The sequence below is a fragment of the Pinus tabuliformis genome, chromosome 8 (assembly GCF_031772625.1).
Source record: "Pinus tabuliformis cultivar Carrire ecotype Pingquan chromosome 8, CPIR1, whole genome shotgun sequence".
In the NCBI taxonomy this organism is placed as follows: Eukaryota; Viridiplantae; Streptophyta; class Pinopsida; order Pinales; family Pinaceae; genus Pinus; species Pinus tabuliformis.
In genome coordinates, this window is record NC_142294.1 from 1,516,956,906 (window position 1) to 1,517,028,994 (window position 72,089).

Here is a 72,089-nt window from a genome sequence, read left to right on the forward strand (position 1 = left end):
CTTTGAGGATATGGAGAGACTATTGGGAGAAAACTGCATGCACGCCTGCACAAGGCGGTGGAACACACTTCCTCACAGCTTGAAGATAAAGGAATACCACTCTCCCACCAGGATGAGGGAAGCCTTGGCAAGGGTACCTCTCTACAAATAGTTGATGCAGAATCTGCAGGCTAATTGGATTGGCTTGAAATTCAGTCCTCCTTTGCTTTTGGGATTGCTAAAAGGAGTGAAGGAAGAGGAGAAAGGTAGACAATGGGAGGAAGTGGAAAGGAAGGCAGGATTCCACGACTAGGAAGAGGATATCACCGCAGAGGCCTGGGATGTGAGGGAGGCAATCAAAGCCATAAAGGATGATGAGCTGGACTAGTTGCTCAGAGGATGAGCAACCCATTTAGCAGGGGGTGATGATGAGCCTCGAATTGGGTAACTTATTGGGCTCATTTTTCCTAATTGTCCTTGTTCAATCCTCCATTTTTCATAGATTATGCATGTTGTTTTAGTATGTTTATGTTATTTGAACCAATAAGGGTGGTCACTCTACCAAGGAGGCTAATACATGGTTATTTCAGGTTTTTTGGACAAATTTTGGAGCAAAACCAAGCAATTATGGGACAGGTGACAGCCAAGCTTGAGGTGAGGATTCGTAGGGGGGTTTTCTCTTGTATTTAATGACCCTTCCTTGAAATCTCCACCCTTAACTCCGAGCTCAACAGGCCACCAAAACGAATTCTAAAGGCAGCCGAGCAACTTTGGGAAGAGTGACTGTTTACTAGTAGTTGGAACAGCCGAGTCCATTGAATTTAGGAGGGCTGCTAGGCCCCTCGTAGTGTACAAATAGGAAGGTCTTAGCCTTCGTAGTTTACTTTTGGAACTGTTGGTATTTGCACTATAGTGCTGTCCTTTTCTCAGCTTGTTTTCTTGTAGCTACTGCTGTATAACTTTCTTGTGATGATTATTTTTGAGTAATGAGAAGCAGTTTTACTTGGCATCAGACCTGAGTCCTTTATAGGAGCCTGCAGCTCTTGGGGTTAGGCCCAACCCGAGTGCTAAGGCATCCTTTATGTATTTTTATTTGTTCTTTATGTATTTGCAAAAACATTTCTGTTAAGTAGATTAAATCTTGCTGATTAACTAGGTCACTGTTGATGATTAGAAAGACTTTTGATGTTCAGATTGAGTTGATAGGTTGTTAATAGGGAAAAGCTTCAGAAAAGGGCCATCAACACCTCTGATTTCACCTCTCCCTCAGTGGGATCAGGAGCTGGGATCAAGGTGACCTTGCTACCCACAAAAACACTCACTTTGCTTTGCCATGCAATCACTAGTGTTTGATTTTCATTTGCAGAAGTTGGTTACATGTTCAGATTCTTGATTGCTTAGTTGCATAGTTAGTATACATGGTTTCATTACAGTTAAAACTTCTGTTCATTCTCTTTACTGTCAGCTAGATCAGATTAGGTCAACATAACTAGGTTTCTAATTTTACAAGTCTTCGTTGGTTCAGTTGGAAAATCAACTTGCAGAGCACCTGTACCACTTCTCTACCTGTCCATACTCCATCAAACCCATCTTCTCCATCCCTCAACTTAGATTCTTGCCTCACGTTTGCCATTTGCTCACATAACCCTAATTTTTGTGCAATATTGCTTCAGTCCTCCTTGAACAAATCCAGCCATCTACATCTTTCCTCAACTCCATCCACCAAGTCCTGGACCACCTACAACCCTTATCCTACCTCCATACTCCCTCCTTCACCTTTCTCTCTCCATCCATCCTCCAAAATCTCATTTCTGAACATCCTGTAGAAAATTACAGACATCTTGTAGAGAACCACAGACATCCTGTAGAACCCCTGCAGACTTCCTGTAGAGGCTCAAGAATGAGGTTTCTTAACAGCAAAACTCTATGAGACTCTCTGGAAGGGTGTTAGGGACCCCTTAGGCCCTCTCTGAACCTTCCCGACCTCCTCCAAGCATTTGCTCTCGCCAATCCACCTCTGCACAATAAAAAACAGTCAAATCGCATGCATGATAACTCTGGCAACTTATTCAAAAATACAAAAAGATGTTTGTTTCAGATGTTACTGTAGAAGTAGCTTAGATGCATGTATTTACCTTCCTAGAAGTCACTGGCATCTCTTTCAGTAGCTTGCATCCTCTTCCTTGCATCAGTAGGGATAGCGGGTAAAATTAGGGTTTTCTAGGGTTTATGTTTCCTTTCAGCTTTCCAGTTTCTTTCTGCAAGTAGATCAACCTTCTTTGAGATAGCTTTCATCCATTAGTTAAAAAGCTTCTTCTCAGATCTCATAGAAGTTGGCTTAAGCTCCTCGCGGACTTGTGCCATCTGACCAAGTGACAGCTGCGGTAAGAGCTAGTACTTGTGCATACAGCACCATCGGTTCCAAGTTTGTTACGAACTATCGGGTTGATAAAAGTAAAGAAGGGAGTCCCAGGAGTTGCAGCATTATTGCTGCAATACTGGAGCTCACCAATGGGAGATCTAAATGTCTTACCTTTAGGTTCATCTGATGTCCTAATTGGAATGGAATGGTTGGAAAAACATTGGTCCCTCATTAATTGTAAAAACAAAACTATTAATTACATGGACGAAGAGGGTATGAGATAGGAAATTTAGGGTATTCGAAGACCACTGAAAATAAGACCAGTAAAAACTTCTCAATTAGAAAAGTGTATTAGGAAAGGATGCCAGATTTATGCAATACAGATTGGGTATATCAATTCAACGAAAAAATCTGGTACTTTCGAAAATATACTTATGGTACTAAATTTTCCAGATGTATTTCCTGAGGAAATTCTAGGACTGCTTCTAAAGAGGAATATAGAGTTTACTATTGAACTGATCCTTGGAGCTGCCCCAGTATCCCGAGCCCCTTATCGCATGATCATACCATATTTGATTGAATTGAAAATGAAATTACAGGAACTTCTTGATAAAAAGTATATTCAACCAAGTGTCTCACCTTGGGGAGCTCCTGTACTCTTCGTCAAGAAGAAAGACGGAACCTTATAGATGTGCATGGATTACTGACAACTAAACAAGTTGACAGTTAAGAATAAATACCCTTTGCCTTGTATTGATGAATTGTTTGACCAAGTAAAGGGAGCGACCGTATTTTCGAAGATTGATCTTCGCTCAGGGTACCATCAAATTAGAATAAAGGAAGAATATATAGCCAAAAAAAACTTTATAACTTGCTATGGTCATTACAAGTTCATTATGTTACCATTCAGGCTAACTAATGCTCCCATGACCTTTATGTGTTTAATGAACAACATTTTTCATCAATATTTGGATAAGTTTGTACTAATCTTTATTGATGATATATTGATCTATTCCTGGAATATAGAAGAACATAAGGAACACCTATGAATTTTCCTACAAACCTTGAGGGAGCATCAGTTGTATGCTAAGTACAAAAAATGTGATTTCTTTAAAGAAAAAATTCAGTATTTAGGACATATCATTACCAAGGATGGGATTGTTGTGGACCTAGAGAAAATAAAAACCATAATGGAGTGGCCAGTACCAAAGAATGTAGTTGATATACGATCATTCATGGGTTTGGTTGAATACTATAGGAGATTTTTCGAAGGATTCTCCAGGGTGGCATACCCCATTACCTCTCTGCAAAAGAAAGGGAGAACTTTCACTTGCACCACGGACTATCAAAAAAGTTTTGACCAGTTGAAGCACTTTCTTACTACTACACATATTTTAAGTATTGCATATCAAAATAAAGAATACATCGTTTGTAGGTATACTAGCAAGGAAGGTGTTAGTAGCGTGCTAATGCAAGAGGGCAGAGTTATTGCTTATGAGTCTCAGAAACTTAAGGAGCATGAACAAAAATATTTGGCTTACAATTTGGAGCTGACGGTAGTAATCCATGCATTAAAAATGTGGTGACATTACTTATTGGGTAAGATTTTTTTTATTAATGGCAGATCATCATAGTTTCACTAATTATTTCAAGCAACCTACCATGAATGCTAGGGAAACCCGCTAGGTTGATTTCCTAAGTGAATTTGACTTTGATATGAAGCACTTAAAGGGAAATGGAAATCGAGTCGCAAATGCCTTAAGTCGGAAAGTAAATTGTATTTATGAAGTCTCTTTTAGTGAAGTACATACCACTTTTAAGGAGCAGATTAAAGAAGCAGCAATACAGGATCTTGAATATAAAATTTTATGGTAGCAAGCTAAAAATATGAACAACAACAAACAACAACTGGGATATGAGGTAAATCAAGAAGATATGTTGATTTACAGAGGGAGAATGTATGTACCAAATCAGAAAAATATTAAACAATTAATTTTAGACAAATATCATAAAACTCCTTGTGCAGGCCATCCCAGATATCAGAAATTAATCACTGCACTCAGAAAGGAATATTTTTGGCCCGGTATGAAGAAAGAGGTGGTTGAATACTTGGCTCATTTTTTGGAGTGTCAAAAAGTGAAAGTAGAACACCAGCACCCAGCTGGACTACTCCACCCATTGCCTATTCCGGAATGGAAGTGGGAAACTATTTCCATTTATTTTATTATAGGACTACCTAAGTCTAAAAAGCAGAATGACTCAATAATGGTGGTAATAGATAAGTTGAGCAAGTCTTCTCACTTCATACTAGTACAATCTACTTATAAGGTTGTTTAAATTGATAACATATTCATGAAAAATATTTTTGAACTACACGGAATACTAAAGGTTATAATTTTTGACCATGATGTCAAATTTACATCAACTTTTTGGAAAGCCTTATTTGGAGGTTTAGGCACACAACTGGATTTTAGAACTTCCTATCACCCTCAGATGGATGGGAAGACCAAGCGACTGAATCAGCGACAGAATTATGTAATGCATTAACCTTCTAAATGGGAGGATTATATACATTTGGTGGAGTTTGTTTACAACAAAAGTTAGCATACATCCTTGCAAATGAGACCATTTGAAGTATTCTACGAACGCAGGTGTAGGACACCTCGAGTTGGGGTGGCCCAGAGGATAAATTAATTTTGTGTCCTGACATGTTAAAAGAAATGGAAGATATTGTTAAAGAAGTGCTCTCAAATTTAAAGACTGCTCAGGATCGACATAAAAATTTTACTGACCGGAAGAGAAGTTTTCAGGAGTTTCAAGTCAGAGATCATGTTTACATTTGTGTATGAGCTAAGAAGAGTACTCTTCATTGGGGTGGGTGTGATAAATTAGCACCCTGATTTTGTAGTCCTTTCCAAATCCTGGCATGAATTGGACCTGTGGCTTATCAGCTTTCTTTTCCTAGCCACATGTGTGTGCATAATGTTTTTCATGTTTATGTGCTAATATATATATATATATATGATCCCAACCATATAATCAATTGGTATGATATACAGGTAAATCAGATTATTCATAAGGGACATAATGTATTATAAATAATTGCCAAGGCAGTCTGCCATGAAAAAGAGCTGACTAATTTTTTTTTATGTCTGTAGGTAGAATCAGAAGGCGAGTTATTGGTCAAATTCATGGGTATACTAGATCGGAGAGAAGTAATGTTGCAGAGATGTGTTATCACCCAAGTTAAAGTGCAATGGAAACACTTTGGGACAGAGGATGCCACCTGGGAGGACGAACAAGTTATGAATGAGACTTTTCCAAATCTATTTGTAGTAGAGAAACATTCGGACGATGTTTAATATTGGGGGGGAAGATGTGATGTCCCCGGTAATTGTAAATATTTAATTACTGCAGTAAAACAAACATGATATTAATATTATTAGCTTTTATATATTTATTATTTTGAAAATATATGCATGAAGTGAATGACTTGATAATGACAATCATGTAATTCTCACATGTGAGGTAGTTAGGATAGGCGATTTCCTATCCATAACTACTTCCTTGAGGATTTATTCTCTAGGAAGAGATCAAAAGGGTATTGGTACCTAATATCAAGAAAGGGAGATGAAACGAAAGCTATTGTGTTGATAAGTCAGACGGGTTCATGAAGCTATGTCTAGTTAAGACGAGATAGCTGTGACATGTTATGACTGTTAGTCTTAAAGGAAAACATCTTGCATGTGAGTAACAACTCGGGGGGAGACATAGGCTTGGAAGATGGTCTCAAGGTTGGGAGGAAATTCAGTGAATTATAGTCAACTGGGACTAAGCAGTCCACAGTAATTGCTACAGAAAATAGATAAGTATTTACTTCTTCTGAAAGTTAAATGTATTGTAGAAATTAAGACATGTATTCTGTTGGAAAGGGTTAGATGTGTTAAATATGTAAAGGCATAAATACTATCAGTAGAAGTATACATTAAGACTATTAATTATTTAACAGAAATTAGACTAGCCAAGGAAATACCAAGAAACACAGTAAGATCTATATTTAGAAGAGTAGTTTTCCTATAAAAAGAATCTACTTCCTAAGGCTACATAATACATAAATATTTAAGAAAGCAGTAAGACAGAAAGTAAAGAACTCTAAGAATTTATCAGAACTGTTTTAGAAACTTTCAAAAGAAGAGGGTCACTATTCTGGAAATGAAAAAATATTGCTTACAGACAACCCAGATATAGAAAAGTAAATGTAGATTACGACTTTTTTTAATACCTCACTAGCCAAGAGAAAATGCAAGTGATAAACATTAAATTAAACTTTGAGGCTAAATAAAGCCTATTGAATAATTCTAAAATGAAAACCGAAAAGAACATGGCCTAAGATTAAGAGAAAACCAGAATCGATGATGAGGTAAAATGAACAATTTTCATTTTAAAGTAAATGCCATTCGAAAAGCAACTAAAGCTCGAATCCAAGAATGTAACCCCAAATGAGCATGGGTCTTCTGGGTAGAACATAGCAAGGAATTTATAGTTGTAACACTCAACACTAACACTAACATGCACATAATAAAACAAAAGTACATTTATAATAATCTATTCTTACCGTAGCACAATGCCACAAGACTATACCAAACTAGGCACATTTGATTATTATATCGTTCAGAATTAAGTAGAGGGGTTAATACGATTTGAAAGGAATATGAAGGATCTGTCTGGCGGATCTATGGAGTTGATGATTCCATCCCGTCACATGATGACTTGGAAACACCGCCTGTATGCATGTTGAACCGATATTGTGCCATCTGGTTTGTACATTAATGTTAACAATCTGGTTCTCTAATAGAGGAATAAGGCATTAATGTTGGAGGTAGCTCCACCATGGGATCTATAGAGGGTTAATCCGATGGTCCAACTAAGGGTTGAATAACCCTAACCCCTCCTTTTCCTATCAGCTTTGTTCCTTTCTCATTTGCGTTAGGTTTTCTGTGAGTAGGTTGCACTCTGCAACCATGTTAAGCTCAGTACATGAGCTACGGTGATTCTGTCAATAGTTCTGGTTCATGGCATATATTTGTGGTGGCATCAAATCCTCATCTTCTCTTTGTTGGGCAAGCACACAGGTAATACCTTAACTCTTCTTTGCTCATGCCCTGTAAATTTTACAATCTTTCAGCCCTTTTTGGTGTTAATGGTTTCTGATGCTATCGATTACAAGTCTGTTATGGTTGTTTCCGATCCCTCTAGCTAGAACGCAAGTGTGCCAGGAGAATCTCCCTACTGAGGTAAGGGCTCAGTCTTGGAACTTGAACATTCGACTATTTGCGAGCTTGTTTTTAAGAAATCTTAACTACCACTTGGCATTTCAGGCCCTTAGCTCTTCCTCGACTGGGAAGGTTCTTCTTCAGGTAAGAGATGATGGCATAATACTTTTTCCCATCATATTTTCTTACTTTCGAGGTTATTTTGGGTAGACGAGTCTCTAAACTCTTGATTTGGCTTTACAGGTATACTCTGTGACAAGCGGTCTTTTTGGAACGAACTATAAGGGCTTTCCTAATAGAGTTCCCATCCTCTGTGTTCCCAGGTTGGTGTCTTGAGTCCTTATCATGATTGAAGAGAATGAAAGAATTTATCATTTTGTTCTTCGAAGTAGAAAGTTAAGGTTTTCTCTTAAATTATTAAGGGTTTTGCTGGTCTTGAGCGAAGCTCGGCCAACCCTCACCAAATGTATCAATTAACCTTTATAAATCCTGCTACTGTAACTTACAGTTTAGTTTTTTTATGATTAAATGAGTTTGGTTATTGCTAATTTACCATGCCTACGCTATGTAATTATATAACAACTGTACATTTAGAGTTTATGAATACTTAGTTTTCTTTTTGGTTTAGAGGTAGTAATGGCCTGAGATGTCGTTTCGGAATTTCATTACATTAAGTTGCCCCGGTCTCGGTCTTCTCCTCAAGAATCCGATGGAGATTCGGTTCCGGGTTCTATCTGTTGATAACTTCATATACCTATATATATGCTTTTAGAGTTCTTCTCCTTTAATTGTTTTGTTGATTTTGAATTCACGTTTCAGAACTTCGTTGATATTTCACTGAGATCAAGGTTGTCTTTTAATTAGGAATTGAATTCTTTATAAACTGAATATATGTACTGATTTTATTGATAACGTTAGAAAATTTGTTTGTTGTGTTCATGGAATACCACCGAAATTTGATTGCTGGGTTTCGATGGTAAAGAATAAAATATCTCACTAGCTTATGGAATTGAATATATTTACCACTTAGCTGTCATTCTCTAGAGATTTCTACATTTGCTTCTTTTGAAGAATCTCATAACAAAAGTGGCCTATAGGAAATTGTCAATATGTTCTTTGTATAAATATTTAAACAGTAAGGTACTAAATATTATAGATTCTAGAATACATAGTTCATGCATAAAGTAAAGTTACAGAATCATTTATCTTAGGAAACAAATAATATCAACTATTCCCTCAATCAAAATACCATAATTTTTGTTAAATGATAACAGATATTTCTTCGTTTTCGTTCTCAGAGCATGCTTAAACATTTAAATTATAGCAATTCTTTTTGGTAAATAAGTACTAAATCTAAAATAATCACTTATCTGTATCTGATTGATTTTAGAATTGCATAAAATATTCTTTGTTTTCTTGGAAGGTCTCACCACCCAGCCATGGACCTGGAAATTACGTCCAGTGTCCCCTTCTGAGCACTTCTTTCTCCTGGCAGTCTCTAAACATCCACAACTTGGTATCTTGGGCTTCAGGACTATCGTCCAGCCTCAAGTCACACACCAATTTTCCTGTTTTCCATTATAATGTTCCCACTAGTTCTTCTTTCCCAACTCAAGGAAAATTCCAGCAGCCCCTCTACTTCTCTTCCCCCCCTCCTTTGGGGAAGGGGGATGGCAACTATTTCTTAACTGTTCAAGGAGTTATTGTAATTTTTTCTATTCAGTTTTCTTAATCACACATTAATCAATTTATTTTAAACAAAATATCATGATGTTCTAGTTTTCTTTCTAGTATTAGTTTCTTAACAACTGTGTTAAGAAAAATTAAAAGTTTCTAAAGTTCTGTGTAAAACTCGGTAAAAAAAATAAATAAATATTTAGCAACAAGGGGTGTTACATCTCTCCCCCTTATGAGGAACACTGTCCCGGTGTTCTTTTGAGAAAATAATGTCGGATAGGTTTGCAACATGGTCTCCTCTTCCTCCCAAGTGGCCTCTTCTGGGCCAAAGTGCTTCCATTGCACTTTAACTTGGGGGATGGTTTGCTTCCATAAGGTGGTTTCTCTTTGATCTACAATATGAAGAGGTTCTTCCAGGAACTCTCCCTTAGGCTCGACCTGCACAATTTACAGCTGGCTATTAGAATTGCACCAAACAACAATTTAATATCACATATTCATTTTTTTTATTACCTATATACTTTCCTAGTTAATTATATGCTAAGGGTTGTATATATTTATTTTTAGCAAAGAGACATGAAAAACATTGTGAACCCAGATGTGGCCAGGAAGTGCTAATTTGTATGCCACTGGTCCAATGTGTTCCAATATTTGGAATGATCCAAAGTACCGGGGTGCCAGCTTGGCACAACCCTTCCACTGTAAGGTGCTTTTCGAGGTTTAATTTTTAAGTATACATGGTCCCCTAAATGAAATTCTTTATGAGTCCTTTTTTTATTAGCGTAAACCTTTTTCCTATCTTGAGCGGCTTTTAAGTTCTGGCGAACCTTTTTCACTGTGGCCTCCATTTCAGATAACATATCAAGACCCAATGCTAACCTATTAACTGGGTTATTCCAGTCTGTGGGAACCTGACACTTCATTCCATACAACACCTCGAAAGGGATCATGCCTAAATATTCATGATGGCCATTGTTATAGCCGAATTCCAATAAATGGAGGTAGTCTCCCCACTTGTGTGGTTGTTGCATAACTAACATCCTTAACATGTGTTCCAGAACTTGATTCACTCATTGTATCTGGCAATCTATTTGCGAATTGTAGGCAGTACTGAATTGAATCTGGGTACCCAACCCAGCAAAGAGGGTTTTCCAAAATGCGGACGTAAACTTTACATCCTTGTCGGAAATCACTACCTGGGGTATTCCATGTAATTGGAAGATTTCCCATATGAATATATCTGTGATTTCTACAGTATTCTAGGTGGATTTCACAGGTATAAAATGGGTTGTTTTACTTAGCTTGTCCACTACCACCATGATTGAGTCATGCTGCTTCTTAGTGCGAGGTAGTCCAATAATAAAATCTAGAGTGATTGTCTCCCATTTCCACTCGGGGATAGGTAATGGTTGTAGTAAACCAACGGGAGGCTGATCCTCTGCCTTCAACAACTGACACTCTAAACAGTTTGATAAGTATTCAACAACATCCTTCGTTTAATCGGGCCATAAATAACTTTTTTGGATAGTTGTCAAAAGTTTTTGGTATCTTTGGTGAGTGGCATAAGGCTTCCTGTGGAATTCATCCAATAACAATTTTTTGATAGAATTTTGTTTGGGAATATAAATCCTGTTTCTGAATGTTAACATTTTATCTAAAGTTATATCATAGTCAGACTATTTTCCCTTCTTCCGATCCTCTGCTGCTTGTTGCCAAATAAATGCATATTCTGGGTCCTTGAGGGATGCCTCCCTAATAATTTCTTGAAGGTTAGATTGTATTTGACTGAATTGTATTTCATATACGCAATGCATTTTCTTGTTTAATGCATCAACCACTCGATTTTCTTTTCCTTTAAGGTGCTTCATTTCGAATTCGAATTCGCTTAAAAAAGAGATCCACCTGGCCTGTCAAGCAATTAAACTAGATTGATTAAATAAATTTGTTAAACTGTTATGATTGGTTAACAGCAGAAACTTCTTTCCTATGAGGTAGTGTCGCCACATTTTAAGTGTGTGCACTACTACGGTTAGCTCCAGATTGTAAGGAGAGTATCGTTGCTCATAGTCCTTCAATTTACACGATTCATATGCTATGACCTTCCCTTCTTGAGTCAACACACTGCTGACCCCATCTTTACTTGCATCTTTGCATAATACAAATGAATTTTCCGGATCTGCTACCTTTAGCATTGGTGTAGTGGTGAGTAACTACTTTAGCTACTCAAAACTTTGCTGGCAATTCACTGTCCAATTAAAAGTACGCCCCTTTTTCTGTAGCAATGTCATAGGAAAATCTATCTTTGAAATTTTTTTAATGAATCGGCGATAATAACCTGCCAAGCCCAAGAAGGACCTAATGTCTGCAACATTTTTTAGGGTTGTCCATTACATTATAATTTTGATCTTTTTTGGATCCACCACTATACCCTTAGTTGATATAACATGGCCCAAATACTGAATCTTGACTTTGTAAAAATCGCATTTGCTATACTTAACATACAACTAATTGTATCGAAAAATCTACAAAACCATTCTCAAGTGCTTTTCATGCTCTTCCTGATTTTTCCAATAAATTAATATATCATCAATAAAAATCAGTAAAAATTTATCTAGGAAGGGCTGAAATATGTTGTGCATCAGGCTCATGAATGTGGCTGGGGCGTTTGTAAGGCCAAAGGGCAGTACTACAAACTCGTAATGACCGTAATGAGTTCAGAAGGCAGTTTTACAAATGTCTTCATCCTTTATTCAGATTTGGTGGTAACCTAACCTTAGATCAATTTTAGAGAATATGCTAGCCCCCTGCACTTGGTCAAATAAGTCATCAATACGAGGTAAAGGGTACCTATTTTTTATGGTAAGTTTATTTAGCTTTCGGTAGTCGATGCATAGTCTTAAGGTCCCATCCTTTTTTCGAACAAACAACACAGGGGCTCCCCAAGGTGATACACTAGGGTGAATGTACCCTTTATCTAGAAGTTCTTGAAGCTGCATTTTGAGTTCTGTTAACTCTGGGACACTCATGCGGTAGGGAGTCTTGGAAACAGGGGTTGCTCCAGGTATTAGTTCAATGGTAAAATCAATATCGCGTCTAGGTGGCAATCTAGGAATGGATTCCGGAAATACATCCACAAAATCCTAAATTATAGGGATACTTTCTAATGAAGTCATTTTGTTTTTGTCATTAGAGTACCCAACATGGACAGTGTAAATCTGGTAGCCCTTCCTTATGCATTTCCCTAGCTAATTTACAGTAATAGGGCGTACCTTTAGATTTTTCTTGATTCCTTGAATTTCCTTTCTTTGCCCTGATTCTTTAAGGTAGCTTACCAGGGACCATCACTCTTCTAACCAATCCATTCCAATTAGTACATCATACGATCCTAAGGGTAGTATATTTATATTAACATGGATGGACTATCCTGAAACTATTATCGGACAGTTTTCTGTTTTCACAGATACCTTTCTCTTAGCTCCTGTGGCTAGTTGGACCAACCAGGATTTCTTAAATCTGCTGCTTGGCAACTGACATTTCTCTATTACTTTGGGGCTAATATAACTTAGGCTAGCACCCAGGTTAAAAAAAACATAGATAGGTTGATCAACAATCATACTTTCGCATTCGATCATGGGGGTTTGGTATTCTGCTTAGTGATCGTCCAGAGCGCATTAATTATGGGCATACTTCTTCCTATATCTTTGACTGTGGAGGCTTCCTGCATATTGTAAAGTTGTTCTGTTTGAGCTCTGCGTGGGTAGTTCTTATAGTAACAAGACTCCCCACATCCCCAGCATTGCAAAGGTTGTTTGGTCGGTTGATCAGTTGCAGGCTTATTGATTCCCTCTGTCTATTTACTTTCAGGAAATGCTGGAAACTTGGACGGATTCCTGGTAAACTTCCCAAAGGTTCTTTGTTGATTATTCTGACCACTTACTACTTTCTGCTGTCTGTTTGGGGGTAAATTCCTCATTCTTCTACCTGAAGCTCCCTTGGGTGCTTCACTTTTCTATTTCATCTGCTGGTAACAAATACGGGCTTTTTACACAACGTCATCCATCGTTCTAGGATAGTCAAATGCTAATTTCTCTTTCATGAAATTTGGAAGATTGATAATAAACCATTGAATTTTGACTTTTTCCTCCTCCATGTATGGAACATATCATAACAAGGAGGTTAACAGCTTCACATATTCGTCCATGATCAAGGTTCCCAACCTTAGCTCATGGAATTTGGATTTTTTGTCATAATAACGCTCAGTCAAGTATTTTTCCTTAAAATGTTTATGGAATTCTTGCCATGTCACTTGTTCCTCATCAATCACCGTTTTAATTTCCTCCCACCAGAGAGTGGCCTTTCCTCGTAACTGGTAAAATGCCAATCATGCTTCGAGTTTGTCTGTATATTCATAAATCTAGAAATATTTACCCATGTCAATCAGCCATTCTTCGCTTGCCTCTTCAGATTATCCCTCGAATAATGATGATTTTATTTTTTTAAACTCACCCTGTAATTCCATCTTCTGTCTTTTGGTATTTCTTTGATCTGAAACGTTATTTGAACGCCCCTCCTCATCCTCCTTATGTCCTTCTGTTGATTCTTCATTTTCTTCGCCATGATGGTTGTTGGGGTTTATTCCCTATCCTCCGTACTTGGATTAGGTCCTCGCTGATTCTATCAGTCGGATAAGAATTTGAGAATCTTTTCCTACTCCTACCTCAGAAATTAGTTCTCTGTCCTAAATTCATCATTTCTGCACATAGTTGTTGCACAGTTCCTAGCAAGGTAATGTTGGCTTACCGGGATTCCTCTCCTAAATATATCCAGATATCCAGATTGGCCTCCACATAAGGCACCTCCGGCTGATTTTATAATCTGGGGTCCCTCTGCATTTTGTACTTTGATGTGGACTTTAACCTTTAATTCTTTCTCTCTCTGTGTTCACAGTTTCCAAACTCAGTTGTTTATTGCATAATAATAATAAAAATTATTAGCTTTATTAAACACACAATAGTTATCCCAGATGTCTCAATGTTCAAGCCTGGACTCTGATACCATTTGTAACACTCAACACTAACACTAATGCACATAATAAATAAAAAATACATTTATAATAATCTATTCCTACTGTGGCACAATACCACAAGACTATACCAAACTTGGCACATTTGATTATTATATGGTTCAACATTAAGTAGAGGGGTTAATATGATTTGAAAGGAATATGAAGGCTCTCTCCAGCGGATCTATGGAGTTGATGATTCACCCCCATCACACGCTGACTTGGAAACACCATCTGTACGCATGTTGAACCGATATCGTTCCATCTGGTCTGTACATTAATGTTGACAGTCTGGTTCTCTACCAAAGGACTAGGGTGTTAATGTCGGAGATTGCTCCACTATGGGATCTGTAGAGGGTTAATCTGATGCTCCAACTGAGGGTTGAATAACCCTAACCCTTCCTTTGCATTAGGTTTTCTCATTTGCGTTAGGTTTTTTGTGAGTGTGTTGCGCTCTGCAACCATGTTGAACTTAGTACGCGAGCTATGGTGATTTTGTCAACAGTTCTGCTTCATGACGTATTTTCACGATGGCATCGAATACTCATCTTGTCTTTGCTGGGCAAGCGCACAGGTAATACCTTAACTCTTCTCTGCTCATGCCCTGTAAATTTTACAGTCTTTCATCCCTTTTTGGTGTTAATGGTTGCTGACGCTATCGATTGCAGGTCTTCTATGGTTGTTGTCGCTCCCTCCAGCCGGACTGCAAGCGCGCTAGGAGCATCTCCCTCCTGAGGTAAGGGTTCGGTCTTGGAACTTGAACATTCGACTATTTGCGAGCTTGTTTGTAAGAAATTTTAACTACCACTTGGCATTTCAGGCCCTCGGCTCTTCCTCAACTGGGAAGGTTCTTCTTTAGGTAAGAGATGATGGCATAATACTTTTTCCCATTAGATTTTCTTACTTTCGAGGTTATTTTTGGTAGCTGAGTCTTTAAACTCTTGATTTGGCTTTACAGGTATTACTCTACGACTAGCGGTCTTTCTGGAATGAACTATAACGGATTTCCTAACAGAGTTCCCATCCTCCGTGTTCCCAGGTAGGTGTCTTGGGTTCTTATCACAATTGATGAGAATGGAAGAATTTATCATTTTGTTCATCGAAGCAAACAGTTAGGGTTTTCTCTTAAATTATTAAGGGTTTTGCTCGCCTTGAGCGAAGCTCGACCAACCCTCACTGAATGTATCAATTAACCTTTACAAATCCTGCTACTGTAATTTACAGTTTAGTTTATTTATGATTAAATGAGTCTGGTTATTGTCGATTTACCATGCATGCACTGTGTAATTATATAACAATTGTATGTTGAGAGTTTATGAATACTTAGTTTTCTTTCTGGTTTAGAGGCAGTAATTACCTGAGATGTCGTTTTGGAATTTCATTAATTAAGTCGGTTTGGTCTTGGTCCACTCCTCATGAATCCAATGGAGATTCAGTTCCGGGTTCTATCTGTTGATAACTTCATATACATATATATGTTTTCAGAGTTTTTCTCCTTTAACTGTTCTGTCGATTTTGAATTCATGTTTCAGAACTTCGCTGATATTTAACTGAGATCAAGGTTGTCTTTTAATTAGGAATTGAATTCTTTATGAACAAAATATTTGTACTGAGTTTATTGATAACATTAGAAAAATCATTTGATGTGTTCATGGAATACCGTCGAAATTCAATTATTGGGTTTCGATGGTAAAGAATGAAATATCTCACTAGCTTATGGAATTGAATATATTTACCACTTAGCTGTCGTTCTCTAGAGGTTTCTATATTTGCTTCTTTTGAAGAATCTCAGAAGAAAAGTGGCCTACAGGCAATTGTCAATATGTTCTCTGTATAAATATTTAAACAGTAAGGTACTAAATATTCTATGATTCTAGGAATACATAGTTCATGCATAAAGTAAAGTTACAGAATCATGTATCTTAGGAAACAGATAATATCAACTATTCCCTGAATCAAAATACCATAATTTTTGTTAAATGATAACAGATATTTTTTGGTTTTCGTTCTGAGAGCATGCTTAAACATTTAACTTATAAGAATGCTTTTTCGTAAATAAGTACTAAATCTAAAATAGTCACTTATCTGTATCTAATTGATTTTAGAATTGCATAAAATATTCTTTGTTTTCTTGGAAGGTATCACCACTCAGCCATGGACCTGGAAATTACGTCTAGTGTCCCCCTCTGAGCACTTCCTACTCCTGACAGTCTCTAGACATCCACAGCTTGGTATCTTAGGCTTCAGGACTATCGTCTAGTCTCAAGTCACACACCTGTTTTCTTGTTTGCCATTGTAATGTTCCCATTGGTTCTTCTTGCCCACCTCTAGGAAAATTCTAGCAGCCCCTTTGCTTCTCTTCCCCACCACACCCCCCCCCCTTGGGAAGGGGGATGGCAATTGTTTCTTAACTATTCAAGGAGTTATTATAACTGTTTGCATTCAGTTTTCTTAATCACACATCAATCAATTTCTTTTAAACAAAATATAATGATGTTCTAGTTTTCTTTCCAGTCTTAGTTTCTTAACAACTGTGTTAAGAAAAATTAAAAGTTTCTAAAGTTTTATGTAAAACTCAGTAAAAACAAAAGTAAATATTGAGCAACAAGGGGTGTTACAACTGTGAAATTTTTAGAGAATCACAGTAAATTAATGAGGTCTGTTTATATTTGGGATGCGGGTAGAAATCCCGAAGCCACATGCAAATAATGACACAATTGATATAAAACCTATAAACAAATTCAAGAACACGATAATGGAATATGGGTAACAAATAATATTTTATTACGCTGAGAAGGAATGCTAGTCGGAGTTCGGATGAACATCATAACCTCTGCATAAGAAAAAATTGTGCACGTAGAAACATGTTCCATTCCAATGCGCAAACCATACATATATATACAAGGTACCGAATTTATAAAGAATCGAATATGAAATCACTGATGATATAAGCTTAAACATGAATAAATATAAAACGAAAGTTTGTAGAACCCAATTCAAGCTGCATGCCAGAATTCCTAAAAGAAAACTGGAAAAAATGGCGCCACGGGGTTCTTAAGAAAAGGAACATACAGTCATAGGGAATTTATACATAGAGCCCATAAAATATATGCCTCAGCAAAACACAAGTCTCATAATAATTTAACTGAAGAATAACTTAAAGAGCGGCATGATAAAACCCTCTATGACTCTGAAACCCTTAACCAAAGATTTCACAGGACGCATCCCCTTGACATTACCCGGTGGGAGGATAGAGCTGTAAGCCCGCAACCTTAGGACTTGGGCAAGGAGGTAGGAACCCGTTCCATGTTGGCATGCTCGTGTAGTATAAAACCCTTCGGTGAAATCTAGCACTCCAAATGAAAAAAAGTTTGCTAAGTAAATGAATAACGAATACACCGAAGTACAATATGCCAGGATATGGGAAAAAAATACCTAGGTCGGACTGCTACGACAGAGAGACTTCCTTTGAGTGGTAAGTGCCGGAGTGAGCTCTGTGACCCTAACAGTCGGATACACAGTCATGGCGGAGCTGGGGAAGAACAGAAAGAACTTCATCAACAACACAATGAAGTAGGAGTAAAACCTTTGTAAAACCATGGACTGGATCTGAAAGGCTCATCCGGATTGAGAGGGAAATTCCAAAACCATACAGCGAAACAAACGCCAAAGGAGATAACGTATTGATCATCGCTGTCTGATGGAACTAATTCACGGAGGACGGTAGATGAGGAGTCAATCAGGAGATGCTGCCCAACAGGTTAGAGCAGACAAAAGAACCCATAATCTCTGATCCCGCCAACTCTAAGAAGACCAGGTTAAGTGTATTAGTGGGTAGGTATATTAACGTGTAAATTAACTTTAGAAATGTAATCAAATGAAATTCCGGAATGTATAAAAAACATGCGAATCATCAAACTTTGTATAGTGAGCATTTATACTCTACATAAAACTTGTACTAAGTCATTTATTACATAGGTGACATGTGTCCTCTTTAGTTAATTATTACCATATGTATATGAAATCAATTTTTATTTATTTCTACCATGATTTATATAATGATATTAACTAGATATCTGAAAAAAAAAAAAAAAAAACCATTAATGTTAATCTTATTTTATTTGTATATTTATTATTATTAAATTTATTTATTTTTCATATTTATTAATATAATTATAAAATAAATATAATTGTTAAATTATATGAAGGGAGGCTTCTCTCCAAGCTTTTTGAGCATAGGAATAAAATCTTAAATCAAAATAAATAATTTGTCTTTTTAGGTCCGATAGATCATTATTTGGTCTCAGCGGACGGTAACCATCATCATCATCATCATCAATTATTTATTTTTCTTTCTTTTGATGTTTAATTTAAAAATAAATGTATATAATTTTAATGAAATTAAAAGATTTATATTTTTTAGGTGACAAGTGCCCTCTTTAGTTAATTATTACCATATGTCTATGAAATCAATTTTTATTTATTTTTACCATGATTTATATAATGATATTAACTAGATATCTGAAAAAAAAATCTTTAATATTAATCTTATTTATTATTATTAAATTCATTTATTTTTCATATTTATTAATATAATTATAAAATAAATATAATTGTTAAATTATATGAAGGGAGAATTATAATTATTTATTTTTCTTTCATGTGATTTTAATTCAAAAATAAATGTATATAATTTTAAGGAAACTAAAATATTTATATTTTAAAATATGTTTGTGAAATAAATTAGTAATTTTTCAAATATAATATCATGCGTATTGATTATTGTTTATTATTTTCATATTTTAATTAGTATTATTAGTTGTTGTTAATTTGTTATATTATATAATGAATTTTGTAAAAAACTATTACTTAAAATTAAATAATTATAAGGAGAAATTTAATTAAATTTAAAAATTGAAATTATTTACATTTATTTTCTTTTTACAATACTTTATCTTTATTAATTATAAATTATTTTTTAATTTTTGATAAATCAATTATTATTTATTTTTTGTCAAAATTAAAATACATTTATATTAAACTTATTCTAAAAATAATAATACTATTGTAAATTATTCTTTACAGTTTCAAATAAAAATATATTATAATAACTTATTAAATAATAAATAATTATTTAATAATATAATGGATTATAATATAAATAGTGAAAGTTGTTTTTCGTTTCCTTTTATAAAATTTTAAACAACCTCATACCTATCCTGACAAAAAAATCATAAAATTAAAGAGCCTATCTGCCCATCCACACTAGTAAGTTTATTCTAATTACAATAATTTCAGTAATTGGTTCAGTGACGTAGGAGGTGAGTCATTCTAATTTGGCAGGCTGAAGTTCTCATTTCATCTGCTCCGTCTGAATTACAATCTACTATTATGATTTACAACTAAGTTCCTTCAACGTAATAAATATACTGTAATTTCCGTCTTCTATTAAATTTAGATCAGTGATATTGATTCATGGCGTATTGATACTTATTTTAAAATATTTCCATTGGTAAACTGAGAGTAGAGCTGTAAATGTAAAAGTTTTCCATCGGTTAATACAGACTTCTCATTACACGCCTGTTTATATCGATAGGCGTTGCCTAAGGACCTTACAAATTTGTTGTTTAAGGATTTCACAAATTGGTTAGGATGGTGGTTATTTCTTTAAAAAAAAAAATTAAATTAAAATGTTTGGTTGATTTCCTTTGAATTTGATATCAATCACTTAAATGGAAAAGAAAATCAAGTCGTGGATGCCTTAGTCGGAAAGTAAGTTGTATTTATGAAGTCTCTTTTAGTGAAGTACATACCACATACCACTTTTAAAGAGAAGATTAAAGGAGCAGTAATACACGATCCTGAATATAAAATTTTATGGCAGAAAGCTAAAGATCCGAACAGAAACAAACAATAGCTGGGATATGAAATAAGTCAAGAAGGTATGTTGATTTACAGCGGGAGAATGTATGTACCAAATCAGAAAAATATCAAACACTTAATTTTAGGAGTCATAAAACTCCTTGTGCAGGCCATCCTGAATATCAAAAATTAATCAGTGCACTCAGAAAGGAATATTTTTGGTCATGTATGAAGAAAGAGGTGGTTGAATACTTGGCTCATCGTTTGGAGTGTCAACAAGTGAAAGTAGAACACTAGCACCCAGCTGGACTACTCCACCCATTGCCTATTTTGGAATGGAAATGGGAAACTATTTCCATTGATTTTATTACAAGACTACCTAAGTCTAAAAAGCAGAATGACTCAATAATGGTGGTAGTAGACAAGTTGAGCAAGTTTTCTCACTTCATACCAGTACAGTCTACTTATAAGGTTGTTTAAATTTCTAACATATCCATGAAAAATATTTTTAAACTACACGAAATACCAAAGGTTATAATTTCTGACTGTGATGTAAAATTTACATCAACTTTTTGGAAAGCCTTGTTTGGAGGTTTAGGCACACAACTGCATTTTAGCTTTGCCTATCACCCTTAGACGAAAGGGAAAACCGAGTGGGTGAATCAGCTGCAGACTTATGTAATGCATCAACCTTCAAAATGGGAGAAATATATACATTTGGCAGAGTTTGCTTACAACAAAAGTTACCATACATCCTTGCGAATGAGTCTGTTTGATGTATTCTACCAATGCAGGTGCAGGACCCTCGAGTTGGGGTGGCCTAGAGGATAAATTAATGTTGGGTCCTGACATGTTAAAAGAAATGGAAGATATGGTTAAAAAAGTGCGCTAAAATTTAAATACTACTCAAGATCGACAGAAAATTTTTGCTGACAAGAAGAGAAGTTTTCAGGAGTTTCAATTCAGAGATCATGTTTATGTTCATGTATGAGCCAAGAAGAGTACTTTGCATTGGGGTGGGTGTGCTAAATTAGCACCCCGATTTTGCAGTCCTTTCCAAATCTTGACTTGAATTGGACTTGTGGCTTATCAGCTTGCTTTTCCCAGCCACATGCGTGTGCATAATGTTTTTCATGTTTCTGTGTTTATATATATATATATATGATCCCAACCATATAATCAATTGGCAGGATATACAGGTAAATCAGATTATTCATAAAGGACATAATGTATTATAAATAATTGCCAAGGAAAACTGCCACGGAAAAGAGTTGACTAATTTTTTTTATGTGTGTAGGTAGACCTAGAAGGTGAGCTCTTGGTCGAACCCTTGGGTATACTCGATCGGAGGGAAGTAGCGTTGCATAAACGAGTTATCACCCAAGTTAAAGTGCAATGGAAACACTTTGGGCCAGAGGAGGCCACCTAGGAGGACGAACAAGTTATGAAGGAGACTTTTCCAAATCTATTTGCAGTAGAGAAACATCCGGATGATGTTTAATATTAGGGGAAGAAGAAGTGATGTCCCCAGTAATTGTAAATATTTAATTACTACAGTAAAACAAGCATGATATTAATATTATTAGTTTTTATATATTTATTATTTTGAAAAGCTATGCATGAAGTGAATATCTTGATACTGACAATCATGTAATTCTCACATGTTAGGTAGTTAGGATAGGTGGTTACCTATCCATAACTACTTCCTTGGGGATTTATTCTCCATGAAGAGATAAAAGGGGTATTGGTACCTAAGATCAAGAAAGGGAGATGAAATAGAAGCTACTCTACTGATAAGTTAGACGGGTTCATGAAGCTAAGTCTAGTTAAGACGAGATAGTTGTGACATGTTACGACTGTTAGTCTTAAAGGAAAATATTCGGCATGTGAGTAACAGCTCAGGAGGAGACTCAGGGTTGGAAGTTGGTCTCAAGGTTGGGAGGAAATTTAGCAAATTATCGTCAACTGGGACTAAGTAGTTGACAGTAATTGCTACAGAAAACATATAAGTATTTACTTCTTCTGAAAGTTAAATATACTGTCGAAATTAAGGCATGTATTCTGTTCGAAAGAGTTAAATGTGTTAAATATGTAAAGGCATAAATATTATCAGTAGAAGTATACATTAAGAATGTTAGTTATTTAACAGAAATTAGACTAACCGAGGAAATACCAAGAAACAAAGTAAGATTTGTATTCAGAATAGTAGTTTTCCTGTAAACAAAATCTACTTCCTAAGGTTACATAATACATAAATATTTAAGAAAGCAGTAAGCCAAAAAGTAAATAACTCTAAGAGTTTATCAAAACTATTTTAGAAACTTTCAAAAGAAGAGGGTAACTATTGTGGAAATGAACAAATACTGCTTACAGACAATACAGATACAAAAAAGCAAATGTAGATTATGGCATTTTTTAATACTTCGTCAGCTAGGAGAAAATGCAAGTGATAAACATTAAATTAAACTCTTAGGCTAAATCAAGCCTATCGAATGATTCTGAAATGAAATATGAAAAGAATATGCCCTAACATTAAGAGAAAACTAGAATCGATGATGAGGTAAAGTGAACAATTTTCATTTTAAAGTAAATGCCATTCGAAAAGCAACTAAATCTTGAACCCAATAATGAAACTCCAAATGAGCATGGGTCTTTTGGGTAGAACATAGCAAGGACTCTATAGTGAAATCTTTAGAGAATCATAGTAAATTAATGAGGACTGTTTATATTTGGGACGCGAGTGGAAACCCTGAAGTCACATGCAAATAATGGAACAATTGATATAAAACCTATAAACAAATTCAAGAACACGTTAATGGAATATGGGTAACAAATAATACTTTATTAAACTAAGAAGGAATTCTAGTCTGAGTTCGGATGAACATCATAACCTCTGCATAAGAACAAAACTGTGCAATTATAAACATGTTCCATTCCAATGCACAAACCATACATATATATATATACAAGGCACCGAATTTATAAAGAGTCGAACGAAATCACTGATGATATAAGCTTAAACATGAATAAATATAAAACGAAAGTTTGTAGAATCCAATTCAAGTTGCATGCCAGAATTCCTAAAAGAAAACTAGAAAAAATGACACCATGAGGTTCTTAACAAAAGGAACATATAGTCATAGGGAATTTATACATAGAGCCCGGAAAATATATGTCTCAGCAAAACACAAGTCTCATAATAATTTCACTGAAGAATAACTTAAAGAGCGGCATGATAAAACCCTCAATGACTCTGAAACCCTTAACCATAGATTTCACAGGACGCGTCCCCTTGTCATTATCTGGTGGGAGGATAGAGATGTAAGCCCACAACCTTAGGACTTGGGTGAGGAGGTAGGAACCCGTTCCATGTTGGCATGCTCATGCAGTATTAAAACCCTTTGGTGAAATCTAGCACTCCAAATGAAAAGAAAATTGTTAAGTAAATGAATAATGAATACACTGAAGTACAATATGCAAGGATATGGGAAAAACGAATACCTAGGTCGGACTGCTATGACAGAGAGACTCCCTTTGAGTGGTAAGTCCCAAAGTTAGCTCTGCAAACCTAACAGTCGGATACACAGTCATGGCGAAGCTAGGGGAGAACAGAAATAACTTCATCAACAACACAATGAGGCAGGAGTAAAACCCTGAAAAACCATGGACTGGATCTGAAAGGCTCATCCGAATGGAGAGGGAAATGCCAAAACCACACAGCGAAACAAATGCCAAAGGAGATAAGGTATCGATCATCACTGTCCGATGGAACCAATTCATGGAGGACCGTAGATGAGGAGTCAATCCCGAGATGTTGCCTAACAACTTAGGGAAGACAAAAGAACCCATAATCTCTGATCCTGCCAACTCTAAGGGAAGACTAGATTAAGTGTACTAGTGGGTAGGCATATTAATGTGTGAATTAACTTTAGAAATGTAATCAAATGAAATTCTGGAATGTATAAAGAGCGTGCGAATCATAAAACATCAAACTTTGTATAGTGAGCATTTATACTCTATGTAAAACTTGTACTAAGTCATTAGGTGACAAGCGCGCTCTTTAGTTAATTATTACCATATGTATATGAAATCAATTTTTATTTTTATTTTTATCATGATTTATATAATGATATTAACTAGATATCTCACAAAAATATTTAATATTAATTTTATTTTATTTGTATATTTACTATTATTAAATTTATTTATTTCCATATTTATTAATATAATTATAAAATAAATATAATTGTCAATTTTTTTTTTCTCGTTAAAACTATTCTATTATTTACAGGATCAAGAAAAACAGTTACATTCACAGAGTCATTTTACCAGAGGCCAACTATGGCACTTTGGAATAGGAGTAATAAAAAAGAGCAGCCCTCGCAGGGGCACCACGTCTGAGCAAAACAACCCATGCAGGGGCACTAAACCACAAAAGTGCAGCCAGACCAAACTAGACATTCTGCGCATGGGCGTTGGACCAAAAGTGTTCATCCCTCGCAGGGGCATCAAAAGACCTTCAACAATATCCCTTTCGAGCAGTATAGACATAGCAAGAACAGACTTTAAGCCAACATGACATAAACAGAAAACCAAAACAAGACCTGTGCAGAGATGGAGGATATGATTCTGAACAGATGGACGGCTATTTGTCCGGCTCCTCCTCGACCACCCTGCACCAGCCATACTTCTCCATTTCCTCTGCAGTGGGAAAGGAGTCCATGTTGACATTGTCCCCCTTGGATGTCGACACCTCCTGAGTCTGAGGAGGGTTAGAAACATGCTCTGGAGCATCTGCTGGCATCTCCTTGACGTCCTCTGAGCTCCCGCCCGTGTGCTTCCCCTTGCTGTGATGACCATCGCCACCATCCTGAGATTCCTCAAGGAAGAGAACCGATACGTGGGCATTGATACGAGGTTTTGCTAGAGAGCTACTAAAGGTGAAAATGGCAGAACCGAAGGCAGGCATAGGTGCCAGATCAGGATCTGGGCTACTGGAGTCCATGAATTGGCTTGTTTGGATGGGGTTGGCCTCAGCGATTCGATGGCAATGGCAATGGCAACAGTGGGATTGGGACACATCGACTGGAGGACGTGAAGACCCTCCCCGGGCAAAACCTCGACGGCTGAGCAATCGTTGTCGAGGCCTAACCATCTTTGCAAGAGCACCGGGGGTATGGAGCAATGCGGAGTAGGATAGCTTTTCAGACTTGAGACAGCACCCAACAGGCTTTTCAGACTTGAGACGGCATCCAACAGACAGGAAGATGGCTTTGACAGCAAACACTGTTGCTTGGAGAACCATAGACCAGGCAAGAGCCTGAACTCCGAAAACCAAATACTGAGCGTGAACCAGCGCATGGAGAGCCGACCCACCACCTTTTTTAACCTCTTCATCACCACCTCGAGTCCTGTTCGCCATAACTGCGAGCTGCAGTCGCACCAGTAAACCGGACAGAGCATTGAATTGCTTCTGTTGATCACCCATGCTTTTATTCCTTGGCGGCGATCCTCGTATTAATTGCCTGCCTTAAGCTTGAGGCAGCACATGGCTAGCATGTGGCTCCTCATTACCACGCGTCTTATCACCCGCATCCGGGGAATATAATTGTCAAATTATATGAAGGGAAAATTATATTTTTCTTTCATTTGATGTTTAATTTAAAAATAAATGTATATAATTTTAAGGAAATTAAAATATTTATATTTTAAAATAAGTTTGTGAAATAAATTAGTAATTTTTCAAATATAATATCATGCGTATAGATTATTGTTTACTATGTATTAATTAATTGCTATTAATTTGTTATAATATATAATGAAATTTTATAGAAAACTATTTAGTCAAAATTAGATAATTATAAGGAGAAATTTAATTAAATTTAGAAATTGAAATTATTTATTTTTATTTTCTGTTTACAGTACTTTATTTTTATTAACTATAAATTATTATTTAATTTTTGATAAAGCAATTATTATTATTATTTTTTATTAAAATTAAAATACATTATTCTAAAAAAATAATATTATGGTAAATTATTTTTACATTTTCGAATAAAAATATGTTATAATAACTTATTAAATAATAAATAATTAATTAATAATATAATGGATTATAATATGAATAGTGAAATTATTTTTCGTTTTCTTTTTATAAATTTTTAAGCAACCTCATACCTCATTATAAATGTGTGAATAAAAAATCACTAATTATGAATGATTCTTAATAATCATAAATACGCTAACTAAAGATCGCTAACAAAAGTCATAAAATTAAATAGCCTATCCGCCCATCCACGCTAGTAAGTTTATTCTAATTACATTAATTTCAGTGATTGGTTCAATGACGTAGGAGGTGGGTCATTCTAATTTGGCAGGCTGAAGTTCTCATTTCATCTGCTCCGCCTGAATTACAATCTACTATTATGATTTACAACTAAGTTCCTTCAACGTAATAAATATACTGTAATTTCCGTCTTCTATTAAATTTAGATCAGTGATATTGATTCATGGCGTATTGATACTTATTTTAAAAAAATTCCATTGGTAAACTGAGAGTAGAGCTGTAAATGTAAAAATTTTCCATCGGTTAATACAGACTTCTCATTACACGCCTGTTTATATCTATAGGCGTTGCCTAAGGACCTTACAAATTTGTTGTTTAAGTATTTCACAAATTTGTTAGGATGGTGGTTATTTCTAAAAAAGAAAAATTAAAATGTTTGGAGTGTTTGAATTTTTTTAGTAATGAAAATAGATTTAACACCCTCAAAAATTTTATACATTCAAAATCTTGAAATTTAACAATTGTAATTTTAAATTTAAAAGTTTTATCTTAATCTTGAAATTTAATTTCAGACTATTTTGTAGATCTTTTTACACCATCTTTATTACAATAATATCATTGGAAATCAGCTTAGCTAACGCAATGATGTACTGTATTTGTCAACTGGATCGATGTGTGTGGCCATGACGATTTGCTGATGTGGTGTGACAGTACTAGTACTCAGACAACCCATGTGGAGTGACACAGAGGATTGCCACTTATAATTAACCCTGGCTACATTTATGTCTCTAGGTCTTGGGATAACTGACGTTCTCTATCTGTAAACCTGTAATTTAACTAATGAGAAAATTTATGACTAGTAATTTAAACACTCGCAGGTCAAATTTAGGGTTTCAAATTATTTTGCCCATCGAAAGTGACAATCCAGAATTTTTCATTGCCATCGAATACGTTTAAAATGTTAAAAAAACGTTACTCGGAACATCAAATTCCAAGCCTGTGACCGGGTAACATGAACTGTTCGTCGACGTACTGATCGCGTAAGACATCACATTTTCCAATGTAATCCACCTGATTTCTGAATGGAAATCTTGATGCAATCAATTAGTGAGCCGTTATACTATACTGTTATACTTTGGACATAAAGAAAATTTCAGTTATTTATCTCTGCGTTACTGTTATGTCCTTCCTTGGCACTCAAGGCAAGGCAAGGCAATTAGAGGACTAGTGCATGGAATTATGCTTATAGTTAATAGATTGTTATGTGTTCTCGAGAGTCGAGGCTAACTGGCATCAAATCAAAATTCATGAAGCTTAAAAGATTAATCGTGAAATTTATAAGACTAATTTCAGGACGTCATGTTCACACCTGTTGTTGACTATTGTCGAGCATAACGTTGATGGAGGGTTCCTCGAATATTTGTTAATTTTTTGAGTAGGGGGAGAGACGCCATTAGGCAAATGGGTCCACCTAAAGCAGGTCTCATGCCACTTAAACCAGGGGAGGTTCTCTTCCCACGTAAACCAGGTGAGGTGTCATACCACACATGTCTTGCCACATAAACTAGGTGAGGAGTCTTACAGCACGTGTCCTCAATGTAAACCAGTTGAGGTTCTTTTGCCATGTAAACCAGGGGAGGTGTCGTGTCCTCTAACTCACACGTGTTCTCCATGTGTGGTGACCGGTTCAACTGGTTTAAGGCAAGTTAAGTCCCCTCCTTAATGCATTGAACGACCATTGTTTCGTCATTCTGTTCAGGCTTGCTCCTTGCTCGTTTATGGTCTTGGGTACTTGTGTGGCACTACTCGTGTTCGCAGCCATGCTCGTCCTTGGCCCTGCAGACAATGCGGACAATGGGTTATGGTGTCTTTCTATTGCTTCTTCAAGAGGCTGTGAGGTTGTTATTTGAAGTTTAGTTTGCAATATTGGGTCTATTTCTCTTGCCTGTATGGTGTATCCATCTCGTTATTCGTCTACAGAGGTCCCTGTGGTGGATTTAGCTCGCCTCAATGCTGGTTATGGTGGTTTCATGCTTCGAAAGGTTTTATCAGGTAAATTGGTACTTTTTTGAGCTATAACGACGATTTTTGCACATTTTATGCTGGTTTTTGGAGGTTTTTCGTTGGAGGTCACTATGTGGTTTGCAGTTCGAGATGGGGTTCGTGTGGCGTGCTGGCATGGAGGAAGCTGCCAAAGGCGGTAGTACACTGTCCTACCAACCTATGAGTACCTGTGTTTTTTAACACATTAAACTTGTTGAATTATTGTGCCTTTGTGCTTATTTGGTACAGATACAACAAAGTGCAGCAAAGTGACAAAGGAAATTTAGGAATAGTTCCTTTGTCAGCCATGCATGGGGATGTGCAACCATGCATGTACTTGGTTCACAATTATGTATATAGTTTTTTAGTTGTGTTTTACCTTTGAATAGATAAAATCCCAGGATTGAAGAACCAATTACATTGACACAACAAAGAATAGTGATCCACTACCTACTCTTAGGCAACATCTTAGGCACATTTTTGCTCCCTCTCTTGGCAATTACCTGGATACCATAATTCCTTCCTGCATGTAAACTTGTTTCATCACAGTTCCATATATGGTCTGAGGCATATGAGTGTCGCTCATATGCAACAGAAAGAGTGTTATAGAACTTGGACACAATTGCATGGAGTATATTCAAAACCCTATTTCTATCAAGGCCCTCAATTGTATGTAGCACAAGGTCTGAATGCCTTTTTTTAAACCCACTCCACCATGATTTACCAGGAAACCCATCTTTGAAGGGGTTTGGCCTCCCTTGACAGATTTGGGCTACTGTGGATTTAAATTGTATAAGCTCTAACCTATGTCCTAATTGGGCCATTTCTTTACACCACTCAACCACCTGGTCCTCCTCCTCCTCCTCCTCTTCAGTCATAACTATAACAGGCCCTCTTTGCTTTGAATTAGTCAACTCATTTATCCAATAATGTATGTTAGAGGCAACAATACCATGTTTTTCTTGCAGAGGCATGGATTAAATGTCCCTTAAAATCGATGTTATCAATTGCAGCTAGCATATCTTGCTTTGTCCAACCTCTGATGGCATTGATTTTCTTTGTTCAACTTGCACCTTGTATTGTGGTTAAAGGTGACTTTGTGGTTGATGGTGGGATAACATGAACTTCAACCATAGTGTCATTTTCAACGAAATTACTAGGCACATTGGAAGCATTCACATCATCCCCCCATCCTTATTTGATGAACGAGATCGCAATTGGGCCCCCCTCATCCCTCACCTCCTCCTATTCCTTGTACGATCTACAATAGAAACTCATGGCATGGCTGCAATAACCTACAGAGCTACCACTAAATTATGATTTTTAAAACCGTATTAGAAAACAAGATAATTCATTGGCCTTTGAAATTAATGAGAAACAACAATCAATGCTTTATCTATATATTGTAACTAAATACATCTCTCAAACTCATAATTGGAAGGATTTTCACACATAAAATTTCATACTACAATAGGCTTGGAAAAATTAAATTCACAGAAAGAAATAAGAAATCTAGAAAGAAACAGTGAGAGTTCACACATAAAATTCACACCTAATTTTTTTTTTTAGATTTCTCTTGCAGGGTTGTGGGCTTTATTTGATTAATTTGTTTAGGGTGTAAGGATCTTCTAATGTCTGTTGCATGTTATTGATGATTGGAGCATATTTTTTTAGTCACTTGTAAGCTTACTTCTCATCAACAATCACCTATTGCAGACTCTCAAAAAATATCAGGTCTGAAGCATTGCTATTATAGTAGTCTGATATTGAATTGCAGGGGTCAGATTTGAGGTTACAATGGCATTGACCCTTTCTTGCATTTTAACTTCTTTATTGATTCTTAAAAGATTTTTATGAGTTATCATGAAGAGTTATTCCTTTTTTTTTTGTAATGGCTTTGACATGACACAATTTCTTCAACACAAATAGCTTTAAATTGTGTCCTCGAAACATTGTTCTTGGCATTCATTTTATTCCTAGTTGGTAAAAATATGATTTTTCCTCACAATCACACGAGTTTTGATTCAAAATTTGTATATAGTTTTTTTTTGGTAAAAAATGCTTCTATTAATTCATCCAAATATTACACCAAAGTTGATCACTTTTCTCAATTTTTCTGACCTCACTCCTACCAAATTTGTTGGCCAGAAGAGAAACAAAAAAAATCTAATTACAAAATTCCAGAGACAACTGAGAACCCAAAAAAAAAACAACCAGAAGGCCTAAAATACCCCTAAATTGAAAATCTAGCCCGCAGACATCATGGAACATAAGGATTTACCAGAACTAGCTTTTCATGTCTATTACCAGGTGAAACTAGAGGTTTGGGATCACCATAGACGTGAAAATCCATATGCGCCAACCTCCCTTCCATGCACTCCATTTATTCACACATTCTCCTCTATCCATACTATAATGAAGCCAAATGATCTTGCACATGACATTGGTTAGGTTGCGGGTCATTCATAAATCCAATGACCATATTTTGATCATCTTGATGATCTTGTCCCAACTTCTCTAGAAGAAGAGTGATGAGGTGCAACTAAGATTGTATGGCACCGAAAGGTGTTGGAAGATCGACTCGGCCATGCGAGAGAGTAGGATTATGAGCAACCTTCTCCCCTATCTTTGTCTCCTCCCTTCCATTCACCTCTCCCTCCACACCCCCTCCCATTTTTCCAACTCATCTCCTCACTCTCCGACATTATCTATACATTATATGGTGAGACCACCACATCAAATACACCAATGTAATAAAGTCATGCAATACCTCTAGACCCTAATTCTCTACAATACTACAATACCACACTTGCAAGCTATGAACAAAACCTCCTGCAACCAAAGCAACCGTCACCTAGAGTAGACCCCCTTGAGTATAGAGCTATTATCACAATGAAGTACTAACCTCCACCCCCATTGATCTCTTTTGTACATTATAATTTACAATTACAATATTTTCAGCATCGGTGTTAACACATACGATAGGTTTAATGGAAAATGTGATTATAAATTGTTGATGGACATGTTAAAATAAGACATAAGATTAGTTAGCAATCAATGGAAAATGTGATTATAAATTGTTGATGGACATGTTAAAATAAGACATAAGATTAGTTAGCAATCAATGAAATTTATGTTATAATTTATTTTTATTATGAAAAAAGAATTGTAAATTGTAAATAAAATGAGATAGGCTCTAAGGTTATGTTAGATTTAAATATTTTGAATCTGTTAAATTATATAAAAATAAAAATGAAATATATAATTATTAATTATTAATTATAAATAAGTCTAAATATATTTAATTGGGGATCTAGTGTTTTAATTGTGGATATCAAAAATAAAGAGAGGTCAAATCTCTATTCCTCAAATTTATATTTAATAATAAATTAATTTAATTTTATGCTAATAATTGTTTTTAAAATGTAAAATGAAATGATGTTTTTCATGGAGTTTGAACATTTATTTGGAAATGGGTATTATTTAAAGTTAGATAATGATGCAATTTTAATTATAGAGATTTTTTTTTATGTTCTAATATATTTATTTTTAGATATTTATTTTATAATAAATTTAATTTATTTTATTAAGCTATTGTAAGAAAATATAATCATGTTTTTGATATAATTTTTATAAAATTAATTTTAAAAATATTTTAGTTTTAAAAATATGTAATATTTATTAAATAAAACTTTATTATTAAAAATAATTGAATTTCAAAAAAATATTGTTTATGATAGAATAAAACCATATATTATTATAATACAATAATAATTGACGACGACGACAATGATGATGATGATGATGATGAAATATTGTTTATCATAGAATAAAACCATATATTATTATAATACAATAATAATTGATGATGATGATGATGATGATGATGATGATGATGATGATGATGATGATGATGATGATGATGATGATGATGATGATGATGATGATGATGATGATGATAAAATATTGTTTATGATAGAATAAAACCATATATTATTATAATACAATAATAATTTATATTGATGATGATGATGATAATGATGATGGACAATTTGAGATTGTAAATTAGTTACAGAAAAAAAATTGATAAATTATTTATTTTACAAAACTGGTATGTAAATGTGGTTACTTTTAAAAAGTTAGTTTATAAATACTTGTTTATTTGAAAAATATGAAGCTACTTTATTAAATATGTATAAAAGTTACTTTATTAAATATGTATTTATTTGAAAAAATATGAAACTATTTTATTAAATATGTATTTATGTGGAAAAACAGACCTAAGTTATCTTATTAAATATTTTGAAAAAATATGAACCTAATTTATTAAATTTGTATTTATGTGGAAAAACATATCTTCATAAAGATAATAGAATAATTTATTTGTAATAAAAAATTTCATTAAAATAATGGTATATTTATATTCTTATCTTATTTACATTAATAAATGAAATTTTTAATATTATTTTTTAATAGAAATTTCATTATTTATATTTTAAAAAATATATATATTTATTATTCTTGAATTTATTTACATATTTTTTTTTATAAATTTATTTAAGAATATAAAAAAATTAATTTATTCTTTAGCATTAACAGATCAATGTCTAAAATTTGAATTTAGATAAAGAAGATAACAGCTATTGAATCTAAACACTAAAAACTAAATTCAATTAACGTAATCATATAAATTATATATATTAAATATTTAACTAAATATTATTAACTTTTGGAGAATGAAAAAATGGTAAATCAAATGTATTAAAAATTGTATCGATATTTGAATGATCTTGGTTCGTTTTTGGCGATAATCATATAGACTTAAATATACATCATTTTATTTATATAAAACTTAATTTCTATCGAGTTATAATTTTAAATTTCATGCGAAAAGTTAAATATAAAGTATAACTTTAAATTTCATGTGAAAAGTTAAATATAAAAATCGCTGGTAAAAATTCTTATATTTCTTTTCCCTGATAAATTTGATAGATTTAATAAACCTTTACATTGATATGCCCCCTTTGAAAACAACCATGGGTGCCTCTGACGGTAAATTTCATTCTCTTGCAAGTTGCCATGATGATTACGAAGTTTTCACTGTTAAAGATTTCCGAAACATTAAAATGTAAATAACAATCTTGCGACAGTACAAGATTATCAGTGCTGTCGTCGTTGCACCGAAACTATCGATATATTGATTGACTAGATTAAATGCATAACACCACCCTTACACGCAACATGGTATTAAATGCTCGAAAACTTCTAAATGCAAGATGTCAAATATTGTGAAAAGGAATCCAACCATATGAAAATATATAAACTCTCGCTAAGTTTAGTGGCTTAGTTCGACTTTAAGTCGATAAGGCCTATTCTATTCTTGTTTTGGAAGTGATAGAATACTACCTTACGAGGTACTTTAATTATATTCTTAAGAATTAAAGAGTGTTAGGCATATTTAGTTGTCTTTTTTAAGGGATAGAATACTATTTTTTTAAATAAGATATTTTGATTAAATGCGATATTTTAATTAGGCCAATAGGCCTTCCTTTGAGTGAGCTTTTCATCTACATTTTGTTTCTATGTTTGACAGCTGACATGCACCTTCAACTGGCATATGGTTGACATCTGTTGTGTAACTCCATTTTTGTTTCTCCTCCCTTCAGCGTTTTGCTCTTCGTGTTTTCTTCCACAACTATTTCTCTTCCTCATGTTTCCACTTTCTGCGCTTCCTGTTCTCTTCCACACCCTGCTGCAATAATGTTTTCGTGCTCTTCCACTTACTGTTGTAATAATCCGTCCTGTTTCTGCTATGCAATCTATTGTGCACGAACTAGCGCTCGGTTATTCAGTATACCCTGTTTACAGCTCCGTTTTACTGTTCCGAAATTGTTCTCTCAGGTGCTCAGAGTTCTTCTTTTCAAATTTCAGTTTAGTGTTCTCAAAAATGGCTTTTCTAATCCCATTCTCTCTCATTTTGCTTCCAATGTTTTAATCTCAGTCTAGTGTTTTCTTATGTGTTTTTTTATGGCAGGTGCAGCTTCGTTTTCCTGTTCAAAAACTGTTCGCTTAGGTGCTCCGAGTTCTTCTGTTCAAATTTCAGGTTAAGGCTCTCAAAAATGGGTTTTCTGATCCCATTCTCTCTCATTTTTCCTGGTTCTTGGTTGTATTAAGTATTTTCTTGGCATCTGCACTTTGAATATTAACGATATTGAAATTTTCATTAAAACCTCTGAACCTTTGACTATCGATGGTGACATATCTCTGTGTATAATGTGAACATTTGAATCCTCTTTTAAATATGCAAGTCCTCGTGCGTTAACCTAACATACTCATACTAGTGAAATCATTACCAAGGATATCCAAGGAAATAGTGTGACAAAGAGTACCCTGTTCCAGATTGTAGAGGAAATCTGCACAAAGGGGGTCAGAATCCAAACTTTAAATTCATTAGCCATGGTAGCCATAAGGAGAGATAACCAGATGGATTCCAACATGAAGAAATTAAATGAAATTACATAGCCTCGAAGGAAGATTTACCATTTTTGAAGTGGGATAAGTATGTGCTGTAAGAGAAGACCACAGAGGTTCAGAGGAGACCTCCAAATGCCAAGGCCTTCTGTAGGCCACTCTTCCCCATCTGAAATCCACATCCCCGTAGCTGATTTTGGTAACGTCCGAAATCAGAAAGGCTCCCGCCACTGTGAAGTGAGGGCACCCTTCCAATTCCATCAAATCTATCACCGATCGCATATACTGGTCATTCACAGCTGTTTTCCCTTCGTTTATCAATTTCAAAGCCAAAGACAACGGTTTTTTGGCCAGCTCTCCTGCGGTCGTCTTTGCGCATGCAAAGCTGATCCCATTCCCATAGAAGCCTTTAGGGAGTGGCGGGTGGAATTTCGTTCGAGCATCCAGGGGAAATATTAAATGAACTTCTTGTTCCGAAGGCAGTTGGAGAGCCCTGGTTCTTAAACGCCACAAACACGCTGATAAAACTTCGAATGTCGGGTGCTTCATGCCATGTCTTACTGCTTGGCTCTTCAGCGACTCCATACACAGTGAACTCACTCGGAGTTGACACATAACAGACCAAGGAAGCAAAGTGGTGAAAGGTTAGGGTTTGAATGTCTAGGGATAACCATTCGATTACCTCGAGTAATCTGGATCAGTCACTAAAACCCAAGAATGAAGCCCACCTTACTACATGTGACCAACATGTGGTAGAGGGTGTGTGGCAGAAGGGGAGTCGCCATGCAACAACCTAGGTGTACGCCCTTTCCGTTATATGTCGGGTGTATGAATGGATGGTGTTTAACAAGTGGAAATGTGATTTAAATACAATAAACTGAGTTAAATACACAGTTAACGACAAATGTCCAAGGTACTTAGGGACAACTATCGTATTAATTTGTTTTAATAGTGCTTCCTTATTTTACAAGAGTCATTGTAATTCTATGGCAGAAATGACACTTAATTCTGGTATATCAAAAATTCTTCCTCAGGCGAAAGTCTCTGATCTTGAATTTGATCCTTGCGGTTACTCCATGAGTTCTATTGAAGGACCTGCTTTATCTACAATTCATGTAGCTCCGGAAGATGGTTTCAATTATGCAAGTTTTGAAGCCATGGGTTATGATCCTAAGGATTGTGATCTACAAGCATTGGTGGAGAGGGTGTTAAGTTGTTTCAAGTGTATGGTATTCTCTATTGTAGTTCATGTTAATGCTGGCACTTGTCAATCTTCATGGAACAAACCAATTTGTCTGCAGGGGTATACTTGTGAATTGATAGCTCAACAGGAGCTTACAAAGAAGGGTAGTGTTATATATTGCACTTACAGAATTTGAATTTCTGCTTATGAAATGCTTACTGCTTTTGGGGGCTGTTCGTCTTTGGAAGGATTCATATTAGGTGGATGTGAACTCTTTGAGAATCAGAGGTCTAATTGGAGATGGATATCTTGCGTCACTTCTGTTGGGTCACAATTTCCAAGATTCTCGTTTAAGGGCATATTAGTTCAGCCAGGTTTGGATGTTTTCCAATAAGAACTGGAAATCTGGGGATGTTTTCATAGCATGGAAGCCCACAAGATATGTGCAACTTCAATGAGATGAGATTTAGTTCCATCATTGCCCAATTACAACAACTTCCATCTCAATAAAGCAATTATTGTGGATCTTTGGGTGAAAATTGTATGAATGGTGCTTGACATTGGAATCAAAAGCTGATGGCTACTCAGTGTCCTATGAGATGGGATACCACTGCACAACACTGGTGGTTTGCAACACCTTTGGATTGGGCAACAGCCAATGGATACTTTGATGTTGTGAGAGAATTACTTAGTTTAGATGGAAATCTTCTTATCATGCTCACATCAGTAAGAAGAATCAGAAGGCTTGAAGTTGCATGGGAGGATAAGGCCACCTCCATTGATGTAGCGAAAGGCCGAGGCCTTGTGGCCAGGGAACTTATGGGTCAGTGTGAAACAAGTGATGGGAACAGCCTCATTGATGTGGGGTATGGTGGGTGGTTGCTCTACACTGCTCTGCTGCAGGGGATGTTGAGTTGGCAAGGTGTCTGTTGAAGAGGAAGCCATTGTTGGTGTTGGGAGAAGGAGAGTATGGAGTTTCTGACATGTTGTATGCGACTGCCAGAAGTAAAAATGATGAAATATTCAGGGAAATCCTTGGGCTTTCCCATGATATCAAGTGTCTTGGATGTGATCAGGAGGGCGATGCAACAATATATGAGTCTTCCCCTTCATTTGAAATTTTGAGCAGGGTTGTTCATGCTGCTGCTAGGGGAGGGAGTGTGGAGATTTTGAGAGAGCTTTTCAAAAATTGTCACGATGTTGCTTGGTACAAGGATAGTCAAGGCTCAATTACATTGCATTCTGCTGCAAGCAAAGGTCAACTTGAGGTCAGGTCTCAAGATATTAAGTTTAACATTTCGTCTAGCCTAAGAAAGTATTTTATTATATCAATGAAATGGATTGCTCAATTTGTTAACTTGCCTACGAGCAGTCCAACCTGTGCCTTATATGAAAGGTCAGGACTATTGTTAAGAGTAGCCACAGTTTGGGAACTATAGGAAATTTTAAGGGAGTTTTGGGCATAGAGCATGAAATATTAATATGACTGAAGGACAGTTGTAGCCTTTACACAAGCTAGACCCATGCAAAAGAAGAAAGTTACACAAGTATGGAGAAGGAAGGAAATACAGTTCGAAAGTCCCTTGAGCTCTACAGTCGATCTAAGTTTCTTTTGAGAAGATTCCGCCGAAAGAAGATAATGCATACATTAAAGGGGAGCCTGTAATTTTTTTATCATTATTGCTGAACTGTATTAACAGTCAATTTTTGATGAAGATCTTCTTATAAGGAAGAGATATGGAATTAAATCTCCCATGAGAGCAGAGAAGGAGCAGGTTGATGATATTTTGACAAAAACATTGGACCAGAAAAGTTTTGAGTTTTTGATGAAATGTCTGGGTATGATTGAACGCCCAGTAGTTGAAATTAAAAGGGGAGTGTTGGAATATTAATTCCAACTTGTGCAGCAGCATCATCTATTTTACTTATTTGTCCTGATCCGACGCCCCACATTTTTTCCCGATCTTTTAAGTCACCGCCATTACCATATTTTCACTCTTTAATTATTTTTGTGTTCCCGAAGGAGGAAGATCAGATCCAGTGCCACACCATTACTTCTCAACAACCATATTAATGAGAAGAACGGTTGAAAGAGAAAAGAACCAGCCTCGAGCCGACGCAGCATTTATGAGCCATAGATTTCATCACCACCGACTCAAGAAATACAGCAAAAGATCAAATTTCGTTCATTATGAGCAGCAGAGTACAGCAGAGACTTCATCAGCAAGTTAAAGCGGTGATGGCCCTTTCCCGCACTATAAAATGCAGACACAGCAGTGAAGAAAGAACAGAAGCAGAAACAGAAATAGAAATAGAAACAGGGGAAATAGATAGAGTTGCTGAGATAGAGTTGCTGAAACAGAGTGCTGAGACAGAGATGCTGAAACAGCAGTACTGAGACACAGTGCTGAGACAGTAGTGCTGAGAGAAAGAGTTGCTGAGACAGCTATATATGCAGTAGCATAAATGTATTGAAATTTTTACACACAGTAGTGTAAAATATCAGACAGACACAGCGATGTCAATTTGGACAGATTGAAGTGCCTCTGAAGCAGGCATGTTGGAATTCCTTTGTTAAGAGGTAAATGTTATTTGGAACAGAAGTGTTCCTTGGTGAATCCCTATGTCAAGAGGAAGGTGCTTTTTAAGCATAGTGTTTGGTGAATCCCTCTATCAAGAGGAAGATGCTTTTTAGCATAGATTGGTAAATCCCTCTGTTAAAGAGGAAGATGTTTTGTAATAGGAGTTGTGGAAATCCCTCTATGAGAGGAAGACTTAGTTTATTTTTATAAATAGAAGTTTCTTTTTGCCTGTTGCTGTTACACCGTAAGTCGAAAAATACTTGACGTCAAAAATCCCCGTTGCTGTTACACCGTAACTCAAAAAATACTTGACGTCAAAAATTTACGTTGCTGCAACACCACGAACAGTGTTGCTGCAACACAAGTTACAACAACTGAAAAAAAACTGCGTTGCTACAACACCAGTTACAACAAAGCGATTTTTTCTGTTTTCGCTGTATTGAAACAGAGTATTATTTTGATCAGTTTTTGATCCTGAGGCAAAGTAGAGTAACTTTCGGTGCTCTGGTTCTTCGGAGGCATTGTACCTTATATTTAGGCGACTCAGTGCAGACAGCCACATAAATTACTCAAATTTAGGGCAGGCAGTGTGAGACCCATCACTTGGAATCAATGTGCTTCTTTTGTGAATCTTGTGCATAATTCATGATATTTTAACTATTTTTTGAACAATCCACAAATTTCTTTTTATTAGGCTATATTCGGTTGTACTCACTGTGCTTGTGTAGTTTTGCACATTATAGGGAATCACTTTCAGTAATCTTCTCTAAAACTATTAGAAAATTTGTTGGAGAATATTCAATGCTGTCCTCAGTAGAGGGAAAATACTCAAATCTATTGAGCTAATATGCATAGTTGGCTTACAGAAATTAAATATATAAGTAAGAATATAGGCCATCAAACATATGTCGAATAGTGGCCATTGCATATGACAAACACGCTATTCAAACACTATGTATAGCTTTCAATAAATTTGTGAGTCTGATGCATGAAAGGGTAGAGCTATTGAATCTGAAAGTTCACACATTCCTTCAGTCCAGGCATTTGCCATGTATTTCGCTCACTTAATTTACCCTTTGCAGACCTCTTTTAAAGGCTGAATCTGCCTTCTTCACCGTAGCCAAAGTGGATACACATAGGGCGTTGTTTAATTCTGTGTTGGATGTGATCTAGAGTCTCCACTTTAGAGTCACAATGTCAAAAGGCTATTCTTACTATACTTCATTATTTTTTTCTCAAATGTCCCAAGTGTTATGAGAATCAGATAAAGCCCTTCCATCTATTCCTACTACATTATTTTTTTTCTCAAATGTCCCAAGTGTTATGAGAATCAGATAAAGCCCTTCCACAGTTCCACTTGACTAAATAGAGTTTGTATGTGTGGTCTTCTATCAGATTCAGAGAGTACACTGTCAGACAGGCTATTCCTACTACATTAGTTTTTTCTCAAATGTCCCGAGTGTTATCAGAATAAGATAAATCTCTTCCACTTGACTTCTCAAATGTCCCAACTCCCAAGTGTTATCAGAATCAGATAAAGCCCTTGAGGCCCTTCTACTTGAAGAACCAGAGCACCGATGTCAGTCAGGCTATTCATACTACATTATCTTTTTCTCAAATATTCATGATGTTATGAGAATCAGATAAAGCACTTCCACTTGACTAAACAGAGTTTGTATATGTGGTCTTCTATCATATTCAGATAGAGTGACAGTGTCAGTCAGGTTATTCCTACTATATTTCATCAATTTTTTCTCAAATGTCTCTAGAGTCATAGTATCAGTCAGGCTATTCCTACTATATTTCATTAAGTTTTTCTCAAATGTCCCTAGTGTTATCAGAATCAGATAAAGCCCTTCCACTTGACTTCTCAAATGTCCCAAGTGTTATCAGAGTTAGATGAAGCCCTTGATAGGCCCTTCTACTTGAAGAACCAGAGCACCAACTTAGTGTTGAAACTTGTCAAATTTCTTCCCTGCAATGTTATTACTAGAAGGATGGAGCACGCTATCACATCAATCCATGAACTTGAACACAAAAGCCAGCTTCTAGATTACCAAAGTTTTTTGTTTGGATAATGGCTTGTGAGCCACCTCTATCTCACAACTGCTATCCATGTGGGATTATTCAGAACCCAACACCAAGAGTCACCAAACCTGATATGGCTACGCTGGAACAACTGTCCCTTCTCTTGCCTGCCTCCCTGGATTCCGATGAAGAATATAAGGGTTTTAGAAGTGGTATGAACCAAATTGAAAAAACTGTGGCAAGCAAAATCTCAGGTGAATTCTTAAAGAACTCAAGAGAACTACTGGAAGAGTATGGACAGTTTGGAATTTTGTTGAGCCATTTCTCTATGTGAATTCTTAAAGAACTCAAGAGAACTATTGGAAGAGTATGAAAAGTTTGGAATTTTGTTTTGCATATGTTCCTTATTCTTGGCTTCATTCAAGAACCATAAGTATATCTCCTCATCCAAATCTACATGTAGGAAAGTTGTTTTAACATCTAATTTCTCTAACTCCAAATCAAGATAAACAACTAGTTCCAACACAATACAAACATGTACAAGCTTAACAACTAGCGAAAGATTTCATGGAAATATATACCTTCCATCTAAGAGTAACCTTTTGTGACCAGTTTGGATTTATACCTTTAAAGATTAACATCAATTCCTTTATTCAATTTGTAGACCCATTTACATACAACAATCTTTCTAACTTTAGGAAGTTGTGCCAGGCTCATGTTGCCACAAAATCTAGCAGGTCTGGAGAGGAGATTCACCAGGTGAGGACCAAACTCTATGGCAACAATGAGGAAGGGTTGTCACTGTCACCTTAACAACCTTCCTCTTGTTGTTTAGTGGGATTTCAGCCACAAGGGAGGCTTCCCTATACCACCTACAAGGCCACCATCATGGTCATGACCTAGAGGTCTTAATGTTCTTGAGAATATTCTCTTTCAGTGGCCCTGGAGAGGTATCCTATCTGTTACTTTTTAGGTTAGGTGAATGCCTTTTGTTGGTAAGAGAGACTCATTTAACCCACAACATACAAAGGAAGAGTCCATCTTTTAGTGTGCATGGAATTTTATAGCTTGAGTGAGCCTAGCAGCTAAGAACATGTGTTTCCTCCTCATAAGGCATCTGCTGAATCCTTTAAAACCTCCCTACTTAAGGCCACAAGCTGGCTCTTGGATTAGAGGATGTAGCTCTTAAATATCTTTTTGAGATGGCTGCCCAATATCACTTCAATAGCAGCTCTATCTCTTATGCTTTAAATGCCAAATTTTGGCGGTCATTAAAAAGATTGAAAAGAAAGAAAACTACAAACTGAATACAAGCAATTACAATTAGATTTCTAGACCATGGCTTTTCCATTGGGCACATTTATCGTACATTGCAGAATCATAAGGTTAATTTGGATGAAAGAAACAGAAGAGTTAGGAGATAAACAAATACCATCAAGGACCAGAAAGGGTGGCAGTTCTTGGCACTCAAAGAAAACAGAAATGTCATAAATGCTAATGAGGATGGAGACCTTTAGCATTAGCCGATATGATAAGTATTTGCAAATAAATTCAACAGTTCTAATTTGTTCACGAGACCTTAAAGTATGCTTTAGGACCATGCAATATATGCAAAGGAATTCATCTCACCAAATAGATTGGTAACAGATTCCAAGAACTATACAATCTGTGTTCATGTTAGAGTATGACAGCAATTAAAAGAAAATATAAAAACTAAATTTACCGAAGTAAACTTTTGTGATGGTTACTCTAACGGTGTTTGGTTTATGAAACCAAATGATAGTCATCATAACCAATGTAACAATGCGTATTTCATTTTATGAAGATCAAAAGATTGAAGATGTTGTAAGCCTAATTATAAATTTTCTCCTCATAATAAAATCATTGTCTTTCCCATGGGTGTTTCCTTGAAAAACTGTCAAGGTTTTATCATGTAAAATCTTGTGTGTATTATCTATTCTTGTCATTATTTCTGCACTGCTGTGCCATTTCGTATCTCTCCGTGTTGTGCTTTATTAGGTTGACTATGTACTGAATTTCCTATATTTAATAGATGTTTCCATGTTTTTCCTTTCTGAAAAAACTATGTTAATGTCTTTTTGGTTTGTTGTCACTTAACCTATCTCCCCCATACTGATAACTATGTTAATGTCTTTTTTGGTTTGTTGTCACTTAGCCTATCTCCCCCATACTAATATGTAAAACATCTTACTGTTAATACATCATTTGGCTATAAAGTGCTGATATGTAAAACATCTTACTGTTAATACATCATTTGGCTATAAAGGACTTTAGCTTTATTAGGTTGACTATGTACTGAATTTCCTACATTTAATAGATGTTTCAGTGTTATGAAAAAACTATGTTAATTTTTTGGTTGGTTGTCATTTAACCTATCTCCCCATATTGATATGTAAAACATCTTACTGTTAATACATGTTTTTAAGGTACTGTAAAAGGTGTCCTCGACCATACCCTGATCATTTCTAGGATTTCCCTGTTTGCAGACTATAAGGATCTTTGAGTCGCTTGAGCTATTTCCAAATTTTCACAATATGTACCTTGTCGCTGAATGTTATTAATAGACATTTTGTCATTGTGGTCTAGCTTGGGTGGTTAATATGAGAGGTTGTTCTCCTCCCCATCTAGGTTGGATTTCTGCTTGTGACATGCTTACCCCTTTTGGGGGTTCTCTGTCTTTGGAAGGAGTCATATTAGGTGGATGTGTCTAGGTACTAAGAGGATGCATAGCTTATGCAGAGCAAGATAACAAATGGATCAAGGGAGGGAAAGTCATACTATGTTTATGGGTTGAGTTCCTTTATGAACAATGAACCAAATTGGGAAACTCATGATTGCATTAAGCAAGGCTTGAGTGGAGTAGTGAGAGAAAGTATCCCATGTTGTAGACCAATCCGGCTTCTGGAGGTGGGGGTATTATGGGAAAAATCAAATGAGTCCAAATTAATATCACATGGATCTTTTGATGAAGTAGTAGTTGTACCTAAGCTATCCTTAACTGACAACACCTACAAGTCATTACCAGAGAGTGATCAGTATTTGGTTTAACCCATGTTGAACACAAGCACAAAGCATAGCTTTCCATCAGTCGGCATGTTCAGGCAGATTCTAAGCACGTTATAGGAGTTTTAGAAACATCGTTACAGTTTCTAGAAGGTTTAGACACGTATCTTACATACATAGCATGCAATTTACGTAAAACATTTTTAATTTATGCCAAAACATGTTAAAAAAATTGTTCTACCAAATGTGCAAAATATAAACCTTCTGCCTGAATGTTATTGAAACACATCTCTTAATGGGTTTTACGTTGTGTAAGAAACATGTGGATTTTTCCTACAAGGATTGCATATCATGTGCGAACAGAATATTGCTGAAAGGATCAGTATTAGGCATGGCTAGAAAATTTTCCTATTTCATACATGTTTTAAAGGTATTGTAAGACTATAAGGATCTTTGAGTCGCTTGAGCTATTTCCAAATTTGCACAATATGTACCTTGTTGCTGAATCTTATTAACAGACATTTTGTCAATGTGGTCTAGCTTGGGTGGTTAATATGAGAGGTTGTTCTCCTCCCCCTCTAGGTTGAATTTCTGCTTATGAAATGCTTACCGCTTTTGGGGGTTGTCCGTCTTTGGAAGGATTCATATTAGGTGGATGTGTCTTGGTACTAAGAGGATACATAGCTTATGCAAATCAAGATAACAAATGTAGATCAAGGGAGGGAAAGGCATATTATATTTATGGGTTGAGTTCCTTTAAGAACAATGAACCAAATTGGGAAACTCATCATTGCATCAAGCAAGGCTTGAGTGGAGTAGTGACAGAGGGTATCACATGTTGGACACATTAGGAAATTTTGGACACATTAGTTGACATGTTCAGGAAAATTCTAAGCACATTATAAGAGTTTTAGAAACATTGATACAGTTTCTAAAAGGTTTAGACATGTACCTTACATACATAGCATGGGATTTATGTAAAACATTTGTAATATATGCCAAAACATGTTACAAAAATTTGTTCTACAAGGTCAGCTCACCTTTAATAGTGGTGTGAATGACAATTCATTCTCATATCTTGTGCCCTTATTATTGTTTCACCATCAAAAGTTAGCCTTGTTAGATTAGTTTCCACATTCACATCACAACTTTTTTTACTAGAATTTTGTGTTGTGGTAAATTTGATGAATTGCGGGTACTACTATAATAGAAAAAAGAATCCCCCTATTAATATTATGGAGACAGCCTTGACAACGAATGCCATTCCTCTATTGCTGAATGGTTCCACTAAGATTCAACCACTACTTCAGATAATCGATGTTGGTTCTGTTACCTCATTAAAAACAACATCCTCACACTTCCACATTACTCTATCTGATGGAACACATCAACACAAGACTTTGCTACCATCTGCATATAGCCCACAAGTTGCATCTGGAGACATCCAAATTGGCTCAATAATTCTGCTTAAAAAAGTAGCTTGCACGGTGCTTCAAAACTCCTCATAAGGCCCAACATTTGAAATTACCCTCTTCTATTTTTTTCCTTCTAAACGCTTCTTGCATTACAAAATAAAAATGGGATCTTCATTAATTCATTTCTCATTTGTTTACATAAGGTCCATCCAAGTAGTTGAGCTTGAAGTTGTGATGCACTCAGCAACATTGATGAAGGACTCATCGACACTACTACATGCAAAGGCAGGTACATCCCAGGTTAGCTCTTCATCAGCAGAAGATACCTTGCCCTATGTAGTTACTCCACCAATTACGGCAACAACTACAACAATTCCATTCACGGCACTCAATCCTTACCGAAAATATTGGTTAATCCAAGGTAGAGCATCTGCAAAAACATCATTGAAGACTTACAACAATGTGTGAGGCTCAGGAAAAGTTTTTGGATTTGACCTTATCAATCGTGATAAGGAAGAGATCCACCTTTCTGCATTTTCTGAATTGACAGAATCTCTTTACAGTCTAATTCAAATTGGGTAGCTATACATTGTTTCAAATGGCACAGTTAAGGAAGCAAATCCAAACTACAACCACTTCAAGAAAAAATGGGAAATTTACTTGTTTGTTGCTTCCACTATCAATCCATGTCCCATATATGATCCAACGTTTCCTTACCAGAGCTTTCACTTCAAGACTATTGCTGAAATAAAAAGTGCAAGTCCAAATACGAATGTGGATGTCACTGGTGTTGTTACCTCCACTTCAGCTGCATCAACAATTTGACAAAAAGACGGAAGTGAAACATTAAGGAGAACACTCATATTAAAAGACAAGTTGGGTTTTAGCATTGATGTAACATTATGGGGAGACCATTGTGACTCTATAGGACAAAACCTTGTTGAATTCTACTCTTTCGACAACCCACCAATCCTGCAATCAAAGGAGGTTGTGTATCTGAATTTAATGGCACCACAATAGGGACGATATCAACAAGCACTCTCATCATAAATCAACAAGTTGAAGAAACTCATCAACTACATGCATGGTTCCATGAAATAGGTTATAGCTCTTCTTCTCCATCTTTGAGTAGAAACTATGGCGTTTCTTCGAAATGTGCCCTACAATGAAAGACGTTTCATGAAATTACTGGCATGAAAACCTCTGATAAAGCAATATGGGTTTCAGTTCGTGCAACAATAATTTCTCTTCACATGGACAACTTCTACTTTCTAGCATGTCCATTAGATTTCAATGGAAAACAATGCATGAAGAAGATTGTAAAAATGTAATGGTGACTTCCCAGAATATGACTACCATTACAAACTTAAAATTGAGCTACATGACCACACCAGGTACCTACAGAACGTCATAGCTTTCAATGACGTAGGGAATGAGCTCATGGGCATCACGGAAAAAGACTTGTTCCTTCTTTCTATTGAACCAATTTATTTGCAGGAAATTTGTGGCCGAATTTCAGGACACCGCTTCCTGCTAACACTTTCCATTAAAGCATATTACTTCAACGGTGTTCAGCGCTTGCAACCAATACTGATAAATTTAGAAGAAATTCAATATGCCTCTGTATGCAAAGAAGCCCTCAATGACATTCAAGAAATGTACACTTCAAAATGGCCTATTGTTCGCTGCCTTTGAAATGTTTTTTAGGGTCTCTTCAAACACTACTGTTTGTACATAAAAAAACATTTCCGCACAACTCATTGTTTCATATTGTTGTAAATTACACCCATGTTATTGTGATGCACACTATCGCTGCAAATACTCTCTTCCAGTTATTCCAAAATATGTATGTTTACCCCTTTTCATTTTACATAATATAGATATCAACATTTGTAAAGACTTACTACATAAGTTTTCCATTCGTTGTTTACATGGCTATACATTGATCTCTTGCTTACTAATCTATTCATGCTATCATTCAAACTTGTCAAAAAAAAATGAAGAAGAAGGGAGCAAAATATTGGTTATCTTGCTCCTCTCCTCTCAATAATAGATGCTAAAATAACATATGATTTTATAGTACTCCTAATTGCATGTTTTTCCTTCTACCTAATCTACCTACCTTCATTGATGTTCAAATAAAAAAAATTAATTCTAAAACTTGTAATACATTCTCCAAACATGCAATACTCATTTATGGAAACTAACAATAATTATTTTTACTTGTTTAGATATGCCAAAAAACAATCAAAATGCAAACAAAAACGAGCGGCGACATCTTCTTTATGCACAACAAAATGATACAATAAATGCATGATGGTGACTACTTTATAAAAACCGCAACAACCCTACTACTTCCTCTACATCCCTTCCCACCTCAAATGCTCTCCCAACTATACAAACCAACCCATCTCACCTTCATCAAATCCAATATAGCCCTCCCCTTAATGAAAAACACTGTCGCTTTTGAGAAAGGATTGATGAACTTTCTGCCATGCATGTTTACACAATATGCAAAGAATCATACCTAGGAATGAAAACAAAGCTTTTACATGGTAGATTTTCTTGTTTTTGTTGTGCATCATCTAAATCTACCAATCGTTTTTCTGAACTGAACAACATGAACCCTGGTGAACAACCCTATGTCCTTCAACAGTTAAGACAAGTTGAAGAAATGCTCATTGCGTGTGTAAACCCCATTCTACAAGTCACTTATGCCTGTGGTGGTCAATACAAATATAGTGGCCATACAATTAGCTTCCCTCAAGACATCACCACTATTGCCAAATACTTACCCCGAATGATTTCTAACTTAGACATCCTCATTGTGAAAAGGAAAAATCCATCTGAAAAGGCTTATGAATTCTTCGTTTGCAAATCACGTGTCCTTGCATCCCTTGAATACGAAACAAAAAATGACCCTTACTACTTTGATGTTCAATTCAATTCATCTGCAATGTCTATGCTACCAGATCACCCTACAGATATTTCTTCTCTTCTCCATATTATAACCACCTCCTCTTTTGAACCCCATCAAACCACTACTGATTCTACTTATGATACTGATGTCATGCTACCTCCATTAGAAATCCAACCCTCTTCTTTCGTACGAATACTCCCAAATTCATGTACTGAGCTTGAGCACATTTGTAACTATTTGCACTTGACCCATTCAAATTCAACAAGCTTTATTGATTAGCCTCCAATATCTTTAACAACTATGAATGAATACAACACCATCGGCCTCTTTGCGATGGCATTCCCCACACTCTTCCCTACAAGCATTGCCATGATCATGCAACCGAGACTTACAAAAGTTGAGATGCATGAATATGCTTTACACTTGCTGCACTACCATGATAACCGATTTTGACAACATCCAAGATTCCACTACTATCTTTATAACATTCTAATGCGCCACCGTAGCCAAACAACTGCTAGTTTTTTTGTGAAGAAGTGCATTGAGAACAACTTTCCAATAACGGTTTCAGACTTACGACAGTGTCTTCATGACTCTCCAGATTCAAGATTTCTAGAGCAAATAATGCGGTTCGGTTCAGCCCTATGAGGAACACGGTCTTTCTGGAACAAATGACGATCTGAGTTGACTGATGTGATCATGCAAATAGGAAGTCTGACATTATTTTTCACTCTCAGTGCAGCTGATACTAAATGGCATGACTTGCACATGATCATGCCTACCAGTGTTCCTTCCAATTCAGTCAACCACTTCCAATTGAAAATTCAAAACATAATTAAAAACCCACATCTAACAACCCAATATATGCATTGCAGATTTACAATTTTCCTCGAAGAAATCCTAAAAAAGGCCTCCATGTAGTAGACTACTGGTGCAAGTATTTTTTAATATCCATTTCCCTCTACATTAATTTTCTATGTTGCATATATATGTATTAACTAGATTTAACCTTCATATTATACTCAGATACGAATGGCAACATAGAGGATCCACACACATTCATGGCTTCCTCTGGCTGCAAAATGCACCAAAAATGGACACAATTGACTGGAACAATGCATTAGAAGTTGCTAATGCACAGAAATATTTCGACCACTACGTAATTGCCTAGAATCCACGTTAGGCAGAACACCAAAATATCCCGCTTCACCAATCAACAATTCATAACCCATGTCTTCTTGACACAACATCAATATTCATGTCCAAACAGTCTGAAGACTATACAGAGCTCGTCAACTGCGTTCAACCTCATACAAAGTTTCATGAATCTTCTTGTCTTCGCAAGAAAGACAATGTACTTATATATCGATATGGAGTACCGTGGGAGTTGAAGTCCACATCTTCACTTTTAATTGATGATAAAGGTCATAAAACCTACATCCCTCCTTGCAATGATGAAAGATTGAATATTCACAATGCCGATCTACTCTCTATTTGGAGAGAAAATGTTGATTGCCAACCAGTCCTTTATTGCCATGTCGTGTTAAAATATATTTCAAAGTATGCAGCAAAAGCAAAAACAAGATCTGACAGCTATCGTCAAATGCTATCACGACTATCACAAAGTTCCATTCCTGAAGCACCTACTGTTGTTGTTATCCGAAAACTCCTTACAGAAACCATTGTAGATAGAGACATTGGAGCACAAGAAATATGCCATATGTTACAAAAGCTACCTCTTTCTCTCTGCAGTTGTACATTTCGTTCTTTGAATGTGAACAAGACTGTTTTCAAATGTGTTTGACAATATATTGAGAACCCCGGTTCGACACCAAACTTTATCCTTGCATACATGAACACGCCTGTCTCATTAGAATCACTGCCCCTCCTTGAAGCTACACGCTCATGGTCATATTCCACCCACTGGAAAAAAAAACCAATGGAAACACGTATTCCCTCCAATGATTGTACATGTCTTGCCGCATTACAATGTCATTCCTTCCTCTGAAGATCCTTCTTATGCCACTTTTTGCTGGAGTGAATTACTATTGTATTTCCCCTTCCAAACACTCCCCAATGATATTGGTTCAACTGATGCAAAAATTATTGCACACTGGGAACAAAAAAAGGGTACATATACACCATGGCATGTCCATCGAGAAATTGAAAACCCACAAACCCCACATACTAAAGATCAAACTACCCCTGACACCCCTCTTGATACCATGCAGATGAATGAATGGAAAATCCTCTCTCAGCTACACCCATGTTACAATATTGCAATTGATGACCTCGACATGATTGGCTATCGTGACTTCGATGCCAACCACAATTGGTCACATAATACTATCTGTCCCCACTTGCAAGAAACTGCCATAAATTTCATTGAATTCAACCGCTTAACCATTCAAAACCAACATCATTCTTTTTCCAACCTTCCCTAAGATCACACATTATCTCCTACCCAAAACATAGCTTTCACCGCTATTTTTTCACACTTTAAAATCCCTTCGCCAAAACCCGCACGCAGAATCATCATATAAGGAACAGCTGGGACAGGAAAATCCCATTTTATTAAATGTCTGAACCATGCATTTGTGGAAAACTCACCAGCAAACAAAAACCCTTTGTTGTTATTTGCACCAACCGACGTTGCATTTTTCAACATAAATGCCCTCACAATTCACTCTGCCCTTCATATTCCTATCCAGACAATGCATCCTCTTGAAGGCCAACCACTCCTACAACTGCAAGAGCAACTCCATCATGTAGAATACATTCTCATTGATGAAATGAGCTTCATTGGTCCAAAAATGCTTTCTCGCATTGACGATCGTCTAAGAAAGGCATTCCCTCTTCACCGAAATGCACCATTTGGTAATCGCTCAATTATCCTTGTCGGAGATTTAGCCTAGTTAACACCTATAAAAGACATTCCTTTATACACTGGGACATCACGTGGCATTGCACTTTGGTGCAGTTTCGACATATTCATAACACTTTCAACTGTTTTTCGTTAACAAGGAGCTAGCCCGTTCCAGGTTGCTTTTCGGCAAATACTCACAAATCCTAGAAATGGAATATCTACACTTGAAGATTGGCAACACCTAATGTCAAGAACACGTTCATCTCTTACACATGAAGAGAAACGCACATTTGAAGAATCCATGCACCTATATGCAACAAACAACTCAGTTGTCTTGCATAGTAGGAAAATGCTTAAAAAATTGAACATCCCAGTAGCACTTTGCTCTGCAGAACAACAAAGGCAGAAAACTCCTACTACATCAGAAAATGAGAATTTGCCTACAAAAGTTCTCTTATGCAACGAACAAAAAGTTATGCTCACCAGCAACTTATGGGTACATGCAGGCCTCATCAATGGTGCACTTGGGAAGGTCATCTCAATATTTTATTCAATTGGCTCAAAACCCCCAGAATTACCATCCTTTGTGGTTGTTGACTTTAAACAATACAAAGGAACACCATGGGACATTTCACACCCAACATATGTACCCATTTCTCCTATCACAATGGGTACACGCCGTCAAATACCACTTCAAATGGCATGGGCTTTAACGATACACAAGTCACAAGGAATGACATTAGACAAAGCAACAGTAGACATCGGCACCAAAGAACGACAAGGGCTAACGTTCACTGCAATTTCAAGAGTGTGGTCATTGGCAGACATTCAAATCAATCCAGCATTCCCATTCTCACGCATTGCACAAATGCACGAGAATCCATATCTTAAGCGTAGACAGCAAGAGGAATCATTGCTCGCATCAAAATCTATGTAGGAGAATACACTCTAGCCAATTGTACAACCTGTCTTCCAGAATTACCCACATGGTAAACACCACTTACTACATAACCAAATTTCACATACATTTGCTTGCTATTACATTTAACCTCATATGATTTTATATTAGTTTGAAATCGTTTATTTTATTTCAAATATTCAAACAAAATGTTTCTCGCTAAGAACGACAAGGTCTAGCATTCACTGCAATTTAAAAATTTCTTTAAAAAATATTTATTTTACTTCATCTCTTTAAAAAAATGCTTTCGTCAAACACATCCATTGTCACTTACAATGTTTTCTTTTTGGATGGCAACAGGTATGGATACAGGCTACCTACGAATGTTGTATGAGTATTGCCAAGAAATTCAGCAACAAGAACTTACATTACAAGATATGCAAACAAGGATCCTGCCCCAACAATCATTGCCTCTTTACCGTTTGCGTCCAACCATTGAATTGTTAAAGAAGATAAGAAAAATACTTAAGATAACAATTCACATCCATGAAAGGGATGCACACAGGAAAATGCGGCATCAATTGCAGGAACAACTCGCACAGTTTGGCACCACAATAAACATTAATTGGTGTTGCCAATGCCATGCCCCATCATGCATATATGATTAGTTGCTCATTGTCAATTACATCTATATGTAATAGAATGCTTTTATTGTACATATTTGTAGAAGCCAAAGAATACTTTCATTGTATATATGTTTAGTTATTACCTACCAAACATGTCTCTATGTGTAGACCATATGTAAAATTTCAAGAAATACATTGCAAAGCATGTAACTGTCTTCTGTAGAATTGCTTGTGAAAAACACACAAAAGCAAGTGAAATATTTAGAAGTATTCAAGTGAAATGCAACAGTCATGCTCCTAAATGTTCAGTTCACTCATCAGTGGTGTTTTCCCCAGTTGAAAAAGTTTCACTTGCTTTAATACAACTTTTATGCAACAAAGAAATAGCATTTATATAAAGTTACTAGACTTTATTTGGCTTAGGACATGTTTTGCTTCACTAGTTAACCTTGACACAAAACTTGGCAGATATTTTCCAATCAACCTGAAAATGACTCGGCATATAGAAAACTAGAAAATTATAGATTATTTAGAATTTAATAGCCCCCAGTTGAATCAAATTGGTGCATCGAAAAAAGATTGTTTCTTCTATCTGTATTTTGCCTTAATACAAACTTATTGTTTTGTTCTGATGGCCCACTATCTACCAATTGTAATGTTTATGCTTAAGTTCTCTTTATCAGTGGAGTTACAACGTGCAGGTTTGCAAAGTGTTTGATCTTCTCTTTTTGTGTTTATTGTATCCTTTATTATACCCATTCATCTCAAAACCAGTGGTTGTTGGCTTGGTATTCTCTTACATGTCAAGGGGCGCCTTCTCACCATTCCAACACCAAGTATGAATTCTGCCTTATGCTTCACCATTCCAACACCAAGTATGAATTCCGCCTTATGAACTCTGCCTTATGCTTTACTGTGCTTTGGTTCATTCATTTATTTATTGGGTTGTATTTTAGAGATTGCCCAAATGTTTATTCCCATCATAAATGTTTATTCCCATCATGTAGCTTGGTTGTCCTGAGTTGTCTTTCATACATGGGAATATGAACTTTTAAATGCCAATCATAATATGTAAGACTGCAAAGAAACTTTCGGTGTAGTCCTTATATTCTGTTCATAATTAGTTTGTTAAACAAAATTTTTACCAACACGTTATTCATAACTTACTAGACCAATACAATTGATCCATGTAATTTTTCCTTTTGATCCATGTATATTTTCAAACAAACAGTCGTAAATTGTTATGGCATGGCTACCAATTTCGTAAAAAAGTCTTACCTAACACGTTATTCATAACTTAATAGACCAATACAATTGAGCAACAAGCTCTATTTGCATGCCTTTTACTCTCCAAAAAAAATGCCTGGCATATTGGTGGAAAAAGAGATTCCCAGTTCTCAGAAGTTCTATTGCCCATTCAAGGATTTCTCAGCACTCTTGTTGAAGGATGTGCCTGAAGTAGGAAGCTCAACTGGGCCAGTTGTTGTTGTTGTTATAAAAGAGTCAAAATGCCTTGAATGCAGAAGGTTGTTTTGTGCTCAATGTGGTGTGCCATGGCATGTGGGTTTGGATTTCTCTGACCTGGAGAAAAAACATCAGAGTACAACACTTCATTTGACTTTTTTTCAAAAAAAGAAGATATGTTGAAACTGTGAGATGATTTCTGTTTTGTTCTATTTTGTGGTACATGTGTTTTTTCATGCAAGGTTATATCTATCAAGCACATAAAAGCCATATAAGAATAATGCTTACTATATACCTAAATACTTCTTCATTTAGGATGACGGTGAAAACTGTTGTGACATTGTAGGTAAACCCTAGCAAACTTCCACTTGCCACCCAATGAAGTCAGATTGCTCCCCCCACCTTAGCAGATGAGAAAATCCCTATCTTGGGCTATTGAATCACACAACGTAATTAACTGGTAAGCTATCATACCTTACTTGAGCATAACAATGGTTTGGGATATGCTTTACTGAGACAGAAGCACTATGGATTACATAAGGTGTTTGGATTACACTTTCTGGATTTTTCCTTCAAAGACATGTTCTCAGTACTCTATGAAAGGTTTTATATGGTATTGGTACCCCTCTGCTTATTGTCATGCTTTCCTGTAAAATGTCTTCTTGTTCTTTTCTATGTTCTGCAGACTTACCTAATAATTTCTTTCATTTACTACTAGAACAATGGTACTATATGAAGCTAAAGCTGAGCTACTCTATTTCCAAGTCAAAAACAACATTATTTTTATCTTTTCATTACCTGTACAAGAAGTGCATTGTTCTATATGAAGCTAAAGCTGAGCTACTCTGTTTCCAAGTCAAAAAGCAACATTATTTTTATCTTTTCATTACCTGTACAAGAAAGTGCACTTCTGCTTATTGTCATGCTTCCTGTAAAATGTCTTCTTGTTCTTTTCTATGTTCTGCAGACTCACCTGAAAGCTAAAGCTGAACCACTGTTTTTAAGTCATAAAGCACAACAACTGATAATCCACTGAACCAATATAAAGCCAAGTCTCTGTTTAGCTAGAAGGAAAGATTATTGCAGACGTTCATTGTTGAACATTGGAATTTGTGTAGGAAAGAAAAAGACTGCTAGAAAAGAATATAGAATGCATGAATGAACTGGGTAACCTTCCCCTTGAACCTGCAAATCATTTGACCAAAATCGGTCTTCGCTACTGTTTTGATGCTGTTTATTTGATTAGCATTTTTTAATCATTAAAGATTCTCCAATTGCGGAGCATTGATGATTTTGGTTGTTTGATTCCCATTTCTTAATTATTAAAAATTAGTCCAATTGGAGAGGACCGCGCACTTCCCACGTATTTGAATGAGATTTTGATACACAGGAAAACTTGCATTTTTATGAAGTATATTTATACCAAGAATGAGATTTTGATACACAGGAAAACTTGGATTTTTATCAAGTATATTTATACCAAGAGAACTTTTAACTTTCTCATGTTTTCCATGTCCTGGCCAGTTGTCATATGTTTTTCATTCTGGGAGATTATTTGTCTTATGTTTTTCATTCTGGGAGATTATTTGTTTATATAACAATTGATGTTTTACTGTATTGATTTTAAAATTTGAAATGAAACGAATGATATGATGAATGATGTCTCTAAAATTAAACTCTTATTTTTATATAGTTTATTAAAAAAATTATTTAAATTTTAAAATATATAAATGATTAATATTAATATTAATATTTTCTTTTCTTTTATTTATTTATAAATATTAATATAAAAAAATTAATTTGATATATTAATTTGAATAGTTAAATATTATAAATTATAAATAAAATCTTCCACTGTTTAGCAAGTTCTTTTCCAATGTTGGCATTACTTGTTATTAACGGTAACATAAAGGCATATGAAATATTTTTCCAATTTACCAGAGATCAATTTCAGGCAAGTAGATAATATATATTAGGGAAATGGTTAAATAGTGATGCATAGAATGTTAATGCAAGTCAGTGATAATGAAGCATTATGTTTGGAAGAATGATTTCATAAAAGTGAGCTATTATTAGGAAATTAGGAGGTGAAAGCAGATAAAACTTTACTGGTTCAAATCAAGAGGAAATGGTTAAATAGTGATGCATCGAATGTTAATGAAAGTCAGCAATAATGAAGCATTATGTTTGGAAGAATGATTTCATAAAAGTGAGCTATTATTAGGAAATTAGGAGGTGAAAGCAGAGAAAATTTTACTGGTTCAAATCAAGAGGAATATTTATGTTCTTCTGCGTTTACATGCTGCTCTGTTCTTTTTTTCGCTTCCAATATAAAGGACTTACATTCCCAGTCTGTTCTGTCTCCTATATCTTTTACTCTATTTCAGATTTAATAAGCTGTACAATATCAATAGCAGCGCAGAAGGTGGGCCGGCAAGTAGTGTAGACTCCAAATATCACAGAGGTTCTATCAACCTATATTGTGAGCTACATGGTGCATTATACCTGTCTACTATCAGAAAAAAGTAGCTACATTCCTATTATGTAACATGGAGCTGCCATTTTGTTCCTTTTGATTCAAAAGTTTCAAATTCAACTTGCCATAAGATCTTATCTAATTATTCATTAACCTACATGTTTGAATGAATTCCTTTCTTCATAAATTTTTTAATCCTTTGTATGGAAATTTGAAGTGTCTAACACTGATTGGGATGCTTAAGACAAATGTACATTGTATATGTGATAGTTCTTGTTTCAGAAACTTTGTATGCCTATTGTACCACCCATTTCATGATAACGTAACATTCATTGATATCTAGTGTGTATTCCTTTTATTCAATGTGATTCACATCAAGTATATTCTCTTTTTACTCATCCAGAGGTGATGATTTTGATTGAAGGTTAAAGATCTAAAAATAATTGTTTATAATTATAGTTTTAATTCTGATCATTTTAACATTTTGTTTCTACCTTTTTTAAATTGTTTTACAATAAATGTACATTTCAACGAAAACAATGTGTTTTCCTATTCTGTTTTGCATTGCCCAAATTGAACTTGAAGTTTGCTTGATGCACCACTATTATTCATTCCTGATAGAGTTCCGAAGATCTCTGCACAGTTGTAGAATGACTCCATCCAACTACACAGGGATACATAAGGGGTAAACAGAATTAGAAGACAAAAGGAGCATGTCTTTATTTGTTTTGCCTGAAAATGAAAAATTAGAAATGGAGTTTTGGATCTCATTTTTCGTGCAGTCAATTTTATGTAAAGACCATGCAAAGTTCACAACATTTGCTTAAGAAGTGCTTCCCAGCGGTATGAATTATACAGTTTGTCAGAGCTTCATAGTGACAATGGTCTGCACTGTCCATTATGAACAAATAATGAGTAGAAATATTAAAAAGATTTATGAATAATTAAGTAAATGAAATATCAAAAATGGATCTTACTTGGAACAAGCACAGATAGATTTGATACAAACTGCTCATTTTTAAATAAATTCAAACATATTAAAAATATATATTTATATATAAAGAAAGATTTATCGACCTTTCTTCAAAATACTTCTTATTGCATTGCACTAACGTGGCATGTTTCACAAAGAATATGAATCAAAGTTGGAGAAGATTTACAATTGTGGAAGCATATGTTTGTGTAAAAGTTAACCAATACCCAAATTGAAAATACAATAGAGATTTTAATTAATTTAATATATATATATCTATATATATATATATATATATATATATATATATATATATATATATATATATTTCTAATATTTTTTGAAAAATACTTGCATTTTTTAATCTTCTATAAAAATTCAACAATTCCAACTTCATAAGTCTATCGGCCTCTCTTTGTATCTTTTACGACAATAGTTAGTTATATTCTTAAGTATTAAAGAGTGTCAATATATTTTGTTGTGTCTTTTATATTAATTAATGAGAGTTTCAATATTAATTTCGGAGTGGGAAATCTTTAATATTAGTTTTATTTTATTTTATTTGTATACTTATTATTATTAAATTTATTTATTTATTTATATTTATTAATATAATTATAAAATAAATATAATTGTTAAATTATATTAAAGAGAATTATAATTATTTATTTTTCTTTCATCTGATGTTTAATTTAAAAATAAATGTACATAATTTTTAGTAAATTAGAAAATTTATATTTTAAAATATGTTTGTGAAATAAATTAGTAATTTTTGAAATATAATATCATGTGTATTGATTATTGTTTACTATTTTCATATTTTCATTAGTGTTATTAATTAATTTATTTTCATTAGTGTTATTAATTAATTTATATTAATTTGTTATATTACATAATGAAATTTTGTAGAAAATTATTAGTTAAAATTAGATAATTATACGGAGAAATTTAATTGAATTTAGAAATTGAGATTATTAAAAATTATTTCTTTTTATTTTTTTTTTACAATATTTTATCTTATCACCTATAAATTATTATTTTATTTTTGATAAGGCAATTATTATTATTTTTTATCAAAATTAAATATATTAACTTTATTTAAAAAAATAATACTATATTAAATTATTCTTTACCTTTTCAAATAAAAAAAAATATTATAATATATTATTAAATAATAAATAATTATTTAATAATATAATGGATTATAATATGAATAGTGATAGTTTTTTTTGTCTTCCTATTCTTTTTATAGGAATTTTAAACAACCTCATACCTTATTATAAATGTGTGAATAAAAAATTACTAATTATGAATGACTAGTAGCAGTGTGGTACACTATGTTATCTCCAATCTCCCTCTATACAACGAAATAACAAATTTTGACATCTTAAACAACCATGGGCTTGACTCTGATCATAGGCCTTTACTTATAACTCTCAATTTTGTCATGCATAGAGATCCCATAGAAGATAATCCTTATAGCCAAAATAAAAAAGATCTCTTTCTAAATGAATTAAAAACTAATTTGCTTCATTTATCTAGTATAGACAACATAGAAGATCTACATCATAATTTTACTACAACCCTCTCATATTCTATTAATAAGTTCTCAATTGAAGTTTCAAGTAATAAAAGAAATAGAAAAACCAACCCATGGTATAACAAAGATTGTAAAAGTGCGAGGAGAGAAATTAAGGAAGTTGTTATGAATCTCTTAAAATCGGCAAGATAAAAATATACAAAGCCCTAACTAAAAGGAAAAAAAGGTAGTATATTCGAAAAAGACAAGAGAATCTCTTACACCTCTCTAAGGTAGCTCCTAAGAAATTCTGGAGGCAGATTCTAACTAGGAAAACTAAAGATAATAATAAAATTCCTTTACACGACTGGAATTCCTATCATAAAAAGCTTTATGAATCTCTAAATGTCATGGATAACATTGAAACCCTGCTCACAACGAAAGAAGTTTTCTCTTTATAAGACATTGATTTTGGGGTTAATCGCTTGGCTAATGGGAAAGCTAAGGACATTGAAGGGTACATGGCGTAAATATTAAAAATTTGAGGTCCTGTCCTCATCCCCCACATTCACAAGCTTTTCAATCAAGCAGTCAAGCAAGGGTTCCCTAAACCATGGACTCAAAGCCTCATTATCCCTATTTTTAAAAGTGGGGATACAAATAACCCCTCTAATTATCGGACAATTATGATCAGTCCTCTCCTAGCCAAGTTATATGGTATTATTTTGGAAAGGAAGTTGAGCATATGGCTTGAAAGTGAAGGTAAGCAGGCTAAAGGCCAAGTAGGTTTTAGAAAGCAGCACTCAACAAACCACCTCGTTATGCTTAGGATCATTGTGGAGGAACGACGCAATGATAAATCTAATCTATTTTGTTGCTTTGTGGACTTTAGAAAGGTTTTCGATACGGTTCCTAGAAACAACCTTTGGAACATATTAGAAGAGCTAAAGGTTCTTTTTGAGTTGAGAGCTGCCACTATAAGGTTATATGAGAATGTGATTGTGAAGTTAAAGAGAAATGAGGGGTGGTCGAAAGATATTAAGTGTAATATCGGAGTTAAACAAGGTTGCCCCCTCTCCCCTACCCTATTTGGCATTTACATCGACAAGCACGAAGGTTGTTTAGAGGAAGCATGATGTGCTGGCACGATCTTAGCTGGGATAGTCATCATACTTCTTCTCTACGTTGACGATATTGTTCTTTTCGCAAGGTGCCCATCTGATCTTGATAAGCAACTTATACTTCTTAAGGATTTCTGCTCTACCATGGGTATGATTGTTAACACTCACAAAACAAAATTTATGATTATCAAATCCAAGAATGACACTTACGCTAATTTTATGTATGACAATAGTAACTTGGAGGAAGTGTCTTCCTAGAAGTACCTAGGAATTGATATTCATCACAAGCTCAACTGGAACTATAACATTGAGAAAAGGATTAATGGAGAATGGAAAGCTTATTTTGGTCTTGAAAATAATTGTAAAACGACAAACCTCGTATTGTGGGATAGAAAGAAGTTCCTCTTTGAAACTTTAGTCACTCTTGTTATCTTATATGGATGTGAGGTTTGGGGTTGTAGCATCTCTAGAGAATCTTGGAGAAAGATTGAGCAAATCCAGAAGCGTTTTATATCGTATAACCTCAAAAATAAAAGCAACACACCCTATCCTATTATCCTTATAAAAGTGGGTCTTTCCCCTATCGAGAGCCTAGCTATGACTAGGCTTTTGTTGTACAAGCACAAACTCAATAACATAGGAGACCAGAGACTTCCTGAGCTAGCTTTAAATTCCAACCAAAACCACCTAAGGCTCAAATGAGGTTGGTATAAAGACACCAAGGCCTTGCTAAACCATTGGGAGATCAACGAGAATGTTGCATAGCAAAACATTAATAATATTAAAAATATTGTTACTTCTAAGTTCAAAAAAAAATGTGGTGTGAGAGAGATTTAGTAGCTAAAAGAAAATTAAGATATTATAAGGAGGTCATCAACCCCATCCTAGAAGATCAAAAGTATCTCTTTGTTTTAACTAGCTCAAAAAAGAAAATTAATATAGCCAAGATTAGAACGAACTCTCATGAGTTCCATAGTGAAACTGGTGGTTGGGAAGATTCTAAAACACCATGGATGGAAAGGTTCTGCCATCTCTGCGAGAATAAGAACATCGAGGATGAAAATTACTTCCTTTTAGAGTACCCTGCGTACAACCACATTAGATCTCAGTTTCAAAATTTTTGTTGCAACACTGACTTTCCTAGCCTTTTACGTTGTCAAAATTACAGTGAGCTCAGGAGGCTTCTCTCCAAACTTTTTGAGCATAGGAATAAAATCTTAAATCAAACTAAATAATTCATTTCTTTAGGTCCGATAGACCAAAGTTTGGTCTCAGTGAACATTAACCATCATGATCATCATCAAAAATATGCTAACTAAAGATCACTAACAAATTGTTATCCCATCAAAAAAATCCTAAAATTAAATAGCCTATCTGCCCATCCACGCTAGTAAATTTATTAATTTCAATGGTGTAGTGAGGTCGTTTATTCTAATAACATTAATTTCAGTGATTGGTTCAATGACGTAGGAGGTTGGTCATTCTAATTTGGCAGGCTGAAGTTCTCATTTCATCTGCTCCACCTGAATTACCATCTGCTTGAATGATTTACAACTAAGTTCCTTCAACGTAGTAAACACACTGTAATTTCCGTATTCTATTAAATTTAGATCAGTGATATTGATTCATCGCGTATTGATACTTATTTTAAAACAAACGATCAGGCAGGTAAACTGAGAGTAGAGCTGTAAGTGTAAAAATTTTCCATGGGTTAATACAGACTTCTCATTACACGCCTATTTATTACACTTTATAAATGTAAAAATTTTCCATCTGTTAATACAGACTTCTCATTACACGCCTATTTATTACACTTTGTTTATTACAATAGGCGTTGCCTAAGGACCTTACAAATCTGTTGTCTAAGGGATTTACAAATTTGTTAGGATGGCAGTTGTCTGGGTAGAATCTCTTTTAAAAAAAAAATTAGAATGTTGAGTCTTTAAATTATTTTTTTGGGATGGAGATGGATTTACGGTCAAGAATTTGACAGCTATAATTTTAGATTTTTAAAAATATTTGTCAAATTTTATCTTAATCTTACAAGAATTTCCATTATTTTTCAAACTAGTTTGTGCGGTTTTGTACTTATTAGAATAATATCATTCGAAGTCAGCTTAGCTAAGGCAATGATGCTACTATATTTGTCACCTGGATCGATGCTAATGTATGGGCAGTAGAGTGTGGCCATGACGATTTGCTGATGTGGTGTGACAGTACTGGTACTCAGACAACCCATGTGGAGTGACACAGAGGATTGTTACTTATAATTAACCCTGGCTACATTTATGTCTCTAGCTCTTGGGATAACCTGTAATTTAACTAATGAGAAAATTTCTGACTAGTAATTTAACTCATAGGTCAAATTTAGGGTTTCAAATTGTTTTACCCATCGAAAGTGACAATCCAGATTTTTTCATTGCCATCGAATACGTTTAAAATGTTAAAAAAACGTTACTCAGAACATCAAATTCCAAGCCTGCGACCGGGTAACATGAACTGTTCGTCGACGTACTGATCGCGTAAGACATCACATTTTCCAATGTAATCCACCTGATTTCTGAATGGAAATCTTAATGCAATCAATTAGTGATCCGTTCTACTATACTGTTATACTTTGGACCTAAAGAAAATTTCAGTTATTTAGCTCTGCGGTACTGTCATGTCCTTACTTGGCACTCAAGGCAAGGCAATTAGAGGACAAGTGCATGGAATTATGCTTATAGTTAATAGACTGTTATGTGCTCTCGAGAGTCGAGGGTAAGTAGCATCAAATCAAAATTCATGAAGCCTAAAAGATTAATCGTGAAATTTATAAGACTAATTTCAGGACGTCGTGTTCACACCTGTTATTGACTATTGTGGAGCGTAACGTTGGGTTTAGTACGTGGGGAAGACATTACCTTGTATTGGTGGTAAGGTATAAGGTTGCCCTAGCTAGGCATTTTTAGATGGAGGGTTCCTCGAATATTTGTTAATTTTTTGAGTAGGGGAGAGACGCCATTAGGCAAATGGGTCCACCTAAAGTAGTTATCATGCCACTTAAACCCGGTGAGGTTCTCTTGCCATGTAAATAAGGGGAGGTGTCGTACGACAGGTGTCTTGCCACGTAAACTAGGTGAGGTTTGACACTGGTCCTCCATGTAAACTAGTTGAGGTTCTCTTGCCACGTAAACAAGGGGAGGTGTCGTACAACACGTGTCCTCCACGTAAACGAGTTGAGGTTCTGTTGCCACGTAAACCAAGTGAGGTGTCATACGACACGTGTCCTCCAACTTACACTTGTCCTCCATGTGTGGTGACCGGTTCAACTGGTTTAAGGCAAGTTAAGTCCCTTCCTTAATGCATTGAACGACCATTGTTTCATCCGCTGCCTTATTCTGTTCAGGCTTGCTCCTTGCTTGTTTATGGTCCTGGGTACTTGTGTGGCGTTACTTGTGTTCCATTTGCAACCATGCCTGTCTTTGGCCCTACAGACAATGGGTTATGGTGTCTTTCTATTGCTTCTTCAGGAGGTTGTGAGGTTGTTATCTGAAGTTTAGTTCACAATATTGGGTCCATTTCTCTTGCATGTATGGTGTATCCACCTCGTTATTTGTCTGCAGAGGTCCCTGTGGTGGATTTAGCTCGGCTCAGTGCTGGTTATGGTGGTTTCATGCTTTGAAAGGTTTTATCAGGTAAATTGGTACTTTTTTGAGCTATAACGATGATTTTTGTTCATTTTATGTAGGTTTTTGGAGGTTTTTTGTTGTCTAACTCCTGGCACACTCTTAGAGGTCACTGTGTGGTTTGCAGTTCGAGTTAGGGTTCGTGTGGCGCGCTGGCATGGAAGAAGCTGCCAAAGAAGGTAGGACAATGTCCTACCAGCCTATGAGTACCTGTGTTTTTTAACACATTAAACTTATTGGATTATTGTACCTTTGTGCTTATCTACCTGTGTTTTTGAACACTTTCATCTTGTCTAAATGGTGGGTTTTGTCTAAATTGTTGTTTTTGGTTGGTTTTGTGTAAATTGTAGGTTTTTGGTGGGTTGTGTAAATATTGGAGTTTGACGCATGAAGACTTTGTAAATTGTGGGGTTTGGGGGTTTCAAGCATGAAGAATGCACTGTCGTGTGGCTCGACAATTTGTTCATGCCATTTTGTTGTGTCGTGTGGCTCTATATGAGAATTTATTCATGCCATATGGCTATGTCGTGTGGCTGTTGTCCTGGTTTGAAGGAAAAAGACTGTGTCCTGTTCCCTAAATTTGAAGTCATCGTGCCGTTTTACCCTTGTTTTACTCTTGATTTCTTGAACTAGATGTAGTAGACATTTTGAAAGCAGAGCTACCTCAAATATTTGCTTGGGATGGAGTTGGAGAAATTGTTTCCAATTAGAGATGCCATCATCTAATCTATCATATTATTTCATTCAACTCTAATTGATCAATTATTTGTTTGCATTATGTTATGAGATGTATCTGAATTGCTCCGAGCATCTAAGGTTTTCACCACATTAAATGCCCCAGGTAATTATACATATCCCAACTTGTTCAATATCTCCTCTCTATTTAGAACATTGGCTTCATCTTCGTCCTTTGCATTTTTCAAGCATTCAGCAACGAGAAACATTTTCTTTTTAGAAATGACTTGTGAAACACCTAGGCCTATTTCATAGATGTCATGTGGTTATGTTGAAGAAAATGTCGTTAGTTTGAAGAAACTGTCTGCTGATTCAAAGTTTTAATTGCTAGTGTGTTAATTACTTCTGATTATCGTTCTTTCTAATTGAGTTTAAATTTAGAAATAGTGTTAGTGTTATAAATATGTCTCTATAAATTCTATAATATTTTCTAGATGATTCTCCATGAATTCTTTTATGATTTTTTATGAGTCTTTTCATCTATGTAATTTTGTATTCTTGGTAATTCAAGTAGGCAGAATTCATGTTGGAGAGCCTCGCCTCTATTATATGTTATTTTGTGTATATTATATGTTATTGTGTGCATTAATATGTGCCATTGTGAATTATTTGTGGGTTCAACTACTCTATTCCATTGTGAATTACTTGTGAATTTAACTACTCTAAAGGTTTTTTTTGTTATTTATCTCTCATGTGGTTTCAAATCTAGTGATATCTTCCTTTTAGCAAATGCTAGAAGCATTGTCAGCTAATAGCCAAGCTGCAGAAGTTATCTCGTGGAGCGGCTAAAGCCATCAATATTTTTTACTATCTATAATTTTTAATTATTTTCCGCGCACAATGGGGTTTGAAGGTAGTGTTAAATATCTAAATGTTCCCTGTAGGTCTCAAGGCTTTGATTAAAGGCCTTTTTGGAAATGACTAGTGAAACACCTAGGACTATTCCATTGATGTCATGTGGTTATGTTGAAGAAATTGTCATTCGTTTGAAGAAACTATTTGTTGATTCGTGATTCTTGAATTCAGTTTATAATGCCCATTAATTATGAGGCACAAAGGGTTGAAATTTCTTCAAACAACACATAATAATGAGAAATCCCAAACTTAAAGCTGGAAAAAATATGCGCATCTTGTCAGGAATATACTTTTTCATAAAGAATTCCACCATATTCCGAATTAGCTTTAGGGATTGTATGTTATTGTATGGAACTGTGTGATTCAATATAATGTTGTTAGCAATTACATGTTGTTGTATGGAACTGTGTGATTCAGTATAATGTTGTTACCAGTATAAATTTTTAGCAATTAGAAATTAGTATAATGTATAGCATTTATGAATACACTTTCTTTCGGACCCCTTAACTTTGGAACAGAAAAGATAGATTGGAGCCGAGCGAAGAACATGGGACTGCAAACTCTGAAACCCTAGGTTGCGTCCGTCCAGCCCATCAGAATCGTGACGCCAAGTGATCAGGAGGGCAGCAAGGAACTTGCCTCTGCCATGGCCGATCGTCACGCGGGTGATCCCACTGCGTACCAGGGTGCGGGCGATCTTGAATGCCCAGAGGATAGCGAAAGCAAGGAAAAGGATGGAGCGGAGAGCGAGAAGGGTGGCTTTCGAAATAATTTGATGTCCGGGCTGGTGGTTTCTAGGTCAATGCACAGATCTGGATCAGGCGTCCTGACCATGGATGGCAGTCAGCTGCTCAGATCTGCCGTTGAACCAACAGATCAGAAGCCCAGAAGAACAAGAAGCCTTAAAAAAACCCAGATCTGTGGGCAGGCAACCGTCAGGCGGCAACCTCAGACGGGCACAAATCTGAAGCAGCTTCCTCTCTTGAACCAGCCAGATCTGCCTGAAGAAACACATGCATTTCAGATCCAAGTCAATCTCTCGGGAAAAATGACAATGCAATGGGTATGTGCAACAGATGTCGTGTAGGATCTTTTGCAAAAACTCGAATGCCGGCTGGGGATCCCCTCCTCTTACCTCAGACTGCTATATAAGGGTAAGCAACTTATGAATCCCCTTCCTCTCTCCTCTTACAACATTCATAAGGATGCTTCTATTGTGGCTACCTTTCGTTTAAGAGGTGGTTCCTTTAGGCAGACCTCCTCTACCCCTCCTTTCTCTTATAAAGATGCAGTCTGAAAAGACGCTGCCCAACCGCAGGCCTCTGCGAAAGCAGCCCAACCATCTGGGGCTCCAAAGCCATTTTTGGTAGACAAATCAGAGGAAATTCCTTCCATTAATCTCTCTCATTATGTGATTGACGATCGCTATCAGGTTTTTTCAGAATCCTCACTCATATGCAAATTTAATGGGCTCTGGCCTCGCACGTCAGATCTATACCAATGGATCCATACCAATTGGACTAAAAAAAGCGAGATCCACTTATGTTCAAAAGGATTCTTCATTGTGGCTTTTGACTTAAATGAAGATTACAAGAAGGCCTTAACGGGAGGCCCTTGGTTCTGGGGCTCGACTGGGCTTTCTCTCACCCCCTGGTTTCCAGACTTCGACCCCTCCATAGCTGTCATCACCAAGATTCCCATTTGGGTCAGGCTCCCGAATCTTCCGGCGCATCTATGGCATACCTCTATCTTCTTAGCCATTGCAGACACCTTAGGACACTACCTGGCTGTTGATTCTTCACGGAAGGAAAATGTGTTGGCATTATGACACAAGTGTTGTCCTTGATGGCAAATCACACTAATGAAAAATCATAGTGCAGAAGGATAGCAGCAAGGAATTGATGATCAGTCTACAAGTATGAAGAGAAAATATATATACGCAGGTTCACTATATACCAAGTAGGGTATACACGCAGATTCACTATATACGAAGTCGCGTATACGCAGGTTCGCTATATACCAAGTAGGGTATACAAGCAGGTTCACTATATACCAAGTCGCGTATACGCAGGTTCACTATATACCAAGTAGGGTATACAAGCAGGTTCACTATATACCAAGTCACGTATATGCAGGTTCGCTATATACCAAGTAGGGTATACACACAGTTTCATGAACGAAATAGTGCGTACATGTCAGAAAGCTTACTTTTGGTCCGTGGTAGTTAGTCCTCGGTATTTGAACCTATGGTTTTGGACCATGGTATCTCGACAAGTGTGTTGATCCCAAGTATTGGGCTCTTGGTATTGATTTATTATGGTTTTGGACCATGGTATTGAGCAAGGCCTAAGACTATAAAAGGAGAAGAAGATCATTAGGCAATGGCATCCGAAAAGTCTTGAATATCTGAAGAAGTATGAGATCTAGGATGCAGGTTATGGGTTGATGATGCATTGCTTGATCTGAGCTAAGGAGGGATCTCACCGGTTGATGGAGAACAAGATCTAAGGAGAGATCGGGATCAAATGGTTTGAAATGAACTATATTTATGATGCTTATTCTAGATCTACATACTGACGCATGTATTGTTCTATAAGTGTTATGAGTATGACTGATGTCTGGTACAGCTGCAAGTTATGAGAAATTATTTTTAGATCTATACGCGGGTTGTCTTTGGCAAAAGCGCGTATGTACGCGGGTTTGATTCATTATAGTAGCGTATACATTATGAAGGATAATATTTGAAGTTGCAGATGGATTTGATGGTTATGGAAGAGTTCTGTTATCTGCTTTGTGTTCTGGTGACTATGTTATTGACAGGGTTTCAGTGTTTTAGTGATTCAGAAATTGATGATGCTAGTATTGACTGTTTTGTGCTTCAATGATATTTATGGGTCCAGTATGAAAATTTGATGAAACGTGGCCTTCAGATTATGTGTTGTGCTTCAGGAGTATCCAGTCTGAAAATGTATGAAATGTGGTACCTAGAGGAGAGAAGATTGTAGGTCGGCGCCTACGTACTATTATTTTAGCTAGTACAAGAGCAAAGGGGGTTGGAGCTCCCTTCCAGGAGAGTCTAGAGAACGAGAGAAGGTTGTAGCCTTCTGCAGGTTGTAGCCTGCGTGCTGGTAAAGGACTGCACCAGTACATTGTAAAAGAAGTTTCTTAATAAAGGAAGATAGAAACGAATTGCAGCAGGTGGTTTTCACCCACATTGGGTTTCCACCTTATATCATGGTGTTCATGTGTGTTTCTTATGTGTGATGATCTGTTCTGTTTTTTACTACACCTGCTTACTGTTCATATGGTTAATGAAGTTCTGATGCACTAAATAAAGATCAACATTTAATGGATTAACTGAATCATAAGTATTTTGGATATACGCTAGTTGCTTTAGACACAGCTGTGTATACACGCGGGTTCCCTTGAATGAAGTAGCGTATATGTATCTAAGTATAGAAATGAAAAAGTTTTATTGATCTGATAATACTGATTCACCCCCCCCCCCCTCTCAGTATTATTTCCAACAATTGGTTTCAGAGCAGGTCCTTTGGTAAAAGCTTGATCGCTTGAAGGAGATCCGTGGAACTATGGGAAAGAAGCTTAAGAATAAAGCACCTAAGAAGAAGAAGACATCTCAGAAGAACTATGACAATGGGAGAATCGATTGGGGATTAGGTATAAGAAGCTCTTCAGATTCAGAATCAGATTCAGAATCACTTCAGAATGGAGATGAACTATCAGGTATGAATTTGCTATCCTCTGATGTTCCAGCTATCTATCCATTTGGAAAAGATGAAAGTGATAGTGAAGCAACTGAATTTGCTTTTATGGGTGAGCAAGAAAAGTATCAAATAGAGGCAGTATTTAGAAGGCTTACAGACAAAATTAAAGATCAACAAGATCTATTGAACAAAAGGGAATGTGCTTTCAAAGAAGAAGATACCAAACTAAAATCTCAATGAGAGGAAGGAAACAAGGTAAGAAAGTTACTCAAGGACAAGGAAAATCAATGTCAAAAGTTGCAGGGTGAATGTTATAGACATTTTTGTGCCTCGCATCATGGAGCAAGAAATGTCGATAATTACAGGGATCCTCAGTCCCTAAACATGTTGTTCTTACCCCTAAAAGAACAAGGTCATCAAACAACAGCACTTCCAATCAGTTCTCCACCTGAAAACACTTCAAAACAGGCTTATTTTGGATCATGTCAGCTGCTCCACTGAGCTTCTGCGCTGGAATGCAACTGTCCCTCCTTGTACCTGCGCTGGAAGTCAAAGTTAATGAAGGCTACCTGCGCTGGGCGAGATTGGCCAAGTGGCACAGTCATCCTGCAAGGTGTCAACTGCCCAGGAAGCTTCCAAACTGACACTTGGTTCATGAGATTCGCCCTGTGATGAGTAAGAGGTACTTGATCACCATGTGTAAGCAAGGATCTCCAAGTGGACTCAAGAACTGAAGATTAACTGAAGAGGGAGAGGACACAAGGCAGCTTCATGTCAGTCTCAAGCTGACTCATCCTTTCTTCTTCTATCCTATATATAGAGCTCTTCTATGAGGTCTAAGGAGGCTGGAATTTTGTGTAAAGCAAGGAGGTGCTGTTGGTTTACAGTTAGAGATATTGGGTGATTGTTTTACTAGAGGTGAAGAGGAGAGTTCTTGCTGCTGGGGAGGTGTTGCTGGATTGGAGCCATCAATGGTTGTAACCTTCTCAGAACCCTGTTACTTCTATCAATAAAGTTTTGCATGTTCTCCTATATACTTGTATTGCATTGATGTATTGTATTTACTTGTATATTTGATTCACTCTAATCCATGCATCAGTTATGAGTACATGTATCTTGTAGTTTCCTCTCTTGTTTTGTGCAGGATCTGTGTGTAGCTGGGCCGGCAAAGAGAGCAAGGAGCTAGGAACAAGAGACAAAGAGAGAGGCTAAGGATCGACTAAGCGAAAGACACCAGGTTGGTTAATCTTTTCTTCCTTCTCTCTGTACTTTCATAAAGGAAAACATCAAAGCTTTACTTTCAGTTGTTGCTAAAGACTGTCACCTTTAGAGTAGGGATAGGGTCATCCGAGTCGGATACTTTTCCCCACAACAAACTGGCGACTCCGCTGGGGAGCCTAGTATCTTGTTGGTGTTTGTAGTATTTTTCTATTCATTTCTTGAAGAAAAGAGTACCAAATCGAAAAGCTTTTGACTATATCAAAAGCGAAGTAGAGGGACTGCTACTCTTGCTCATTTGTTGAGCAAATTCAAGATTTGAAGAGCCTATCTACAAAAGACTCTTTACTCTTTGTGATAGATCTTCATCCTCTTGATCATCCCTTAGCCTGTACTTGACCTATAGCTTTTTATTTCAGCAAAAACAGTGCATTTTTGAGCTTTTTATGACCCGGAATTCTTTGTAGACGAAACTCTCGTGAGTCAGTGCAGGCTGTCCACAGGCAGTCTGCATTACAGCGCAGGTACTCCCTTCGGGAACTGCGCTGAGAGTCAAACTGGCAGACTAGAACCTGCGCTGGTCCAGTTAGCCATTGTCTTGCTCAGCTTTCCCTTTGTGTCTTGGCCCTGTTTTCACTGAGTTTTAGCTGATTGCTTGCTGGTCATTGTACTTGCTGTAGACCGCTTCTCCTTGACATTATTCCGCCTCAGTTGTGTGATGAAACTGTGAATGTTCTTTCAGTATTTCTTGTTTCAGTTACGGTTTCCATTGTGAAAAGCGAACCAGTATAGCTGTGACCTCTTAGATCTTGAACTGTAAAAGTGTCTTTGTGATCTTATGAGCTAGTTTTATTACTGTTCGTGGCTGTTTGAGTTTGTTTGTTTTTCACTTTATGGTTTGAATTCATATATTTTGAGTGTTGAAACAAGTACTTGTAAAGCGTCTTTTCATTTAGACAAAGCTTGTTTGTTTACGCTTCAAATTGAATTCGAAAGTCATACAACAGTTTTCCTTTTGTCTACATCAACATTAAAGGAAAAGAAAAGAAATACATGCATCTTGCATTTGCATTTTTGATAAGTTTGTCTGTCTGATCTAGGAGAAAGTGCATTAGTTTGTGCTTTGTGCTCTGTGTGGAAAGATATTGTTTTTCTCTCCCCTCAGTAGTTAGGATTTTCAAAGCTAAAAAGATTGTGAAAGCTTGCTTATCATTTTAGCTGCATTTAGGAATTTGTACCAATACATTTCGTGGTGATCCTGAAAGACAAACTGATAAACAAGATCAACTTAAAATATATTGAATGAATCTAAAAATGCATTGTAACATAACGCTCACAGTAGAGGTCTAGGTAGAGACGTGTTCCGGCGTCGTTAAACGTAGTGACTGTCAATCTCTACGAAGGTGGGTGATTCCTCCTGAGGGACGATAGCACTAATACGGACTTGAGCTCCCGCGTACCGTCGCGTATATTGGGAGACCCCTATAGGCTTTTATCCTTTATCCTTAGGAAGCCGTGTCGACCGCCCTACTGATCGCGATGCAGTGAACACAGCATTCACGAAGATCGACCACCCGTACCGTAAAACGTATTCTGTGGTTTCGCGAAAGGTTTGGCACACCCTCTGCCTAGATCTCCAGAGCAGTTTCTTTTGGCCCTTTTCAAACTCTATAACTGAAAAGGTCCAGCCGAGCATTTGTCACTTCGGGCTCGTTAATACATCGAAGGCGACTAGAGTCATCTTTAGCTTTTTCTCGACTCTTAAAACATGAAAAAGC

General features: G+C 35.9%; 2 protein-coding genes and 1 pseudogene across 2 annotated transcripts; 2 read left to right on the top strand and 1 right to left on the bottom strand.

Annotated features, from left to right (window-relative positions):
• Positions 1-34,862: 34,862 nt before the first annotated feature.
• On the bottom strand, positions 34,863-35,600 carry LOC149241659 (benzyl alcohol O-benzoyltransferase pseudogene; annotated as a pseudogene).
• A 410-nt stretch (positions 35,601-36,010) lies between these two features.
• Positions 36,011-36,592, top strand: LOC149241660 (S-adenosylmethionine decarboxylase proenzyme-like). Its single transcript, XM_089370610.1, has 2 exons — positions 36,011-36,362; positions 36,447-36,592. Exons 1-2 carry the CDS (start codon positions 36,011-36,013, stop codon positions 36,590-36,592), a joined length of 498 nt encoding a protein of 165 aa, XP_089226736.1.
• A 14,685-nt stretch (positions 36,593-51,277) lies between these two features.
• Positions 51,278-51,970, top strand: LOC149241661 (uncharacterized). The gene has a single exon (XM_089370611.1). It carries the CDS (start codon positions 51,278-51,280, stop codon positions 51,968-51,970), a length of 693 nt encoding a protein of 230 aa, XP_089226737.1.
• The last annotated feature ends 20,119 nt before the right edge of the window (positions 51,971-72,089 follow it).

Excerpts from the sequence above, each read along its gene's own strand:
- LOC149241660 (XM_089370610.1), top strand. The coding sequence starts at position 36,011 with ATGACACTTAATTCTGGTATATCAAAAATTCTTCCTCAGGCGAAAGTC. Across the intron at positions 36,363-36,446 it reads ACAGGAGCTTACAAAGAAGG|GATTCATATTAGGTGGATGT; the intron begins GTAGTGTTATAT and ends CGTCTTTGGAAG.
- LOC149241661 (XM_089370611.1), top strand. The coding sequence starts at position 51,278 with ATGTCAAGAACACGTTCATCTCTTACACATGAAGAGAAACGCACATTT.